Consider the following 72,089-nt stretch of genomic DNA (forward strand, 5'->3'; position numbering starts at 1 on the left):
GGCAGGAGAATGCTAGGAATGTGATTGGAGTGACTAGGGGGTCCCTAGACCAATCATTAGTGAATACGCCCCCCAGTATATAAGATCGCCCCCGCCATATTCCTAGCATTGTTATACTGGACATGGAAGAGAGTGGAAGCAGTTCTGTTAATTTTACTTTAAAAGTGTCATTTAGCATTTATTAGTGTGAGGAAAGGGATATCTAGTGTATTTAGAGTGCTCCTTTACACTTAAGTTAGCTTCAAAAATTTAGTTTCTGTAGGGAAAGTGTTAAGTGTAAGGGGACCGTAGTGTAGTGTAGGGTTAACTGACAGTGACTGCTATGGAAGGGTGACAAAACCCTTCCATAGCAGGGTGACCGCTATAGAGAAATGATCATTTCTCTGAGTTGCTTCGGCACAGGAATATGGCTTCTCACCAGCCAAGCATTTTTTATGCTGCAGGGGCTGCCACTGCCAGTGCTTTTTTGAGGACATGTTTGATGTCAGACATGACATCTGAACATGTGTATAGGGGGTATATATACACATATATGTCTGTATATATACCCCTAGACATATATAGGTGTGATAGTAGCAGAAATATATGCTTGCGCTAATGAAATCATTTACAGTAATATATTTCTGCTACTATCACACCTATATATGGCTAGGTGTCTATATACATATAATTATGTGTGTATATATACCACTATACACAAGTTCAGATGTTTTGCCTGCCTCAAAAGAACCCCAAAAAATGCACAAAAAAACGCTAGCGTCAAAAAAAAAAAAAACGCCCAGGTGTGTTGTTGCAGGCATTTTTTGGGGGTTTTTGGAGGCAGGCAAAACATCTGAACTTGTGCACAGTACCACTATACACAAGTTCAGATGTTTTTTCTGACTCAAAAGAACCCAAAAAAATGCCTGCTATTAAACCGGTAAGGTGCTGTGCAAACCGAGAAGCCATATTGGTGATCTGAAAGTGTTCTAATACAAACAATCTTTTTTTTTTTTTTATGGTTCTGGACATGCTACAGAGCTGAAACTTCACATGTACACCTTTTAGACCCCCCAGATACTAAATCCAAAGTCAAAAGCAAAAAATCTTTTTTTATCAAAAATGACAATTTTTAAGAACTTTTTTTGTGTGATTTTGTGTCTGGGGGGGTCTAAAATGTGTACATGTGAAGTTTCAGCTCTGTAGCATGTCCAGAACCATAAAAAAAAGATTGTTTGTATTAGAACACTTTCAGATCACCAATATGGCTTCTCGGTTTGCACAGCACCTTACCGCTTTAATAGCAGGCATTATTTTGGGTTCTTTGGAGTCAGAAAAAACATCTGAACTTGTGTATAGTGGTACTGTGCACAAGTTCAGATGTTTTGCCTGCCTCCAAAAACCCCCAAAAAATGCCTGCAACAACACACCTGGGCGTTTTTTTTTTTGACCCAATCTTTTTTTTATGCATTTTTTGGGGTTCTTTTGAGGCAGGCAAAACATCTGAACTTGTGTATAGTGGTGTATATACACACATATTTATATGTTTATACACACCTAGACATATATAGGTGTGATAGTAGCAGAAATATATTATTTTTAAATGATTTCATTAGCGCAAGCATATATTTCTGCTACTATCACACCTATATATGTCTAGGTGTGTATGAACATATAAGTATGTGTGTATATACACCACTATACACAAGTTCAGATGTTTTTTCTGACTCCAAAGAACCCAAAAAAATGCCTGCTATTAAAGCGGTAAGGTGCTGTGCAAACCGAGAAGCCATATTGGTGATCTGAAAGTGTTCTAATACAAACAATCTTTTTTTTTATGGTTCTGTACATGCTACAGAGCTGAAACTTCACATGTACACCCTTTAGACCCCCCAGATACTAAATCCACAGTCAAAATCAAAAAATCTCTCTCTCTTTTTTTTTTTTTTTTAATTTTTTCAATAATTGGCTTTTTTATCAAAAATGACAATTTTTAGGAACTTTTTTTGTGTGATTAATAGTTAATGGGGCATAACCCAGAACCCTAGGCACTTTTTAGGGGCATTTATTGGGTTTTAGGGCTTAAAAATTGTGTTTTTTGATTACCGAAGTTCGGGTCCCATTGATTTCAATGGGGTTCTGAAATCCGGGCCGAACTTTTGAAAAGTTCAAATGTTCTGGCCGAACTGAACTTTTCAAAAGTTCGATCATCCCTAATCAGCAGGATAGTGGGACCATGTGGGGAAGGAAAGCTCACAATAGTGTAATACTGATAAGGAACATTTATTAATAGAAAGGAAATATATTACACTCACATTTGTTCAATAAAACCAGGCTTTGTTAATCTTATGTAAGCTTCTGCGTATCTTCCGGCTTGCAGTGCGCTCGGGCTGCACTTGGTCCCTGCGTGCGTTCCACCGCTACCGGAAGTGACGTAGCGGCAAGCGTAGGACCGGAAATTGCGTCGACTCGTTTCGCCCTCCTCCAGGGCGTTATCACAGACGTATTACTTTTTCTGTCACTGTGTAAGGACTTTTACTTGAAATATTTTTATATATTTATTTATGTCATATAGATTTCAGTATTTTTATGGTCTATTTATATGTGTTTGATTCAGATTTGCACACAATATTGCACAGTTTTTTTTGCACCATGCACTTTCATTTTTGGATGCACTTTTAGGGGGATTTAGTTATTACTACTATTATTAACTAATATTCACAACCTTGTTGCGCTGTTTACTAGCACTGTCACTTTCAAAAATCATTCAGATTTTTTGCACAGCAGCACTTTGAGTTGTTTGTTTGGCCATAGCGCAGCACTTTTATTATTTTCACTATGTACCCTTTACTCATTCACATGGGGGGTGTTACTGGGGGCCCATTAGTAGGACACTAAGTTCCCCTAAAGATAGGGGAAAAAAAGAATCAATGGAGTGATGCTCCTACATTGGCTGCATCATTGGCCTGGATCAGTTTCTTGATAATGACATTGGTGGACCATTCCTGCATAATGAGAAAGAAAAGGGAGTTTTCTAGGACAGATCAGTCTCCCACCCAAGGAAATTGGACTTTAAAGGATGTAGAGTTGTCACAAATGAATGAGCACATCAAATTGTAATAATTTATATAAAAACATAAACTTTATTGACATACAAAGTTTGATAAAAATGATTATAAAATACATGAAGATTGTAAATTGTAAACCCATAAAAGCTCAAAGAGTTTATTGTACCATCTACTTCATTGTATAGTTGTTAAAAAACATGGTCAGGAGGTCTAACGCATTTCGCAGAACAAGTTGTTCACACATCGTTTCTTTAGAGACCCTCCATGTTAGCCAAGTTAATAATATAAACTTGAAAGAAATGGAAAAAAGAAAAGCAAAGAATGAATATATGAATATAGTATAATATGTATAAACATAATCACATCCCACATATGAGTAACCTAAGAACAAATTGTGCTCACCAGTGCCAATCAATGAAAATCCCCCAGTCATTCAAGCATGTATGGTACGCAAACACAGCACACCACTGGCCTAATAGCCGCCCACCGGTGTGTATAGCACGGGGGGGGGGGGGCTGTACTGGTCCAGTATTCATCTAAATTGGCCCCCGCCTGTGCTATACACACCGGTGGGTGACTATTAGGCCGGTGGTGAGCTGTGTTTGCGTACTGCACATACTTGAATGACTGGGGGATTTTCATTGATTGGCACTGGTGAGCACAATTTGTTCTTAGGTTACTCATATGTGGGATGTGGTTATGTTTATGCATATTATACAATATTCATATATTTATTCGTTGTTGTTTTTTTTTTCCATTTCTTTCAAGTATATATTATTAACTTGGCTAACATGGAGGGTCTCTGAGGAAGCGATGTGTGAACAACTTGTTCTGCGAAACGCGTTAGGCCTCCTGACCAAGTTTTTTAACAACTATACAATGAAGTAGATGGTACAATAAACCCTTGAGCTGTTATGGGTTTACAATATACAATCTTCATGTATTTTATAATCATTTTTATCCATTTTGTATGTCAATATAATGTATCTTTTTTATATAAATTATTACAATTTGATGTGCTCATTCATTTGTGACAACTCTACATCCTTTAAAGTCCAATTTCCTTGGGTGGGAGATTGATCTCTCCTAGAAAACCCCTTTTTCTTTCTCAATATTTAAATTAAGGATGTGGATGTAGTTGTTGTTTTTAGGACTGATACACTTTTTTCTATCACCATGTCTGCATAATGTATGTTGGCATGACTGATTGTAGTCCCTACAAGGGGAACACGTGACAAGGTGCCAATGCAGGAGCACAAAAGGGAGACTACTGTAATCCAATAACAGGAAGTGCTTGAGAAAGGACCTTCCTGTCAGGATTTGTGATGAGCTTGGGTTTGGGAGTTCAGTCCAAACCAAAAAGTTGGCTTTCATTGCTGGGGCAATGAGCTGTAGGCAGGAGACTCCCTACCCTGCAGCTACATAGTTACACAGTTAGTCAGGATGAAAAAAGACACACGTTCATCTGGCTCAACCAATGAAACAAAAACATAAAAAACATTAATGAAAACCCAACCATAAAATCCCATATACACAATCCTATACCTGCAGTTGATCCAGAGGAAGGCGAAAAAAAACACGCAAAACATGATCTAATTTGCTACAGCAGGGGAAAAAATCGGATATTCCCTGGATCAAACTTTACCTATAAATATAAATACCCACTTATATTAAGTCCACCCAGGAAAGAACCCAGGCCTTTTTTAAAGTAATCTACTGAGCTGGCCAGAACCACCTCTGTAGGGAGTCTATTCCACATTTTCACAGCTCTTACGGAGAAGAAACCTTTCTGTATTTGGAGACTAAATCTGTTTTCCTCTAGACGTAAAGAGTGGCCCCTTGTCCTCTGGGTTGACCTTAAAGTGAACAACTCAACACCAAGTTCAGTATATGGACCCCTTATGTATTTGTACATGTTGATCATATCCCCCCTTAATCTCTTCTTCTCAAGAGAGAATAAATCCAGTTCCTATAATATTTCCTCATAGCTGAGCTCCTCCATGTCTCTTATCAGTTTGGTTGCCCTTCTCTGCACTTTCTCTAGTTCTACAGCTGCTGTACAATGGAAATGTTCCCGACACCATTGAGCTTATATGGGCACCTGGCTATTGTAGGCCAATGTCATTGACCTAATATGGCCCTGTGGCAATATTGATCAATGATGTAATGAGCATCCCTACCCCATCCCTGCAATTCATTGGCTGGGCAATGACAGCTAACTTCTAGGTTCCGACCAAACCCAAGCTCATCCCTACTTATCACCTAGCACCTTTTTAATGAAAACTGCAGATTAAAAATAAATATATAAATAAAAACGAATTTTGAAAAAACATGGACAAATGAGTTCTGGATTCTTCTTTAATTTATACAGTGACTGGAGATTGTAATGCTCTTTGAGCATCCTAGTGAGGAAGAGTGACTAAGTGGTGAACTGTGAACACTCGTAATTTGCACTCCCAGTAATAGTTTGAGTTTGAGGTGAGTTCACCATCTAGTTCAGCAGACATAAAAGCGTCATGTGTGCACAAATCAGCTTCCTTGTCATAGCAATAAAGTTAGCAATAAAGTTAAATGAAAAAAATCAAAAAGTTTTAAACATGTAATTTTAATAAAATAATAAAAAAAAAAAAAAAAAAAAAACCAAAAGCACCCTGTCTTCCCCACACATACACGTGAAAGCAAACGCACACATAGGGCACACATGTTTGTAACTAGGGATTACACCACACATTTGAGGTATTGCCGCAAACCTGAGAGTAAGAGCAATAATTCTAGAACCATCATTTATGGTTAACTCTAAACGGCTAATCTGTAAAAGCCTTTAATGCATTACCTATGGAAAGTTTTAGATGCCTCAGTTTAAAGCCATCTCTTGGCCTTGGGCGTGCACAATTATGAATCTTCTTGACATGTTTGCTATCTATTTACTTGACACAAGATCATCATTTATATTTTTTACCAAAGATGTGGGTATTTTATTGTGTCTGTGTGCATCAAAATTCATTTTAGTGTATTTTTTTTTTTTTTTTTACTGAAAATATATGTTTGATAAACAGTTGTGCAAATATTGTGCAACAGAAAAAATTCCAACTACCACCATTTTATTCTGACAGTCCACTGTTTTCAAAAAATATATTTGTTTGGGGGTTTGTGTAATTTTCTAGCAAAAAGTGCAGATTTTACCGTGTGTGAAAAATGAAAAAAGTTGCCCTGGAAGAGAAGTGGTTGAACTAAAGATTAACCCACATTCACACTAAGACAGGAGACACTGGTAGTTGTGCACATGTGTGTTTTTTTTATTTTTTGCGCGTTGTTGCACTTCACACATAGGGCAGCCTATTCATTTTAACCGGTTGCCTGACCGCCCACCACAGATTTGCTGCGGCAGGGAGGCTCTGCTGCGCAAAATCATGTGCATCTATGTGATTTCGTGCACGCGGTGCTCCAGCTTTGATTAGACACAGCAGAAGACGGCCTGTGGGAGGAGCAGCAGCGATAGCCTTCGGCCTCCCGCGATCGTCAGAGAAACTGACAGAAGACCCGCCTGCTTTGTTTACTCTCTGTGCCTGTCACAGAGCCCCCCCACAGTCAGTAAGCATTGTTAGGCAAACATTAACCCCTTTGATCATCCCAGTATTAACCCCTTCCCTGCCCGTGTAATTTATACAGTAACAGTGCATATTATTTAGCATTGATTACAGTATTAATGTCAAGTAATTTACATGCTTATGTATAGTGTTTTTCATTTTCATTTTTTTTTTAATTCACTTCCAATATGCCTTTAAACTTTGACAAGTCAATTCCCCAGCACAGCCTCTTCCCTCTTCGCAAGTCATAACCCTCTCCTCTTCTGGTAGGAACAAAAGAAATACTATAGAGCAGGCTTTATCAACCAGGGTTCTCTGCAACCCTAGGGTTCCTCCAAAGGATGCTAAGGATTATTTGACTTGTGGTTGACTGACCTCCCATTTGATGGTGCCTGCATGGTTCAGGGTCTAAAGCTACTTGGCACTTGCCAATAGCATGACACCAGAGATGCTTTAGCTGTCTGTAAGGGTGGCATTCTGACCTCCATTGCAAGAAAGACATTCTTCCTACTAGCCACCAATGTAAGGGACATTTTTCCCATTGACCTTCCATGAATCGATTTCGCATGGGGTTCCCAATGATTTCAAGGGTGGGGGGAATAAAGGTTGAATAGTGCTGCTCTAGAGTATCACCTGAGTGACAGCTCTGAGTCTTCTAGGGCAGCTGGCATCACATTCAAGATGGAGGTGCCCAGCAGTAGTCTCAGTGTTTTCAGATGTCTACACAAAGGAGGTTTTTACAGGTAAATAACATGCAAAAAATATGTTAAAGGCACATATGGTCCTAAGAGTTTTTTTTTTTTTGTATTGAAATGAATAATCTTGCGATAGGGTCCCTTTAACCACTTTAGCTCGGGAGGGTTTACTCCCTTTTATGACCAGGCCATTTTTTGCGATACGGCACTATGTTACTTTAACTGACAATTGTGCGGTCCTGCAATGGTGTACCCAAATAACATTTAAGTCCTTTTCTTCCCCACAAATAGAGCTTTCTTATGGTGGTATTTGATTACCTCTGTGTTTTTTATTTTTTTGTGTTATAAACAAAATAAGACCGACAATTTTGAAAAAAAAAACTATATTTTTTTTACTTTCTGCTACGAAACATGTCCAATAAAAACATGTACAAAATCAAATGTCTTCATAAATGTTGGCCAATATGTATTCTGCTACATATTTTTGGTAAAAAAAAATCCCAATAGGTGTACATTGATTAGCTTGCGCAAAAGTTATAGCGTCTACAAACTAACAAGCAGGACTGCGATATTGCGGAGGACAAATCGGACACTAATTGACACTTTTAACACTTTTTTGGGGACCAGTGACATTATTACAGTTATCAGTGCTAAAAATATGCACTGTCACTGTACTAATGACACTGACTGGGAAGGAGTTATTATCAGGTGCGATTAAAGGGTTAAATGTCTGCCTAAAATGTGCTTACCAATGATGGGAGAGGTGATTTTACTAAGGGATGGCAGAGATCCATGTTCCTGCTTTGCAGAAACACAGGATCATTACCTTCCCTACTGTCAGAATGGTGATCTTCCTTGTTTACTTAGGCAGATTGCCTTTCTGCTTCTGTCCCAAATGATCAGCAGTTCCCGGCAGACATCGAGTCCACCAAACCCACTGATTGGCTCCCTCTGTGTCCAAGGAGCAGGTCACCAGCGGCGCGCGTCCCAGACCCTTGAGGGAAGGATCACGTACAGGTACATGTTACCGCACACGTAAGCCGCCTTGCCGCCGTATACATACAGTAAATGGTCAGCAAGCGGTTAAGCTTGTTTTATCCCACCTCACCATATCTGCTTGGTTGTACCAAGATCAGCAAGAGAAAGGCAATCACGCACATAAAGAATGCACAGCAAATATTTATCGGGAGACAATGCTAAAAAAGGGTGCACATCTTTAATGTAAGGCCTTTAGTAACATTTAAGAGTCTGTCCTACTTTTATTGCATTGAAGTTTATCTTTTTGTTCTTTAAAGACGGATGATCATTAAAACATGGAGATCTCGGGAAGGTAACAGTCTGCCATTTATGAAATAATACATAAAACATTTCCTGTGGGGTCTGCCACCCTTATTTGTAGTTGACCTTCTTGCTGTAATGAGGATGACGGCTAAGTCTTGCCGGCTAGATTGTTATTCGAGGGCTCTTCCTGGTAGCGGTAGATTACAGCGTGAACTGAAATATTAAACTTGCCGGAGAGAAGCTGGAAATAGAAGATTTCCTCCTGTTCAGAGACTACATATGTAAATGATGTTATTATCCAAAAAGTGAAAATATACAGTGGAATATTTATATGGCCCAAAAAAAACACTCTCTACTATCTGGAAGCCCAAATTAAAGTAGATATATTTGATATTTGTATTTGATATGTTAATGCTATTTCAGAAGTTGTTTTTAATCTTCTTAAATATGCGGTTTAATCCAAATAATACCTACTGATCTTACCAAAAAGGTCCTTGTTCAGGCACTTCCTGATTTGAGGTGACAGCTGTCTTCAAATTGTTCTCCTGCTTTGTCACCCTGTAGCAAAGCAAATAAAATACAAATATTCTTGAGCCCATTAGAGCCCCCTTCAGATTTTCTTCTTACATCAGGGTTCCAATCAGAGTCCCCCTTTACATCAGAGTATTAAGAGTCTCCCCTTACATCAGAGATCCTCCTTACATGACAGTCCCCAACAGAAGTGCCATCCCCATGTGAATGCAGGGGCAAGCACATAATTGATTGACTGTACAATAACAGTGCATTTATCATGAGAGCACACCTGTCTTGCCCCCCCCCCCCCACCAGCTAAATTTAAAATTAGTTTACTGCAGCAGATCAGGCAACGATTGCGATTGGCTGTCAGAGGTTACAGCACATAATTACCGCTCACTGACTGGTTGCTAGAGATTTACAGAACATTATTAATGCTCACTAATAAGTTTCCAGAGGTTACTTTAAATCAATATTGCTCACTGATTGGTTGCTGGAGGTTACTGCACATCATAATCTCTGCATCAAAATGTGGGTGTGGCCAAATTGCACCAGCACTGAGGGGGTGTGCTATGTACAGAGTGCAGGGTTGAGGGGTGCACTACATAAAGAGTGCATAGTTGAAAGGTGTGCTACATACAGAGTTGAAGGGTACACTAGGTACAGAGTGCAGGGTTAAGCTATGTACAGTGTGCAGGACTGGGGGGTGCACTACGTGCAGAGTGCAAGGTTAAGGGGTGCACTATGTGCAGGGTTCAGGATTGCGCTATATATAGGAGTGCAGGGTTCAGGGCTGTGCTACGTGCAGTGGTGCACTGTGTGCAGAGTGCAGAGGTGCGCTAGGTACAGCGGTGCGCTATGTGCACAGTGCAGGGGTGTGCTGTGTGCACAGTGCAGGGGTGAGGTAAATGCAGAGTGCAGGGGTGAGGTAGATACAGAGTGCAGGGGTGAGGTGAGTGCAGAGTGGAAGTAGGTGCAGAGTGCAAGGGTGAGATAGGTGCAGAGCGGGGGTAGATGCAGAGTGGAGGTAGGTGCAGAGTGCATGGGTGAGGTAGGAAAAATCCTTTGAGGGGGCATGGCAGGGGGTGTGTCCTATGCACTACATACTTTTGCAAGGTGTCCCTTGTTCCCATGTCAAAAAATTGGGAGGAATGTATCATTAATAAATAGATAGAATAGTACATCATATTTACTTGTTTTAAACTGTTTTTTTTTACATTACTATAGTTATTTCCTAGTTCCCATGCCTAGGCAAATGATGTCATACATCCCAGGAGTCTTCAGGAGGGGAAAATGGTTTACTCAGCTAAGCACACCATCCTCTAGTCCAAAAAAGTATTTCTTCTGTGCTCAAGTGGTATGCGGAAACGTGAGTGGTCTATGTGATCCTTGATATCACAACCTAAGGTCTTGCTGGACCATGAATGTCCAAATATACTGCAAAACAACAAGAGAAGGGCACACCAACCTAGTGCATTAACACTACAAAATATTTTATTTGAATAAAAAGACAACATACATTATACTCACAAACGTATGATGTATACACACATATCAATACAATGGAACCAATCACTTGCAAGACTGCTGATGCACCGATGATGCAAGGAGACCTGGTGGCATCTGTGTAAATCCTGGCTGACACGTTTCGAGGGAGATTCCTTTTCCTCAGAGCCAAAAGGATTACTGACCTACCATAAGTTTAAGTAGGGATATCTGACCCATCTAAACCACCCTCAACGATCTGCCCCACATGAAATAAAGATGAGAGGTATGTATCAATGGCGTGGGGTTTGTTCACTAGTAGTCCACGGCACCCACAAAAAAGTGCCAAAGGTTACACAGTACAAAACACCCCCCCTGTCTACGCAGACCAGCTGTATACATACACAAGTTGAAAACAGTAAAAAGAAAATGAACATACTAAAATCATAATGTCTAGAATGTACACTGTAAAACATTGGCAGAACCGGCAACCATACTAACTAAGGTTACACAGAACTTGAACTCTAAAACCATAAATATGGATATAGACAAAAATCGAGATGTATACACACATACTCCAACCTTTATATAGTGAGTTGATATCAAGGATCTTGCCTGGCTTCTTCCCAGTATGTGCAGCTCCATTATTAAATCCGTGTACCAGGGCTCATATCACTAGCAGCACGTCAGCTGCATGTCACTTGCTTGGAACGCACACCCAGTCAGTACACCCGGAAGTACGAGCGTATCTGCATTCCATTACCCAGCGCATCACTTTGGGGTGTGCCCCGATGTAATATCGGGTTCCATCGGAGGTCGCAAGGCACCTTGAGTGACAGTCCTATACACCAATGTAGCGAGTGTCTCGGGGGAGCATCTGAGTCCACCCCAGAGGCAGGCTTATTAACACCTGTTGTAGTACTACTATTGAACAAACCCCACCCCAGAGATACATACCTCTCATCTTCATTTCCTGTGGGGCGGGGCAGATCATTGAGGATTGGTCAGATATCTCTATTTAAACTTATGGTGGGTCAGTAGTCCTTTTGGCTCTGAGGAAGAGGGTTCGCCCTCAAAATGCGTGTGGGTTTTGAGACAACAGACCAGTCATGGATGGGGGTGGGAGGTTTGGGCTGTCTCCCTCCCACCTGTTCCCCCATCCATCCATTAGCAGCCATGTGCTCCCAGCGTGGAGACACTAAACTAGGAGTGTTAGGACTGCAGATATAACAGGGTGCCGTGAAGTGGCTCTGCAGCTTACACATGCGTTTGCAAATGTGTGTCAACTAAACCCCTTTTCTTTGTATCATAAGACAGATCTACTTGGTTGGTGACAGACTGGAGGGTGAGTACATCAGACTGGGGGCTGGCTGACTTCCATGCACCTCTTATAATCCTTCAACCTCATTTTTTTCTTAGCATGGTGCTTTCGACAGCCAACTCCGACTTTTCGGCTGACAAAATCCTGATGTTCAGGCTATAAAATTTTTGTCGTCCGTAATACAACGTCCGATTTTCGTCTCATTAGTACAGATTCCGAAGGAAAAAAATCTTAAGAGCAAGACTAGGCATGCTCAGAGACGAAAGAACACATACAAAGCAGTCCAACACATGACATCACTTCTGAAGTAGAATTCTGTCGTATAGGAAAATTCGTATGAAAATAACCTCTTCACTTTCCACATCAGACTAGCATGCCCCAAAAAAGGGACGACAGATCTTTCGATAATCTGATCGTGTGTACGGGGCTTAAGACTGGGATGCCAATAAAGTTAATGTGTGTGTATTGTCAGGTTGACAATATAATGTGTATATATATATATATATATATATATATATAACAGTCAGCAAGTGGTTAAGGTACGCTGCCAGCGCATTAAGAAAAATGGGTTGCCCTAATGCATGACAACATCTTTTGTGTTAACAGAATGCACAGCATGATTGGCCCTGAACTCTTCCCCTCTCTATACAAAACAAAATAAAAAGTTTTGCCTGGAGTTGGGATTTAGGGTATTATCAGCCGTAATTTGTAAATCCGGGCTTGCGTCTTTTTCCCTTTATGACCTTGCAAAGCTGCTATTTTAGCTCCTGTAAAATTCTGCGGCAAAGTACATGAAAATCTCCACTGCTGAGATAAATGGCGAGCTGCCTTTTCTTCTGTTAGTTTATCATTCTCCCGGCAACATTACAGCCATTGCCATCATTACATGCAGCGTCCTGCAAGGATAATCATGTTTTTTTGTTCTGCACTTAGCTGCACTCCCTGAACTTCTGATTTGTTTGAGAATTACAGGTGTGCTGGGAACGTTCCCTCTGACTGTTCGCGGCCAGTTTTCAAAGCCTTGTTCTTTTTTTTTTTTCTAAATGTGCCCCTCAATTAGAATGTTTTTGTTGCTTGGTTGTCAGCGGCTGTATAATTAAGTTATAACCTGTTACCACGTGTTTCACTTTCAGCACAAATAAATAGAAGATACAAGAATAACAGGTGACTTATCTTTTTTTCCCCTAAAATATCTAGAAGACACTTGGCTAAATAAATAATAGCTTTTGTCTAATTAAAGTGAACCTGTAATTTAAGGCAGCCGCTCCTGCGCGAACCAACGTAGGTATACGTCCATAGCACGCCTGCCGCTAGGGGGCGAGCACGTGCCGCCGGTGGCGCACTCCTGCCCCTGCTCATCAGCAGGGACTCCGATGCCCTGGGCAGGCGGCTCCCATTGCCGCCTGACACCTGCGATCGCTCCCCGCTGAGAGAGAAGGATAGTCAGCTATTGTAAACACAGCTGACCTTTCTTCTCCCTGGAATGATCACAGAGCCCCTGTGATCCTTCTATATAGGAACACAGGTCTCTATGATCATTTCACAAGCCACGCCCCCCCCCCACAGTTAGAAACACTCCCCTAGGTACACATTTAACCCCTTGATCACCCACAGTGTTAACCCCTTCCCTGCCAGTGCCATTATTACAGTAACAGTTCATATTTTTAGCACTGATTACTGTAGTAATGTCACTGGTACTCCCAAAAGTGTCAAAAATGTCAGTCAGGGGTCCGATCTGTCACAGTCCTGCAAAAATTCGCAGATCGCCGCCATTACTAGTAAAAAAACAAAATAAAACAATAAAAAGGACATAAATCTTTCCCGTAGTTAGTAGGTGCGATAAATTTTGCGCAAACCAATCAAAATCGCGATTTTTTTTTTACCAAAAATATGTAGCAGAAAACAAATTGACCTAAAATGTTAAAAAATTTTGATTTTAAATTTTTTTTTTTTTTTTGGGAATGTTATATAGCAGAATGTGAAAAATATTGTTTTTTTTTTTTTTGTTTTTTTTCCAGAATTGTCGCTTATTTTTGGTTTATAGCACAAAAAAGTAAAAATCGTACAGGTGATCAAATACCACCAAAAGAAAACTCTATTTGTGGGAAAAAAAAGGACATCAATTTTATTTAGGTACAGCATCGCACGACCGCACAATTGTCTGTTAAAATAATGCAGTCCTGAATCGCAAAATATGGCCTGGTCATTAAGGGGGCGAATCCTTCCGGCCCAGAAGTGGTTAATACAAGTCAGAATGAAAGGGGGGAGGGGGGGGGGTAGGGTTGTCACCTCATCCCTTTAATCCAGGACACATATGAATTACACAGGTTCTGAGGCAAATATAATGCATATAAGGCATATAAACTCACCAAGTGAGTTTATTTACCACCTTAATCAGCCACAGAACCTGTGTAATTCATATGTGTCCTGGATTAAAGGGATGAGGTGGCAACCCTGAGGGGGGGGGGGGGGGGGCGGTTAAGGGAGATCGACATATGGGGTTCTAGTTGCAAAACTATTGCTGTGCGAATGTCACAGCTTGGCACAGTTGTTGTGAATTACCCCCATAAGGTGTCTAATGTACTTATTTCATTTATTCCACACCTCTATCTAGTAACCAGAAAACAAGGAGATATGGTACAAAGGGTACAGAAAGAACCTGTAGCCCAAAACCAAATACAGTGAGGAAAAAAAGTATTTGATCTTGTACGTTTGCTCACTGACAAAGAAATGATCAGTCTATAATTTAATGGTCGGTTTATTTACCAGTGAGAGGCAAAAATAGTAACAAAAGAATCCAGAAAAATGCATTTCAAAAAAGTTATGAATTGATTTACATTTTAATGAATGAAGTAAGCATTTGACTGCTTTGCAAAACATGACTTAGTACTTGTTGGCAATCACAGAGGTCAGACGTTTCTTGTAGTTGGCCACGAGGTTTGCACACATCTCAGGAGGAATTTTGTCCAACTCCTTTTTGCAGATCCTCTCCAAGTCATTAAGGTTTCGAAGCTGACGTTTGGTAACTCAAACCTTCAGCTCCCTCTACATATTTCCTATGGGACTGAGGTTTTGAGACTGGCTAGGCCACCCAGGACCTTAATATGTTTATTCTTGAGCCACTCCTTTGCTGCCCCGGTTGTGTGTTTTGGGTCATTGTTATGCTGGAATACCCATCCACGACCCATTTTCAATACCCTGGCTGAGGGAAGGAGGTTCCCACCCAAGATTTGACGCGGTATATGGCCCCATCCATCGTCCCTTTGATATGGTGAAATTGTCCTGTCCCCTTAGCAGAAAAACACCCCCAAAGCATAATGTTTCCACCTCCATGTTTGACGGTGGGGATGGTCTTCTTGGGGTCATAGGCAGCATTCCTCCTCCTCCAAACATGGCGAGTTGAGCTCAATTTTGGTCTCTTCTGACCACAACTCTTTCACCCAGTTCTCCTCTGAATCATTCAGATATTCTCTAGCAAACTTTACATGGGCCTGTACATGTGCTTTCTTGAGCAGGGGGACCTTGCGGGCGCTGCAAGTATTCAGTCGATCACAGCATAGTGTGTTACCAATTGTTTTCTTGGTAACTATGGTCCCAACTGCATTGAGATCATTGATAAGATTCTCCCGAGTAGTTCTGGGCAGATTCCTCACCATTCTCATAATCATTGAAACTCCACGAGGTGAGATGTTGCATGGAGCCCCAGACCGAGGGAGACTGACAGTTACACTGAACAAAATTATAAAAGCAACACTTTTGTTTGAACTGAACTCAAATATCTAAGACTTTTTCTATGTACAAAAAAGGCCTATTTCTATATTGTTCACAAATCTGTGTAAATCTGTGTTAGTGAGCGCTTCTCCTTTGCTGATATAATCCATCCACCTCACAGGTGTGGCAAATCAAGATGCTGATTGGACAGCACGATTATTGTACAGGTGTGCCTTAGGCTGCCCACAATAAAGACCACTCTAAAATGTGCAGTTTAACTGTATTGGGGGGGGGGGGGGTCCGGGGGTTTCTAAAACCAGTCAGCTGAGGTGATGGTCGTGGATGAATGGCACAACAATGGGCCTCAGGATCTTGTCATGGTATCTCTGTGCATTCAAAATGCCATCAATAAAATTCACCTGTGTTCGTTGTCCATAACATACGCCTGCCCATACCATAACCCCACCGTCACAATGGGCCACTCGATCCACAATGTTGACATCAGCAAACCCCTAACCCACACAACGCCATACATGCTGTCTGCCATCTGCCCTGTACAGTGAAAACCGGGATTCATCCATGAAGAGAACACCTCTCCAAAGTGCCAGACGCCATTGAATGTGAGCATTTGCCCACTCAAGTCGGGTAGGACGACGAACTGCAGTCAGGTTGGGACCCTAATGAGGACGACAAGCATGCAGATGAGCTTCCCTGAGACGGTTATGGACAGTTTGTGCAGAAATTCTTTGGTCATGCAAACCAATTGTTGCAGCAGCTGTCCGGGTGGCTGGTCTCAGACGATCTTGGAGGTGAAGATGCTGGATTGGGAGGTCCTGGACTGGTGTGGTTACACGTGGTCTGAGGTTGTGAGGCCGGTTGGATGTACTGCCAAATTTTCTCAAACGCCTTTGGAGATGGCTTATGGTAGAGAAATGAACATTCAATTCACGGGCAACAGCTCTGGTGGACATTCCTGCAGTCAGCATGCCAATTGCACGCTCCCTCAAAACTTGCGACATCTGCAGCATTGTGCTGTGTGATAAAACTGCACATTTTAGAGTGGCCTTTTATTGTGGCCAGGCTAAGGCACACCTGTGCAATAATCATGCTGTCTAATCAGCATCTTGATATGCCACACCTGTGAGGTGGATGGATTATCTCGGCAAAGGAGAAGTACTCACTAACACAGATTTACACAGATTTGTGAACAATATTTGAGAGAAATAGGCCTTTTGTGTACATAGAAAAAGTCTTAGACCTTCTAAGTCTTCTAAGTCTTAGAGCTCATGAAAAATGGGGGCAAAAACAAAAGTGTTGCGTTTATAATTTTGTTCAGTGGAATTTGTGTTTTTTCCATTTGTGAATAATCACACCAACTGTTGTCACCCTCTCACCAAGCTGCTTGGTGATGGTCTTGTAGCCCATTCCAGCCTTGAGTAGGTCTATAATCTTGTCCCTGACATTCTTGGACAGCTGTTTGGTCTTGGCCATGGTGGAGAGATTGGAATCTGATTGATGGATTCTGTGGACAGGTGTCTTTTATACAGGAAACAAGCTGAGATTAAGAGCACTCACTTTAACCACTTTACCACCGGAGGATTTTGCTGTCTTACGTCTGGGCCACTTTTTGCGATTCGGCACTGTGCGACTTTAACTGACAATTGCGTGGTCATGCAATGCCGTACCCAAACGAAATTTACGTCCTTTTTTTCCCACAAACAGAGCTTTCTTTTGGTGGTATTTGATCACACGTGCGATTTTTACTTTTTGTGCTATAAACAAAAAAAGAGCGACAATTTTGAAAAAATAATATTTTTCACATTTTTTTTATATGAAATTCCCCCCAAAAAATGTAAAAATCAAAATGTTTTATCATTTTAGGCCAATTTGTTTTCTGCTACATATTTTTGGTAAAAAAAATTGCAATAAGCGTATTTTGATTGGTTTGCGCAAAAGTTATTGTGTTTACTAACTAAGGGAAAGATTTCTGTCGTTTTTGGTTTTTTTATTTTTTTTAACGAGTAATGGCGGCGATCTGCAATTTTTTTTGCGGGACTGCGACATTGCGGCGGACAGGTCGGACCCTTGACTGACATTTTTGACACTTTTGGGGGTACCAGTGACATTATTACAGTAATCAGTGCTATAAATATGCACTGTTACTGTAAAAAAATGACACTGGCAGGGAAGGGGGTTCATTTTTATTGGTGATCAAGGGGTTAATGTATGCCTGGTACTTACTAACGTGTGTGGGGGGAGGGGACTGAGTGACACAGGGACAGATCGCAGGTTCAGCTATGCTGAACCCTGCAATCTGACCCTGCCTGTCACTTAGGAGATCCGCACGCTTTGTTTACAGAAGCGGGCGGATCTCCACACTCGATTCCCCGACGATCGGGGAAGAGCAACAGTGATCACCGCCGCTCCTCCCCTGGCCCGACTCCCGCTGTGACGCGCCGCCGAGAGAAGGTCTACGTCGCCAGACGTTATCGAGCCACTTTGCCGCAGTAGAGCTCCAGTGAGCAGCGGTAAAGTGGTTAAGAAAGTGCTCCTAATCTCAGCTCGTTCCCTGCATAGAAGACACCTAGAAGCCAGAAATCTTGCTGATTGATAGGGGATCAAATACTTATGTCACCCATTAAAATGCAAATCAATTTATAACTTGAAATGCGTTTTTCTGGATATTTTTGTTGTTATTCTGTCTCTCACTGTTAAAATAAACCTATCATTAAAATTATAGACTGATCATTTCTTTGTCAGTGGGCAAATGTACAAAATCAGCAGGGGATCAAATACTTTTACCCCTCTGGGTTTATCAAATTTCAATAGTGAAACACATAGAATCCGTAAGTAATCTTAAATATCCATCATGTAAAGATTAGCAGGTGTTATGTCTCCGCCACCATATATGCGCTCACATAGAGCCCCCCAACTATGCTCAACTACGTGTTTTTATAGCCCTCCAACCACAAGCATAAACAAGGCCTAAAAAGGTGAGCTCACATTAGCTGATAAAATGTAAATTGACTGGTTATTTTCTTCTCTGTCTGGAGTTCTCCTTTATATCTGGAGTTTTCCTTTTATAAACGACTCTTCCTCTTCGATTAATGATATTATAGCGATAATTTCCTTTGTTTTGATGCCATTGTAACTTTTTACTGTAAAGCATCCATTTTTTTTAAAACTTTTACTTTCCCCGGCGTGATAAATGAGCCCATTAGTATTTAAATTACCTTGCCAAGGCGCACGCTGTTTTTCAGGAGTACTGTAGCTGTGCAGAGTGCGTTACATGTGGGAGGATTTCCATATTGCCACCTTTTCAATGCAGGGAAAAAAATGGCCGTTTCAATTTTCCTCTCAATGAAGGATGGAAATGGCATATTTGCTGAATGACAATGGAAACTGCAAATGCATACGTGATAAAAGGACTGACATTAACTTTACTGTCTGCTTGTTTATTCCGGGGAAGGGAAATGTATGTTGTTCAGTTTCATGTGTAATCCTTCCCCCCACCTGTACTGCATATTCCACTTCCCGATACCATCAGCCGTATCCCGGAGAAAGAATGCCGATTCCTGAAGTGGAGGTATCATCTGATAGATTTTTGCATGTTGAGTGGCTGAAAGCTATCTAATGAGCACATGTATCATTCGCAGATAGTATTACTCTCTCTCACTGAGATCACAATACTCACCCTGCCAATGCCTTCATCTGCTTTTTCTCTCCAGACGGATGGAGCCATCTTTGTTCAGGCTTTACCAAGTTCACCATCTACTTCCTGGATTGGGATGCTGGTTCAAAGATGGAACAATCTTGCAAATCCCTGGTGCCCAACTCTTTGGCATTTTTTGTGAGGCCCACGGGGCCCCTGCGGTCACTAACCTGTGTTTCCCTATTGCCCTGGTATAGCGATGATTTTTAGCAGTCTCATGAAGTATGTCTCCGGTCTATGACTGTCTCCTAAAGCATGTCCCCATTCTCCAATAACTCCTATAGCATGTCTGCAAGTCTCTAACCATCTCTTGTATCATGTCTGCTGTCTCTGACCATCTCTTGTATCATGTCTGCTGTCTCTGACCATCTCTTGTATCATGTCTGCTGTCTCTGACAATCGCTTGTATCATGTCTGCTGTCTCTGACCATCACTTGTATCATGTCTGCTGTCTCTGACCATCTCTTGTATCATGTCTGCTGTCTCTGACCATCTCTTGTATCATGTCTGCTGTCTCTGACAATCGCTTGTATCATGTCTGCTGTCTCTGACCATCTCTTGTATCATGTCTGCTGTCTCTGACCATCTCTTGTATCATGTCTGCTGTCTCTGACCATCACTTGTATCATGTCTGCTGTCTCTGACCATCTCTTGTATCATGTCTGCTGTCTCTGACCATCGCTTGTATCATGTCTCCTGTCTCTGACCATCGCTTTTATCATGTCTGCTGTCTCTGACAATCGCTTGTATCATGTATGCTGTCTCTGACCATCGCTTGTATCATGTCTGCTGTCTCTGACCAGCTCTTGTATCATATCTGAATTCTCTGGCCATCATTTGTACCATGTCTGCTCTGCTGTCTCTGATCCTCTCTTGTATCATATATGCAGTCTTTGACCAATTTTTTGAATAATATATGAAGTCTCTTACCATTTTTTGTATCATGCCTGCAGTCTCTGATCATCTTTTGTATCATATCTGAAGTCTCTGGCCATCATTTGTATCATATCTGCAGTCTCTGACCATCCCATGTATCATGTCTGCAGTCTCTGACCATCTTTTATATCATGTCTGTAGTCTCTGACCATCTTTTATATCATGTCTAAAGTTTCTGACCATCTTTTGTATCATATCTGAAGTCTCTGTCCATCATATGTATCATGTCTGCAGTCTCTGACTATCACTTGTATCATGCCTGCAGACTCTGATCATCTCTTGTATCATGCCTGCAGTCTCTGACCATCTCTTGTATAGTGCCTGCAGTCCCTGACCATCTCTTGTATCATGCCTGCAGTCTCTGACTATCTCTTGTATCATGCCTGCAGTCCCTGACCATCTCTTGTATCATGCCTGCAGTCTCTGACTATTTCTTGTATCATGCCTGCAGTCTCTGACTATCTCTTGTATCATGTCTGCTGTCTCTGACTATCTCTTGTATCATGTCTGCAGTCTCTGACCATCTCTTGTATCATGTCTGCAGTCTTTGACCATATCCTGTATCATGTCTGCAGTCTCTGACCATCTCTTGTGTCATGTCTGCAGTCTCTGACAAACTTTTGTATCATATCTGAAGTCTCTGGCCATCATATGTATCATGTCTGCTGTCTCTGACTATCTCTTGTATCATGTCTGCAGTCTCTCACCATCTCTTGTATCATGTCTTCAGTCTTGGCCATCTCTTGTATCATGTCTGCAGTCTTTTACCATTTATTTCTGTTTTAAATTAAGGAAACACATTTGACCAGCACATGAAATAACCTAATATCATTTATTTTAGCTCAATTCACACAAAACCAATATATATGTACTTTCACTAAGCAAATTGCTATGCAAATTGTTTTTATAAATACACACACATATGTTAGTTCTGATTGCAAGAGGCCATAGAAACCAGCCAGAAGCAATATTTTACTGTTCTAACTTCAACAGTGACTTTATGCTATTAGTTGTTTTTTATTAATTTATTATTATTTTTTTTTTTTTTTAATAAGTAGTTTTATTGGTAATTTTTGCATTATTTATTTATTTATAATTGTTTTTTTATTATTTAACTGTTGTTGTTTTTTGGTTAAGAGTTAGCATCTAATATACAGATTGGCCCTAAGTACATATTTAGTTACAAACTAGACTTTGAAAATATTGACTTGCATCAATGATTATATGTATCAAGGTGACCACTTGTACATATATTTTATCTAAAGCATTAAAAAATACGTTTTTTTTTTTTTTTTTTAAAGAATCATACTTACCTAGTTGGATAAAGCATCGGACCGATGCTGCATCTGTCCCTTGCTGGCTCTAAGACTGAGAACTGAGCAAACACTGCTGATCGCTTGGTTCTCAGAGCTCCGTGAGCAGAATGTTTGTCTCCTCTGCCCCCCTACCACCCTCACTGAACCACTGGGCTGTGGAGGGAACGGGAGCAACTGACCCAGGCTCTCAGTGGCTCTCTGAGAGTCTGAACTAGGTGCCGGTCCAGGGTTCTGGGCGGATCCCGACCATATGGTCGCGATCTTTACCCAGCCTGGACCCGCTTTGTGACGTCAGCCGACTGTTGAAAACGGGTCACCGGAGTGCAGAACAAACTGCACTTCTGTGAACCTCAAGAGCAGTACAGCTAAATGAGCTTTGACTGCACTTCTCCTTTAAAAACAAAAGATAATGAGTAGAGAGTTTTTCTTTAAACTATATCTAAAACCATTTGAACATTGTTTTTCAAGTTGGATAGGTCTGTGTCCCCATGTGGAAATTCATTTTTTTTTTTTTTTTGCCCAGGTGTCCTTTGCTACTAGGACAAAAAGTGATGGGAAATCCAAATTTTAGTTGTCCCTTAGAAAGGGGTCCAGGAATATCTTACAATTGTTATTGTAATAGCTGGAAAGGAAGGGATGTACCTCCCAAAAAAGAGATTCCCTTTCATGTACAGTAAACCCCCGCTCCATCGCGGTTCCGTTTTTGCGGTCCCGGTATATTGCGTTTTTTTTTGTAATGTTATAAATCATTAAGAATAAAATATTTTTGTGTTTTCCATAGCTCTTGCTATGTCTCTCAGTATCTTTTATGTGTTTAAAGGAGTTTCTATTGTTTTAAAAGTGTGTTTAAAGACCTTAAAATGCTTTTACACGTACATTGACAGTAAAAAAAACCATGCCTACAATGCATTTTAATAGGGTTTTGCTATTTCGCGGATTTTCACTTTTCGCGGCTAGGTCCGGAACGTAACCCCCACAATCGAGGGGGGTTTACTGTACTGTAAAAAGAAAAAAAAGTATTCACTGATAACGAAAATTGTTATTAGATATACAGTATTTTATTATCACCAAAGTATTTTTGAATGTGTAAGGTGATTGGGGGTTGGGGGATTCAGTATGCAGGATAGATAAATATTTGGCAAAAACAGTTGAACCCCCCCCCCCCCACTCTTCTTCCTGTAGAACTGTAAAACATGAGTGGATTGAGCTATCAATTCTTCTCACTTACTGGGGAACTTTTGGTCATCTTACGTCCTCAGGGTCACCAGGAACTCATAGAGGTCTCTTGCCCAAGTCATACTGCACAGATTAGGCATACTGCATAGGCCAGTCCACCCAATAATGGAATGTCCAGCCGGCACTTGCTTTTCTAAATTTTTTACTTGACAGCCGTTCCTTTAGCTCAGTGGTCTCAAAACTGTGACCTGGGGTTCAGATGCGGTCCTTTGCTTGCCTTAATCCAGCCCTTGGGGCACTTTTTCTCCCACTGATACTAGGCACTATTTTGCCAACTGACGTTAAACAATGTTCACCATTTCTTCCACTGACACCAACAATAGGGCACTATTCCTAACACTGATACCAATCATGGGGCAATATTCCTCCTACTGATACCAAATGTGGTGACTTCCACTCCCGCTGCCCACAGTCTACCCTTCTAAAGTTGTTACTGGCCTGCTCCCACAGCGGTGTCCGGGGGTCCATGTCGGGGCTTCATTCTAAGGTAAGTAATTCATAATGAGCTAGTATGCGATTTAATGACCAGGCCATATTTTGCGATTTGGCACTGCGTTACTTTAACGGACAATTGTGCGGTCGTGGGACGCTGTACCTAAATGTCCTTTTTTTCCCCACAAATAGAGATTTCTTTTTCGTGGCATTTGATCACCTGTGCGATTTTTATTTTTTGCGCTATAAACAAAAAAAGAGCGACAATTCTGAAAAAAAAAACAATATTTGTCACATATAACATTCCCCCCCCCCCCCCCCAAAAAAAAGTGTAAAAATCTAAATTTTTTTAACATTTTAGGCAGATTAGCCTATTTTGATCGGTTTGCGCAAAAGTTATCACGACTACTAACTACGGGGAAGATTTATGTCATTTTTTTTTTTATACTAGTAATGGCGGCGATCTGTGATTTTTTGAGAGACTGCCACATTGCGGCTGACAGATCGGACCCCTGACTGACATTTTTGACACTTTTGGGGGGCCAGTGACATTAATACAGTAATCAGTGCTAAAAATATGCACTGTTGCTGTACTAATGACACTGGCAGGGAAAGGGTTAACACTGTGGGTGATCAAGGGGTTAAATATGTACCTAGGGGCGTGTTTCTGACTTTGGGGGGCGTGGCTTGTGAAATGATCACAGAGACCTGTGTTCCTATATAGAAGGATCACATGGGCTCTATGATCATTCCAAGGAGAAGAACGGTCAGCTGTGTTTATAACAGCCGACCGTTCTTCTCTCTCAGCGGGGAGCGATCGCGGGTGTCAGGCGGCAATTGGAGCCGCCTGCCCCGCTGCATCGGCTTCCCTGCTGCCTGCGCGTGACCGATGTATACCTACAGCGGTTCGCGCAGGAGCGTACACCTCCTCTCTGGGTCAGTTGATAGCCTCCCACGGCTTCCAATACCATCTCTACGCTGACGATACCCAAATCTATTTATCCACCCCTCAGCTCTCTCCCTCAGTCTCCTCGCGTATCACTAATTTACTATCAGATATATCGGTCTGGATGTCTCACCACTTCCTCAAACTCAATCCTTCCAAAACCGAGCTTATAATTTTTCCTCCACCACGTGCCTCTTCCCCTGATTTCTCTGTCAATATCGATGGCATTACTATCAGCCCATCCCTGCATGCCAAGGTCCTAGATGTTGTCCTGGACAATCCTTCAAACCCCACATCCAATCGCTGTCCAAATCTTGCCGCCTCAGCCTCCGCAACATCTCCAAAATACGCCCTTTCTAACCAAAGACACAACAAAGCTCCTAGTTCACTCCCTGGTCATCTCGCGCCTCGACTACTGCAATTCCCTTCTCATTGGCTTACCTCTACACAGGCTATCCCCACTTCAATCCATCATGAATGCTGCCGCCAGACTCATCCACCTTACCAATCGCTCAGTGTCCGCTGCTCCTCTCTGTCAAGCCCTCCACTGGCTTCCGCTCACCCAACAAATTAAATTCAAAATACTTACAACATCTTACAAAGCAATCCACAGCTTAGCCCCCAGCTACATCACTAGCCTAGTCTCAAAATACCAACCTAATCACTCTCTTCGTTCCTCTCAAAACCTCCTGCTCTCTAGCTCCCTCGTCACCTCCTCCCATGCTCGCCTCCAGGACTTTTCCAGAGCCTCTCCAATCCTATGGAACTCCTTACTCTTATCTGTCCGATTACCTCCTACTCTATTAGCTTTTAGGCGATCTCTGAAAACCCTCCTTTTCAGAGAAGCCTATCCTACCCACACCTAACAAATGTACCTCCATTTTCTCCATCAGCCCATCCCCCACGGTTATTGCCTTTTGTTTCACTTGACCCTCCCTTCTAGATTGTAAGCTCTAACGAGCAGGACCCTCTAGTTCCTCCTGTTTTGAATTGTATTGTAACTGTATTGTCTTCCCTTACATTGTAAAGTGCTGCACAAACTGTTGGCGCTATATAATCCTGTATAATAATAATAATAATAATAATAATAATAAACGTGGCAAAACGCACATTAATGTCAATGCAAAACGCTTGTTAAAGCATATTTTTACAGCTGCTTTTTCCTGGTGTCAGAACTGGCTTTGCAGCTCATTTTTTCAAACGCCTTGTTGATCCCAAAGGTGTCCAATAGCATGAAGGTCAGTGCTGTGTGCAAGCCTCCTAAGTTCCCCAACACCAAACTCTTTAAACCATGTCTTCATAGAGCTGGCATTGTGCACAGGGGCACAGTCACGATGGAACAGAAAATGATCTTTCTCAAACTGTTACCAAAAGGTTAGAAGTGCACAATTGTTTAACCACTTGCCGAGCAGATATACTGTGGCAGGTTGGCAGGTTCCAGCGAATCGCCGTAACTATTGCCTGGCCTAACCAATCAAAATACGCTTATTAGGATTTTTTTTTGCCAAAAATATGAAGCAGAATACAAATTGGCCTAAAATGATGGGAATGTTATATAGCATAAAGTGAAAAATATTGTTTTTTTTTTTCAGAATTGACGCTCTTTTTTTGTTTATAGCGTGAAAAAAAAAAAAAATCAGAGGTGATCAAATAAATACCACCAAAAGAAAGCTCTATTTGTGAGAAAATAAGGATATCAATTTTATTTGGGTACAGTGTGGCATGACCACGCAATTGTCAGTTAAAGAAACGCAGTGCCGAATCACAAAAAATGGCCTGGTCATTAAGGGGGAACATCTTCTTGTCCAGGAGTGGTTAAAAAGTCTTTGTCTTTCTAGAATTTACAGTACCTTACACTGGAAATATTTGGACTTAAAGTGTCACTAAACCCACATCATAATAATCTATCAATAAATGTTGTATGCACAGTGCATCCGGAAAGTATTCACAGCGCTTCACTTTTTCCATTTTGCTATGTTACAGCCTTATTCCTAAAAGGATTAGATTCATTATTTTCCTCAAAATTCTACAAACAAAACCCCATAATAACAATGTGAAAGAAGTTTGTTTGAAATCTTTGCAAATGTATTAAAGATAAAATAATTCACATGTACATAAGTATTCACAGCCTTTGCTTAATACTTTGTTGAAGCACCTTTGGCACCAATTACAGCCCCAAGTCTTTTTGAGCATGATGCTATTTTTGGGCAGTTTCTCCCATTCTTCTTTGCAGGACATCCCAACCTTCATCAGGTTGGATGGGGAGCATCAGTGCTCAGCCATTTTCAGATCTCTCCAGAGATGTTCAATTGGGTTCAAGTCTGGGCTCTGGCTGGGCCATTCAAGGACATTCACAGAGTTGTCCTGTAGCCACTCCTTTGTTATCTTGGCTGTGTGCTTAGGGTCGGTGTCGTGTTGGAAGATGAACCTTCGCCCCAGTCTGAGGTCCAGAGTGCTGTAGAGCAGGTTTTCATCAAGGATATCTCTGTGCATTACTGCATTCATCTTTCCCTCTATCCTGACTAGTCTCCCAGTTCCTGCTATTGAAAATGATCCCCAGAGCATAATGCTGCTACCACCATGCTTCACTATAGGGATGGTGTTGGCCAGGTGGTGAGCGGTGCCTGGTTTCCTCCAGACATGACGCTTTCCATTCAGGCCAAAGAGTTCAATCTTTGTTTCATCAGACCAGAGAATATTATTTCTCATGGTCTGAGAGTTCTTCAGGTGCCTTTTGGCAAACACCAGGTGGGCTGTCATTTGCCTTTTACTGAGGAGTGGCTTCCCGTCTGGCCACTCTACTATACAGGCCTGATTGGTGGAGTGCTGTAGAGATGGTTGTTTTTCTGGAAGGTTCTCCTCTCTCCACAGAGAAATTCTGGAGCTCTGTCAGAGTGACTATCGGATTCTTGGTCACCTCCCTGACTAAGGCCCTTCTCCCCTGATCACGGCCCACTCTAGGGACAGTCTAGGGGACAAAAAGTTCCCTATGTGATGTTTTTTCTCTTTCAAATAGTTTTTATTGCATTTTGTCATACAACAATGTAACAGGAAACTAAAAAGGGAGGGGGAAAAAGAGGGGGGAAAGCAAGCAGTCATCAAGTACATCAATGCACATCAACAGGGTAACAATGACTGTAACAGTAAACAACATTACACAGTACCAACTGTTGCATACTCCATCATACTCGACCAAAATGCTATCTCCTCAGCGCCACCTAGTGACGTAAAAAAATATTGTTGTCAGATTATGGTTCCACTATACTATATAGGAGGAATACCATTGATCCCATGGTTTCCACCATTCCATCTCTCTTATATATCTGCCATGGGAAGGGGCCATTAACAATTCAAATGTTTTGTGCGTTTGGGTGGTGTTTATCACCTCAGAGAGGGATGGGGGTAGAACCTCCCTCCACCGTCTAGTGATGTTGATTTTAGTAGTGAGTAGTATGGTAAGTACAGGCTTGCGGGATATCTGTGGCAGTAGGTCAGCCGATATGTGAAGCAGGGCGAGTTCAGGCGACGGTTTGACAGGAGTCTTGGACATTGTTGAGATTAAAGCGAATACGTTCTCCCATAACGCCAGGATGGGAGGGCACTCCCACATGATGTGCATAAGTGTTCCTCGAGCTCCGCAGCCTCTCCAACATGTGGACGGGGCTGTGGGGGAAAACCTCGCGATCACACTGGGAGTGAGGTACCACCTCAGGGTCAGTTTAATGTGGAGTTCTCTCAGGGATGCGCTTAGCGTGGATTTGGAGCTGGATATCAAGGCCTTTTTCCATTGGAGTGGAGAGAAGGAACCCCCCAGATCCCGTTCCCATTGCGTGAAGGGGCGGCTTTTGATAAACGCATCCTTTTCACCCAGCATAGGGTAGAAAAGCGATATACCTTTAGCCGTCGTTGGGATGGCTGTTAAGTAGTGCCATGCGTTAACCGGAATTTTAGCCCTCAATTGTGGGTTGCTACGCAGACAGAAAGCAATTTGGCCATATCTAAACCATTCTCTATTATGGATACCCAAGTCCGTTACAGCTTGCTAAAATGGTTTCAAGTTATCCCCATTGTAGAGGTCATGTACGCATATCGGGGGAGATCTACGCCACGCCGACAATTCCAGGTCAGGGACAATCTGCAGGATGCTGGTAATCGGCAGGACAATGGTGACGAGCGGCGTGGACTTCCACTTCGTGTGAGTCAGGTGCAGTCATGCCGAGACAGAGGCCTGAGCAGTCGGTGGGATATGCTTAGGCAATCGCGCTCCTTGCCGTCTGCTACACAGCCAAGCGCTCAGGTCCCGTTGCGGGATCCCCTCGCTTTCCATCTTACCCCAACTCTTGTCAGGTGGCTGCTGGAACCACGTCCGTAGTTGAGATAGCAGGCTAGCCCAATAGTAATCAAGTAGGTTTGGCACGGCTGCACCTCCCACAGAGGTGGATTTCATCAGCAGGCTTCCGGCACACCTGGCACGTTTGCCCCGCCAGAGGTATCTGGAGACCATACTCTGAAGTGCGTTTATATACGATTTGGGGATGTGAATCGGGAGGGACCTAAATAGATAGAGTAACTTAGGCAGGGTACACATCTTAAATGCCGCCAGTCTCCCAGTCCAGGTAAGTTCATGCCTGGAGAGAGACTGGAGTTCTGTGGACATTTGGGACTTAAAGGGGATAAAGTTAGCTTGAAATAACGCAGTAGTAGATCTAGTGAGTTTTGATACCCAGATAAGTCACGCCGGAGTCCGACCACCTATACGGGAAGGTGCGTTCGAGGAGGTTTCTGGTAGTACCGTCTACCCCGAGGTCTAAAATATTGGACTTGGTTTCGTTGACCTTGTAGAGAGAAATGTCTCCAAAGTCTTCCAGGATTCGTTTTACGCGTGTGAGGGAAGCCGTCGGGTTTGATAACATCAGTATGACATCGTCCGCAAAGAGACTGATACGATGTTCCTGAGATCCCACGCTTATCCCCGAGATATCGGGGTCTGATCTGATTTTGTGGGCCAAGGGCTCTATAGCCATGTTAAAAATGAGTGGCGAAAGAGGACAGCCCTGCCTCGTACCGTTCGTGATCTTGAACGGTGATGAGAGAGTGCCGCCCACCAGAACCTGTGCCGAGGGGTTCGCATATAGGGCCATAATTGCAGAATGCATTCTTTCCCCTATTCCGAAGCGTCTAAGCACCTCGCGCAGGTATCCCCAGTGCACCCTGTTGAACGCCTTCTCCGCGTCCAAGGAAAGGAGCAGAGAAGGCGTTCCAGATGTCCGGGCGGCATGCACTATATTGATGAGGCGTCTAGTCGCATCAGCCGACTGTCTGCCCTTTGTGAAACCAGCTTGGTCTGTGTGAATTAGCTGTGGAAGGTAGGTAATCAGTCTAGTGGCCACTGTCTTAGCATAGATCTTAACGTCTGTATTTAACAGCGAGATTGGGCGAAAGTTTTGGGGAGTGTCGGGGTCCTTGCCCGGTTTAGGCAGGGTAATGATGGTCGCTGAAAGCATTTCCGAGGGGAAGGAAGCCGACTCCACGGCTTCATTGAAGACGGAGCATAAGTGGGGGGCCAAAATGTCCTTAAGCTGTTTATAATATTCATTGATCATCCCATCTGGGCCAGGAGATTTGCCGGACAGAAGGGACTCAATGGCAGAAGTTACTTCATCCACCGTGAATGGGCTATTAAGGTGGGCTTGTTGGGTATGGGACAGGGTAGGGAGAGCAATGGAGTCAAGAAAAGCCTGTATGAGTGCGGGTGTGGGAGATGTCGATTGAGTCGCTTGGAGATTATAAAGGGAACCGTAATAGCTACTAAACGCATTTGCTATGTCTTTAGGGTCTTGGAGTGATGCGCCCGTGATTGGGTGTTTAATAGTCTTAATCCTGCTCTTAATACGTTGTCCCTTTATTTTTGCCGCCAGCGCTTTGCCTGCTTTGTTGCTCATAGCATAGTATTTCGCCCTAACCTTTCTGAGGTTACGTTCGTAGGAGCCTAGTAAGTACGCCCTGAGTTCCTGTCGAAGCCTAATAAGCTGCTGGTTAAGAGCCACCGCAGGTGCGGTTTGATTCTTAGCTTCTACAGCCACTATCTCCCTAGTGATCCTGTCAATTTCACTTGATCTCATTTTATTCATTCTATGCTGCATCTGCGTCAGTATACCCCTACTAAATGCTTTGTGTGCATTCCAGAGGACCGCAGACTCCGAGACCGACCCCGCATTGGTCTGAAAGAACTCTGATACGGATTTGCTGAGGTGTTCAGCATTTTCCGGGATCTTAATGGAGTCAGCTCTCGCTCTCCACGGTTTAGGCGTTGGAGACGCAGATGAGATTGTAAACGATACTGTAACAGGGGCATGGTCCGACCATGTGATGGGGGAGATCTCGGAATACACGGCCCTCCTAAGGACCGCACAATCAGTCAAAATCACATCAATTCGGGCATACGTGTTATGGACGGCAGAGTGATGTGAGTACTCCCTGTCAGAGGGGTGGTGACACCTCCACACATCAAACAGTTCATTCTTGTGGATAAAGTCCTGTAGTGACGCTTGATGCCTGGTGGAGGTGGAGGAGGAGTCTAAAAACCTGTCTGGAGGCAGATTGAAGTCACTTCACAAAATCAAAGGGCCCTTCTGGGCAGAGCGAATCTTTTTAATGGTACGGTTCAAAAAATAAAGTTGTCGCACATTAGGTGCATAGACCGAAGCAATCGTCACCGTAAAACCGTCTATGGTGCCAATCACTACTAGGTACCTCCCATTTGGATCTACAATGGAGGAAACAATGTTAAGCACACCTTTCCTCTTCTTAGGGCATGAGGCAGTGAAGACTTCAGGAAAGTCCTTGTGTGAGCAAATAGGTGTGTGGGAGTCCAAGAAATGAGTCTCTTGTACGCAGACAATCTGCGCTTTGTGTGCTGTCGCTGTCTTCCACAGCGAGGCCCGTTTGGCCGGATGGTTCAGGCCGTTAACGTTCATCGACAGAATTTTAACTGTCATTGAAGACTAAGGGCCAGCGTGTGGTGTAGCTACTCAAAGTTAAGAAGGCACAGGACACAGGTGGTGCCGAGCTAGGAAGTCCGGAGAAGGCAGGTCTGAGTATTGATCGGAGAAATGCTGAAGAGTTGTGGTCGATTGGAGATCTCGGAGGCTGTAGATCGTTCGATGAGCTTGCACGTGCATTACAATCTGAAAAAAAAAAAAGTGTTTTTCCTGCTTGCAGGGAGGGAGAGGAATAGAAAGTAGAACAGTCCAGTATAAAAGGAAAAGAACAGCGACAAACAAAATGAAGTGGAGACTATCGGCAAGATAGCCATCTCCTAGTGGGGTAAGACAGTTAGTTAGCCAAAACAGGCTAGGTGGCTCCAGGCACAGCTGCTGTGGTAGCCTAGCATCCAAAGTGGTGGTAGTGTGGGAATCAAACAGAAGGGTCAGGCGTCAGGTGGGTTGCGTTGGGGCAGTGCGTGCCATTGTTGGGGTACCCTGCTCGGGGCCCTGTGGGCATCCGCTGGGGGTGCGATTTCGGGGATAATACCCCGTAGCTTTAACAAGTCCAGTCCCCTTTGCAGACTTGTAACGGTATGCGAGGCACCATCCTTATCGATGATAATCTTGGAGGGATGTTTCCATTTATAGGGAAGGTTATTATTGTGGAGAGCTTTGGTTATAGTGGACAGCTGTCTCCTCATATCCAGGGTGTGTTTAGACAGATCTGCAAATATCTGGATGCCAGAGTACGGATCCGGAAATCGACCGAGTTGCCTCGATCTCTGCAAGATTGATTCTTTGATATGGTAGAAATGCACCCTCAGGAGGGTGTCACGAGGAACTTGCTGGGAAAGAAATGGTGGTTTCGGTACCCTGTGGATGCGATCAATGGTAAGATCAAGAGCGGTCGCCGGATTTTTAAGTTGTTGCGTCTGGAGCGATCCTCCAGATCTGCGATTTTGGCTTTTATCCACTGGCGTTCTGTGACATTTTCCTCGTGGGCTTCTACAAGGTCGTTGACCGTGGTAACCATATCAGTCATGGAAGATTCAACATTATGTACCCTATCCCCCAATGAGTGGATCTCAGAAGTCAGTCTATTAGCAAGCGCCAGTATGTCGGCTTGCAGGGATGTATGAAATGTATACATCATATCTTTAAGGGCAGTGTCCATTATAGGCTTGCCTTGGGTAGGGAAGTCCGCAATAGGGGAAGGTCCCAAGAAAGCTGGTGCTATCGAGGTGCGGCCTGCTAACAAGGCCCGGTCCTGTGAGTCCAGTCTAAGCTTAGACTTGGCGGGGCTGCTGCAAGAGGGGCTGGATGGCTCTGGGGTGCGGGGGAGACACAGTACCTGGATCGGAGCGGTCCCCGAGAGGATTGGCATCAGGTAAGTCCGAGTAGTGCGCCCGCCGCTGCTCCGGAGCAGCAAGGCCTGAGACGCCGGCGCCATCTTGTCGACTGCTCCGGGACGGCGGCGGGAAGAAGGCTGTAAATTTTTTCGGCCCCTTGTCCTTCTTTCTCTTCCCCGACATGGCAGCAAGTGCAGGGCAGTGTAGGAAGGCTGTCAATAGCTGGATGGTGGCTTTCGTTGCTCAGATGCCGCTGGATACAATGCGCCTGGAGCCGGAGCAGAGAATCAGGCGTCCATCTAGGTCCCGCGCTGGCCACGCCCCCCCCTATGTGATGTTTTTTAGATGACATTGCAAAACATACAATCCTAGCTAAGCTAGCCGGGGACACTGAGAGGCTGACCCGGAAGTGACATCATAGACGTTGCTTTCCGGGTAACAACAAGGAGAGGAGAGCAGAAATGTGCCATCTCTCATTCTTCCCCCCCAGCCGCTGGGGGCATGCCCATGGGGGAAACCAGTACCGGGGGTGTGTGAGCAATCAGGCAGCAGCTACAGCCTCCGGATTGTTTGTGAAACTCCCCTGCGCTGTCACGTCCATACCATGTACGGACCTGGCAGTGAAAGCGGTAATCATTTGGAGGAGCGTCCAGACACTTTTGGCCATATAAGCAAATGGTAGTAAAATTTGGCCACATAATATATTTCTAGAGCAATGTTTCTTACTTTTTTTTCAGTCAAGGCCCTCTTTACAATTCTGCACAATCATGAGACACCCCATTCTAAAATGTAAAGAACAAAACTAATAGTATTACATAATGCAGTAGCACACATGTAGGCCAACTAATATTAGAGTTAAATGTATTCTTGGGAAGAAAATACACCTTTGCACGCTGGTACTGACTAGTATTCCAATGTTTCTATTCTACCCCAGTTTCTCTACCTCACTCATCTAATGTGACCCCAGTGCTGATGGAGAGACGTAGGGGTTGGACAACCAATGATGCAGGCACCTGATGTCTTTATTAACTAATGGCATCATTGGTTGTTAGGATGCTAGCAGCTGACATGCACGGTACCCAAGGTTATAATGCTGCACAATAAAAATCTGTGGGTTTGTGTAACAAAAAGGCAAGTTTGATCCACTCACTGGCTTGTTGACAATTTGTGGGCAATTTGAGGCAATTCAGGGCACTTTTCTAAGGCACCCCAGGGTGCAAGGGTGAAAAAGCTTGTTCGAGAGAGTGAAAGGAAGGAATAAAGGAAGGAAGTAAAATAAAGTTTTATTACCTTCTGATAATCAAGGTTTCCTTTCAACTATTTTTACTTTTTTTTTCCATTAAAAAAGAAAAACAGCTTTGGCATTTACTTTGTTATCTTTAGATTGACTATAATTTCATAACCTGTATTTGTGATGTATTATATTCATCTACATAAGGTCATGTTTTTCAGTCCTCTAAGAGAAGCTGAATGGAGACCTTTCCAAACAGTTTTGGCATAAAGATATTGCTAAGCAGTTGACCTTGGCTTCCTGGAAGACAGATTAAACCGCAGTCTGCCTCACCAAATGCTTTTAGCTTTATCCTTACACCCTCTCCATCCCTGTCTAAGTTTTTAATTGATCTCCTGAATCATTAGTGAATTAGTGCAATCTAATGGCACTTAGGAAGATGAACAGCAGTGTAGTGTTTCAAACCTATGGGAAGCTGGTTGTACATCTTTCTTTCTCTCTCTCTCTTCTCAAAAATAGAAGCTGACCAAGGACAACACTTCAGAAAAAAAAAAAAATCTGCAACAACATCACCCATAATTAACGAACACACGCAAGATAAATAAAAAGTGATAATGGGTATTAGGCATTGAATTGCCATCAATAATAATAACTCTCTATTTGAAAAAGATGGCACAAATTGTTTGAAGTTTAATTTGTAATCCGCGGCCATTCATGATAAGTTTTCTTAAATAATTAATCTAGCCGGGCCAGACGGTAATATGATACAGCAGCAATTGAGGTGATTAACCAATAGAGGAAAATGTTTTTATGCAATAAATAAAAGGTAACAGTTTGACATTTTAAATTAAATGAAAACAATTTAGCAGTTTCCATTTGCCATGCCATGTGACTGCGTTGATGCTCGCTGCTGAAATTAAATAGAGAATTGTTTGTTAATAAACAAAAGGATGGGGAGGTGGCATGTGACCTAAATTTGGCATTTGGATGTGTGATATTTAACGTGATTAAATTACAATTAATTCCTTATTTGGATAGAAATTAATTTGTTTGTTGTTTTATGGCTTAGCCCTTTTATACCTGCCTTGCCGAAGAAGCTTAAAGCTGACCTTCCATGGCAAACAGAAGGTACGCTTTTTTGACAACCTCAACACAACCTAACACAAATGGCTTAAAAAATGATGTGTAAACAAATTCTTCGCCCAATTAAACAAAGTATTAAAAAATCAAATCCTCGGCCCTGACCTTCTATGCTTCGAGGAGACACTAATGGCACCACCCAGCCTCCAGGCAGAGCTGAGAACTCAATATCCCGCAATAATGCACTCTTGCAATGGGCTGAAGTGCATTCTCATGGGATTTTGAGCTCACAGCTCTACTGGAAGACATAGTGACATCACCCTGGCCTCCTGGTAGTGAAGGCGGCCCGGGCCGCAGAAAGTAATTATTTTATTTTGTGCAAGCAGTTTGTTTACAAATGTCTTTTGAAGCCATATGTATTGGAGGGGGCTGTCAAAAAGCGTTCCTTTCTCCATGGAAAGTCCACTTTAGGAAAAACTATTCTCTCACTATTTTATATATGGGAGCTGACTGATGCTCTAGGCTCTCTCTCGCTCTTTCTTTTATAAACACTATGTTACCAAAAGTATTGGGACACCTGTCTTTACACTCACATGAACTTTAACGGCATCCCAGTCTTAGTACGTAGGGTTCAATATTGAGTTGGCCCACCCTTTGCAGCTCTACCAGCTTCAACTGTTCTGGGAAGGCTGTCCACAAGGTTTGGGAGTGTGCCTATGGGAATGCCTGACCTAATTTGTGAGGTAAGGCACTGATGTAGGCAAGAAGGGCTGGCTCGCAGTCTCCGCTCAAATTGATCACAAAGGCGTTCTATCGGTTTGAGGTCAGGACTCTGTGAAGGCTAGTCAAGTTCATCCACCCCAAACTCGCTCATCCATGTCTTTATGGACCTTGCTTTGTGCACTGGTCCAAATTATTTGGTGGAGGGGGGATTTTGTTGTGGGGTTGTTTTTCAGGGGTTGGGCTTGGCCCCTTAGTTCCAGTGAAGGGAACTCTTAAGGCGTCAAAATACCAAGACATTTTAGACAATTTCATGCTCCCAATTTTGTGGGAACAGTTTGGGGATGGCCCCTTTCTGTTTAAACATAACTATGCACCAGTGCAGAATCAAGGTACGGACACACTCCTAAACCTTGTGGACAGCCTTCCTATAAGAGTTGAAGCTGTTATAGCTGCAAAGGTAGGGTCAACTCAGTATTGAACCCTATGGACTAAAACTGGGATGCCATTAAATTTCATGTGCGTGTAAAGGCAGATGTCCTAATACTCTTGACAATAAAGTGTATGAAACCCCCTCCCTGGCTTCATTCAACACCTCATAGTTTTGTCTGTGTGCCATATACCTGGTTGTTGATGGTCTGTTCCTGATCCTTATTCGTACTGTGATCCTGTTCCTGTTCTTGTCCAATACCGGCTACCTTACAGTATATCTGCCCCACTTGTTCCTCATCCCAGTTCTGATTCCTTATTGTCCCTTGCATCTGCTGTCTTACCCAGTTTTTTCGTGCGTCCCCTTTGTTTGTATTTATTGTATTTTAGTTAGGATGCTAGTTAGGTATTCTGTCACTTGGTTCACTGTTGACATATGTTTTCACTTTTGCCATGTATACTGTTTGCTGGTGTTGGAGGGGTTTTTGTTTTATTATTTAGTACCTCTTACTTGATTACTGAGGTGCATAGGTCAGTAACCATGTTAGCTTGATAACCAATTCCACTTGCCCCCTCCCCATAAAAAAACACTCTTACAACAATTGAGTTGGAAAGGGCAAGGCCACAGCTTTATTTATTTTCCAATTCCAAACAAGTAAACTTTTAGACCAGTGCCAGTCACAGTTGAACTGCGAGCACTCTTAGTCATCAACAACTTAAATACAAAACGGGGTGAAAAAAGGGGGGGGAGGAAGGGGTCTGTCGTTACCATCAGTGCAGGGACAGACAGCGTACCCCCCAAATTACAAACCAGGGCATAACCCATTGCCATAACTGTAACTGCTGGCAAGGTCAAAACCGCCAATACAGCTGTGACATACCACCTGAAAATTGGGGCGGGGGGGTGGGCAGCTCTTCAGCCACGTTCTTCTAAAAGACCCAGAATTCCTTTGGGGAAGATATTTATCTGAGCTCAGGCCCAACCCCGTACCCAGACTCCATCCAATCCATTGTCCAAACCAGTTAGCTTAATCCAAGCCCCCTGGCCATGCCCCCAGCAATCAAGGCTCTCTTTCCCTAAAGGGATCAAGAGGCCTTCATGATTACTGAGGTGCATAGGTCAGTAACCATGTTAGCTTGATAACCAATTCCACTTGCCCCCTCCCCATAAAAAAACACTCTTACAACGATTGAGTTGGAAAGGGCAAGGCCACAGCTTTATTTATTTTCCAATTCCAAACAAGTAAACTTTTAGACCAGTGCCAGTCACAGTTGAACTGCGAGCACTCTTAGTCATCAACAACTTAAATACAAAACGGGGTGAAAAAAGGGGGGGGAGGAAGGGGTCTGTCGTTACCATCAGTGCAGGGACAGACAGCGTACCCCCCAAATTACAAACCAGGGCATAACCCATTGCCATAACTGTAACTGCTGGCAAGGTCAAAACCGCCACCCGCACGTCAGGACTTAACTGGCGTGCGCCCCACCGAAGCCAGCGCCTGTTCAACACCCCGCTGAAGGCCAAGGTTGAAAATGTCCAGGCCAATGGTGTTAAGGTGAACCCCATCCGGCCGCAACAGATCCGCATTGTCACCTTCCAAGTCCCTGTGGCGGACCACGACACCTCCCAAATGCCGTACAAACTTCGACACCTGGGCATTGATCCTCCGGCGGGAGCCTTCCAGGCATGGCCCCGGGATGTCACGTGCCCAAAGCAGACGAGGCACTATCTCGGACCAAACTAGAACCAATCCGGTGAAGGCAGCGTAACAATGACCAATGTCCTGTTTTACGGCTGAGATAAGGTCAACAGACCGGGTGTAGCCGATATCGTTCCCCCCGGCATGCAGAATCAAAATAATGGGGCCGGAAACATGCGAACGGAGTTCAAGGCACTCTTGGAGAACTTGGGGCCACCGCAGTCCACGTAAACCACGCCAGCGAACTCTGGCAACCGAGTCGTCGAAGCCCAGGTTCGTCCCACCACCTCGAACGCCGGATCGGCGGTGTGCCCAATAGATGAAGGAATCCCCGATGATCCAAACAAAGGCAGGGTGGAGGTCTGAAAATCAAAACAAAAGATGTGGACGAACGTATAAGGAAAAACGGGAAGATTCCCACCTGCCCAAGCACCTAAGCTCTGCATCAGAAAATCCCATGCCAGAAGCCGCGGTAGCAGCACCGATACGAAAAGAGTGCGTCGAAAAATCCGCTGCAGGTAAACCCAATTTGGTCAGGCAAAGCCTGAAAACCCTCAAAAATTGAAACCTGCTGAGGGAAGACGAATCCGCGTGTACAAGAAAAGTGGGGGCCGGGGGGCGAATGGACCTAAAGTGAAACGACAACAAGACCGGGCAAAAGGGGCCTCGACAGGAATGCAGAACAATGTGCCTGCCCCTGCCAAGGCTATCCGATTTTGAGGTGCGAAGAAAAACGACAACGCAATGGTCAGAAAAAGACACGTCGTCCGCCCGAATGCCGCCGAGGGTAGATCTGGACTTGGCAACCAGTTCCCCGATGCGAAAAGCGCCGAAAAAGGCCCAAGAAAAAGCGACCTTAAACAAGAGGGTCTCAAAGGGGGATGAGCACACGGATGGCAATAGTGAAAATATATTGGACAAAATGAGAAGGGAAACCGGGCGTCGGGAATCAGGGAACCGTGTTACTCGGCGCCAGCCGTGCAAAATCCGCCGCACCGGAAATTCCTTGGTGACGTCTTCCCAGCCGAGAAGGCGAAACCAAAAGGACAAGGCAGACATGGCAGCGGAAACAGTAGAACCCGAAGAGCCCTTTTGGAGTAAATGTACAAGATAGGAAAATAACGAAAGGTGTCTGTCAAGGTGTGAAGAAATTGAAAACTCACCGCGGGAAACGGCCACCCACTCGTCCCAGACTCGAAGATACGACGCCCACGTGCGAGGAGAAAGTGAAGCCCGAAGAAGGTCTAACAGACGTCGGAAACAAGGGTCCACAAGAAGGGGGGGCAGGACAGGCCCACCCGTGCCGCAGATGGCGCCAGGGAGCGGAAGCGGTCGAGCTGTGAACCAGAAAGTGCATCAGCAATTTCGTTTGAGACACCGGGAACATGCTTAGCTCTAAAATAAATATTAAACTGCAAACATTTGAGAACGAGAAAACGCAGTAACGAGACGACGGGAGGGGATCTAGCAGACTGGCGGTTAACAACCTGAACTACACTCATGTTATCTGACCAAAAAACGACCTGCCGATTACGCAACCTCACCCCACAGTTCGATAGCAACAATAATCGGAAAAAGCTCCAACAATGTGAGGTTGCGTAACAGAGCCATGTGGGCCCATGAGGCCGGCCAATGTTCAGCAGACCATTCTCCTTGGAAAAAGGCCCCGAAGCCACAGGAGCCTGCCGCGTCCGTGTACAACTCCAGCTGCGAGTTCGGGACCTCCTCCATCAACCAACAGGAGTGACCGTTGTAATTCTGGAGAAAGGAGAGCCAAATCCCTAAGTCATCCCGCATAGGCTTGGTGATGCGGACATAGTGGTGAGGTGCGGACACGCCCTTCATGGCCCACGACAGGCGTCTGCAAAAAGCCCTCCCCATGGGCAAAACCCTGCAGGCGAAGACCAGATGACCCAACAGAGACTGTAACTGCTTCAACTGGAGCTTTTTGGCGCCTTTAGCCAAACGGACAAGGGAAAGAAGTCTGTCCAATTTGTCGCCCGGCAGGCGAAAAACCATGGACACCGTGTCAATTTCGATGCCCAGGAAGGACAATACCGTCACCGGGCCCTCAGTTTTGTCAGCCGAGAGCGGGATGGAAAACCGCTCGCACGTAGACTGGAAAACAGAAAGGAGTGCCTGGCACTGCCCATAGCCGGCCGGGCCAACGAAAAGGAAGTCGTCTAGGTAATGAAGCAGGGAATGCGAACCAGCTGACTGGGAAACCACCCATTCGAGAAAGCTACTAAATAGCTCGAAGTAGTAACAAGAGATCGCACACCCCATGGGGAGGCACATGTCAAAAAAGTAGCTACCCCGAAAGAAGCAGCCCAGCAGGTGGAAGCATTCCGGATGGACGGGTAGAAGGCGGAAGGCGGGCTCAATGTCCGCCTTAGCCAGTAACGCCACTTGGCCAGCAGCTCGAACCAACCCAAGGGCTTTGTCAAAAGAGGCGTATTGGACCCTGGATTCCTCCTTATCAATACCGTCGTTGACAGAAGAGCCGGAAGGATGGGAAAGGTGGTGGATAAGGCGGAATTTGCCCACCTCCCTCTTGGGAACCACGCCCAGAGGTGAAACCCGTAGGTTGTGAAAAGGGGGCAAATCAAAAGGACCCGCCATACGACCCAAATCCAGTTCCTTCCATAGCTTCTCGGCCAGTGCAGACTCAAACTGCAGCGCCGACTTGAGGTTCGCAGCCATAGTAGGCTCGTCCGAATGAGTAAAGGGAATCCAAAAGCCAATATCCAGCCCGTCACGCAATATCAAAGCCTCTCTACGCCGGGGGTAACGGTCTAGCCAGGGAAGCATCCTTAAGACGTTCACCGGGGTCCTCTGACCTAGAAAGGTCAGGTTTTGCCCCGGGTTTGGCAAGCGTTGGCTTGTGTTTCCGAAAGCACCGGATGGCGGGGTGAGCACCCCCGCATACCGAGCATTCGTGTTTAAAACGGCACGCGGTGTACCACTTGCAATGGCTTTCGTTGAAAAGCCAGCAGATTCCTTTCTTGGGGGCAGCCGACACTCCGTGAGAAGCGCCGGCCGGGGATTGAAAGGACGACGGTCTGTGAGGGCACATGAGCAATAACCACAGACTGCCATCCTGGCAATCAAAACGAAATTCTTTCCGCGCCGCCATCTTCTGCCGGAACTGGGTATCATAGTGGAACCAGCACTGTCCCCCATAGACCTTGTAGGCACCCCAAATGAGATCCAGGTAACAGAAGAGGGAAGGGCCTAACTCTGGAAAACGCTCACAAAGCACCCCGGCATAAGCACAGAAACCCTGCAGCCAGTTCCCGAAAGTGCGAGGAAGCTGTTTGGGCTTGTCACCCTGTGCAGTAACGTCGACCTGCCGAGATTTGTCCACCGTTTCCCGATCGGGAGGAACCAAAGTTAGTAAATCGACGAATTCCCGCCGACAGATCTTTTCCCGAACTTCAGCCGCAAGATGCATGGCTGACGACGAAACCGCCCACAAATGGCCACCCGAAAAAACGCCACCACTCGACGGGGTGGAAACACCCATGCTAGAGAGGACTGACTTGACAGCCGCAAAAATGTGCTCGTCTGGCGGACCTGATACCGCAGCGCTTTCGGACCTACCCCAAACCAAACCACATTCATACTCACTGAGATGAGGAGGGGGAGCCTGCACGTGCTGTCCGTCACGAGAACCCATCGACCCGGATGCTCCATCGGAGGGGTGGTCCGGCAGATGCCCGCGATTTCCAACGGACACAGGAACCTCAGGGAACCGCGATGAAGGACGTTGCACTGAGAGATACGAAGGCAGAGGTCCAGACGGAGGCCCAGGCGGGCCCACCTGGCGATGAGTTGCAGAAGAGCAGGAACATGCAGAGTCCGGAGCTGGAGGAGGTAGGGCAGAGGCAGCAGAAACCCCTGCGCTGGAGTGGAAATGAGGAAGGCGTCTGTCCTCCGCCCATCCGGGCGCAGGGGGAGGATAGGCTGGCAGCGCCCGCCCATCAGGAGCAAGAAAGGAGTGTGGCGCTCCCGCCCGGCCGGGCGCAGGGAGGCCTGGAGGGGCTTCCGCCACAGAGCGACTGACTGATGACCGCGACTCAAAAGCATCACCCACCCTGCTGGGTGCAGGGTGACGCACGGGGACGGCGGGCTCGCTGGGACCGCCAGAGGGATGCGGGACTCGAGGATCTCCCGCCCTTATGGGCGCAGGGAGACCAGGCAGGGAAGGTGAATGGCGGGCATTGGAATCTCCCGCCCTGCAGGGCGCAGGGAGATAAGCCAGGGTGGGACGCTGAGAAAATCCCAAGGAAGGAGCAGTGGAAAATGGATCTCCCGCCCTACCGGGCGCAGGAAGATCAGCATGGGTGGGAAGCTGAGGGAAATCCAATGAGGGAGCCGTGACACCAGAATCACCTGCCCTGTAGGGCACAGGGAGATTCACTGGGGTGGACAGCTGTACAGCAGGTGAATGAGTGGACAGTAGATTTAAATCTCCCGCCCTGCAGGGCGCAGGGAGACATGAAGAACAGCGATACCTCGACCGGCCAGCAGGTGGCGCTGTCCGGTCAGACAGGAGCTCCACCGCACAGGAAACAGACGACCAGGAAGCAATAGCCGGAGGCTGTGCACCGACCGCCGCTCCACAAGCCAGATGTCCATGGGGGGGCATGCCAGCATCTACCAGGGGGGCCATGCCAGCATCAACCAGGGGGGCCGGAGAGGAAGACACCTCACTGGAAGGAGCAGCAGGCCGCGGGGAAGGAGGAGGAGGCACTGTCAGTGCAGCGCAAGGTAGGGGGGTGAGCAGGGGGGGGGACCTAGGCCTCGTGGAGCGGGCAGAGCGGGTCCGAGGAGGGTCGGCAGCAGGGACAGCTCCAGTCTGACGGCGGACATGCCGGGAGGTGCCCCGCAGACTGCGGGCGGATGTGCGGGGGGCAGATGACTGACGGGCGCCAGCCCCAGCGGAGCCAGTAGCGCCAGGACTTGGGAAGGAAACCCCCCTACCACGACGGGCTCTAGGAGGGCTGGGGCTTAGGCGAGAAGGGGGGCGGGAGCGCCTACTGGTACCGGAGGCCGCACGCCTCGCTACAGGTGACAGGGGTGGAGGAGCAGCGGGAGGGGGGGGCGCAGGTGAGAGGAGGGAAGCCAGCCAATCAGCCTGGCCTTGGTCCATGAGCTCACGAACTCTGGAAAGTAGGAGTTCAGGATCCATGCTGAGGTAGGCCCAAAACCCCCCCCCCCCCCCAAAGTCCAGCTCTTACAGGCACTCTTCGGTCAGCTCTTCAGCCACGTTCTTCTAAAAGACCCAGAATTCCTTTGGGGAAGATATTTATCTGAGCTCAGGCCCAACCCCGTACCCAGACTCCATCCAATCCATTGTCCAAACCAGTTAGCTTAATCCAAGCCCCCTGGCCATGCCCCCAGCAATCAAGGCTCTCTTTCCCTAAAGGGATCAAGAGGCCTTCATGAATTGTACACAGTCTGGTCCCGGCTTTGTTTGTCACACTGATCACACCCCTGCTGTTGATAAATACCAGCACTCAGTATCCTAACACTATTTCTGGGTGAAACAGTTGAGTGCTGACAGAACACTAAATAATAATATTAGCACCTTTAAAGGTAGCTTCTCAAAGCGCTTTACAAAGAGAATACAAGAAATACACAGGATAAAACAAAGGAAAAAAGGACAAATAAGTGAAAGCTTGTCTTAAGAAAAACATTTTTAGATTTAATTTACACACCTATAGGCAGCTCCTGTACACTAAAAGGTACAGAAGCTGCCTGTTTTTTTTGGCAACCTTTTAGGATGCACCATGCTAGTCAGAAACTGACCTAAGTTTAGCACGTTCCTTGGAAAAGCAAATATTTAGTTTGTTTTATATAATAGATTTTCTGTACAAAGCCTTTCAGCATTAAATTGGACTGGTTTGCTGCCTTGCTGCATAAAAGGACATGACAACCCTGTTTGAGCTGTTCCTTTCAGAACAGAAGTACCATGCAATCTTGTTGCAGTAAGTCTTCAAAAGTAATGCATTCAAAACTTTTAGTGCAGTGCAGTGTGATTTGAGCCTTTTCAAAATAAATGGTTTCAAATCGCACCGCATTGCAAATTGAACAGGAACCCACAGCGCGTTCCTGTGTGATTTCCGGTGTAAACTGGCCCTAAGACAGGAAGTTGCTGACACTTTTACTGGTGAAAATAAAGGACAAAAAATAACTAATGTAACCACCACATCTAAGGACAGGTAGGAGACAATATATTACATTTTTTGTTTTTGGGTTATATCTAGTTTAAAGTTTACATAAGATTTGTTTGCCTCAATCTTTTTACCTCAGCGGAACCCTTACAATAATTTCCAGGTCTCAGGGAACACCTGCTAAAATAAATTAATTGGAAATAATTCCCCTTACATTGGTGGTCAGTGAGAAGGAAGCCCCTTAGATTGGTGGTCAATAATAAGAAGGCCCCTTACATTGGTGTTCAGTAGGAAGGATGCCTCTTACATTGGTAATCAGTGGGAAGAATGCCCCCTTACATTTGTGATCAGTTGGAAGGATGCCCCATTCTTTGGTGTTCAGTGGGAAGGATGCCTCTTACACTGGTGGTAAGTGGGAAGAATGCTCCTTACATTGGTGGTCAGTAGGCATGAGCTTCGAGTTCGATTTACGTTCGACCGGAACATTGGCTGTTCACTCGTTCGTCGAATGACAAACAAATGGGCTTCTTTGTGGGAACTTTGAATTCCCACATTATCATGGACTCTGACCTCTGATTCCAATAAATCACCTGCTGGCCAGGGAATCAAACCCATAGCCATCTCAATTGCAAGCCTGGTATTCTACCACCTACGCCACCGTTAAGCCTGCATAAGCTGTGCATACTCTCCCTAACTTTTATCTCATCCACTGTGAGTAAGGTGAAATAGGAGTTAGTTAGTTAGGCAGGGAGAGTGTGCTCAGCCTAAGCATGTTTGATGGTGGCATAGCTAGTAGAATACCAGGCTTGCAATTGCAAGGTTGTGGGTTTGAATCCCTTGGCCAGCAGGTGATTTATATAAGTGGAATTTTATAGTTAATAATTAGTGTTGAGCGAACACGGACTGTATTATTCGTGTTCGTACCGAATAATTGGATTTTTTGTACCCGAACACGGACACGGACACTTTACTGTATGTTCGGGTAAAAATCCGTGTTCGGTCGTTTTATTTCCGGGTTTTGCATGCTTTGGCGCTCTTTTCATGGCGGGCTTTCAACAGCCAATCAACAATCGTTTAACTGGTGTGCCTTAAGCCATCCCAGCCATGCCTGCAAATGTCTCAGTAGCTGTGATTGGCCGTCTGAAGCATGTGACCAAGTCTTTATAAGTTCGAGGCAGCCGCAGCGGCGTCATTATGCTGCTTAGATTCAGGGACAGAGCACACATCAACGTGCTGGCTGCTGATTAGGGAAAGATAGGCAGGAAAAAACCATTTGTGTCCGGATAGAATTGAGGGACAGGTCGGAGTGTTTAGGCAGGGCGAGTTGTAGGCATTTTAGGGATAGAGTCTGCTGAATTATATAGGGTCAGTGTCTTCTACAAACTACAATCGATATTGCTGTGTGGGGGGTGGGGTCTGCACTCAATCCTGATCTACGATCTCTTCTCAATCCTGTTAGGGACAGAGTCTGCTGAATTTTAGGGAAACTGTGTTCTACAAACTACAATCGATATTGCTGTGTGGTGTGGGATTGGAGATAGGCAGGTGTCAGTGATCCACATCCATTTTTCTGTGTGTGAGCTGCAGTGAACACAATCTTTTTGGGCTGCAGTGAACACAATCTTTTTGGGCTGCAGTGAACACAATCTTTTTGGGCTGCAGTGAACACAATCTTTTTGGGCTGCAGTGAACACAATCTTTTTGGGCTGCAGTGAACACAATCTTTTTGGGGTGCAGTGAACAAAATCTTTTTGGGGTGCAGTGAACACAATCCTTTTTGGTGTGCAGTGAACACAATCTTTGTGGGGTGCAGTGAACAAAATCCTTTGTGGGGTGCAGTGAACACAATCTTTTTGGGGTGCAGTGAACAAAATCCTTTTTGGGGTGCAGTGAACAACATCCTTTTTGGGGTGCAGTGAACACAATCTTTTTGGGGTGCAGTGAACAAAATCCTTTGTGGGGTGCAGTGAACACAATCTTTTTGGGGTGCAGTGAACACAATCTTTTTGGGGTGGAGTGAACAACATCCTTTTTGGGGTGCAGTGAACAAAATCCTTTTTGGGGTGCAGTGAACAAAATCATTTTTGGGGTGCAGTGAACACAATCTTTTTGGGGTGCAGTGAACACAATCTTTGTGGGGTGCAGTGAACACAATCTTTTTGGGGTGGAGTGAACAACATCCTTTTTGGGGTGCAGTGAACAACATCCTTTTTGGGGTGCAGTGAACACAATCTTTTTGGGGTGCAGTGAACACAATCTTTGTGGGGTACAGTGAACAGAATCTTTGTGGGGTGCAGTGAACACAATCTTTGGGGGGTACAGTGAACACAATCTTTGTGAGGTGCAGTGAACACAATCTTTGTGGGGTGCAGTGAACACAATCATTGTGGGGTGCAGTGAACTCAATCTTTGTGGGGTACAGTGAACACAATCTCATACTGAAGGTTTGAGGGTGCTGCCTGTTCCATACTCCCCCTACTCCTCATCTAGCCTTTTAGGGGTACAAACAATAGTAATTGGGGCCTAGTGTGGTTGTGTACGTGTGATATACATACACTTTTTTGGGATCATATTTTCTATTCCGCTATTTAATCAAAAACCTTTGGGGATCAGTTAAATTGGGGGATAGTCTGTGTTGGTACGTGTGAGAGAGATCCACCTTTCCAAGTTGTTGGGGTTCATCTCATACTTCTGAAGGTTTGAGGGTGCTGCCTGTTCCATACTCCCCCTACTCCTAGCCTTTTAGGGGTACAAACAATAGTAATTGGGGCCTAGTGTGGTTGTGTACGTGTGATATACATACACTTTTTTGGGATCATATTTTCTATTCCGCTATTTAATCAAAAACCTTTGGGGATCAGTTAAATTGGGGGATAGTCTGTGTTGGTACGTGTGAGAGAGATCCACCTTTCCAAGTTGTTGGGGTTCATCTCATACTTCTGAAGGTTTGAGGGTGCTGCCTGTTCCATACTCCCCCTACTCCTAGCCTTTTAGGGGTACAAACAATAGTAATTGGGGCCTAGTGTGGTTGTGTACGTGTGATATACATACACTTTTTTGGGATCATATTTTCTATTCCGCTATTTAATCAAAAACCTCTGGGGATCAGTTAAATTGGGGGATAGTCTGTGTTGGTACGTGTGAGAGAGATCCACCTTTCCAAGTTGTTGGGGTTCATCTCATACTTCTGAAGGTTTGAGGGTGCTGCCTGTTCCATACTCCCCCTACTCCTAGCCTTTTAGGGGTACAAACAATAGTAATTGGGGCCTAGTGTGGTTGTGTACGTGTGATATACATACACTTTTTTGGGATCATATTTTCTATTCCGCTATTTAATCAAAAACCTTTGGGGATCAGTTAAATTGGGGGATAGTCTGTGTTGGTACGTGTGAGAGAGATCCACCTTTCCAAGTTGTTGGGGTTCATCTCATACTTCTGAAGGTTTGAGGGTGCTGCCTGTTCCATACTCCCCCTACTCCTAGCCTTTTAGGGGTACAAACAATAGTAATTGGGGCCTAGTGTGGTTGTGTACGTGTGATATACATACACTTTTTTGGGATCATATTTTCTATTCCGCTATTTAATCAAAAACCTCTGGGGATCAGTTAAATTGGGGGATAGTCTGTGTTGGTACGTGTGAGAGAGATCCACCTTTCCAAGTTGTTGGGGTTCATCTCATACTTCTGAAGGTTTGAGGGTGCTGCCTGTTCCATACTCCCCCTACTCCTAGCCTTTTAGGGGTACAAACAATAGTAATTGGGGCCTAGTGTGGTTGTGTACGTGTGATATACATACACTTTTTTGGGATCATATTTTCTATTCCGCTATTTAATCAAAAACCTTTGGGGATCAGTTAAATTGGGGGATAGTCTGTGTTGGTACGTGTGAGAGAGATCCACCTTTCCAAGTTGTTGGGGTTCATCTCATACTTCTGAAGGTTTGAGGGTGCTGCCTGTTCCATACTCCCCCTACTCCTAGCCTTTTAGGGGTACAAACAATAGTAATTGGGGCCTAGTGTGGTTGTGTACGTGTGATATACATACACTTTTTTGGGATCATATTTTCTATTCCGCTATTTAATCAAAAACCTTTGGGGATCAGTTAAATTGGGGGATAGTCTGTGTTGGTACGTGTGAGAGAGATCCACCTTTCCAAGTTGTTGAGGTTCATCTCATACTTCTGAAGGTTTGAGGGTGCTGCCTGTTCCATACTCCCCCTACTCCTAGCCTTTTAGGGGTACAAACAATAGTAATTGGGGCCTAGTGTGGTTGTGTACGTGTGATATACATACACTTTTTTGGGATCATATTTTCTATTCCGCTATTTAATCAAAAACCTTTGGGGATCAGTTAAATTGGGGGATAGTCTGTGTTGGTACGTGTGAGAGAGATCCACCTTTCCAAGTTGTTGGGGTTCATCTCATACTTCTGAAGGTTTGAGGGTGCTGCCTGTTACATACTCCCCCTACTCCTAGCCTTTTAGGGGTACAAACAATAGTAATTGGGGCCTAGTGTGGTTGTGTACGTGTGATATACATACACTTTTTTGGGATCATATTTTCTATTCCGCTATTTAATCAAAAACCTTTGGGGATCAGTTAAATTGGGGGATAGTCTGTGTTGGTACGTGTGAGAGAGATCCACCTTTCCAAGTTGTTGGGGTTCATCTCATACTTCTGAAGGTTTGAGGGTGCTGCCTGTTCCATACTCCCCCTACTCCTAGCCTTTTAGGGGTACAAACAATAGTAATTGGGGCCTAGTGTGGTTGTGTACGTGTGATATACATACACTTTTTTGGGATCATATTTTCTATTCCGCTATTTAATCAAAAACCTTTGGGGATCAGTTAAATTGGGGGATAGTCTGTGTTGGTACGTGTGAGAGAGATCCACCTTTCCAAGTTGTTGAGGTTCATCTCATACTTCTGAAGGTTTGAGGGTGCTGCCTGTTCCATACTCCCCCTACTCCTAGCCTTTTAGGGGTACAAACAATAGTAATTGGGGCCTAGTGTGGTTGTGTACGTGTGATATACATACACTTTTTTGGGATCATATTTTCTATTCCGCTATTTAATCAAAAACCTTTGGGGATCAGTTAAATTGGGGGATAGTCTGTGTTGGTACGTGTGAGAGAGATCCACCTTTCCAAGTTGTTGGGGTTCATCTCATACTTCTGAAGGTTTGAGGGTGCTGCCTGTTCCATACTCCCCCTACTCCTAGCCTTTTAGGGGTACAAACAATAGTAATTGGGGCCTAGTGTGGTTGTGTACGTGTGATATACATACACTTTTTTGGGATCATATTTTCTATTCCGCTATTTAATCAAAAACCTCTGGGGATCAGTTAAATTGGGGGATAGTCTGTGTTGGTACGTGTGAGAGAGATCCACCTTTCCAAGTTGTTGGGGTTCATCTCATACTTCTGAAGGTTTGAGGGTGCTGCCTGTTCCATACTCCCCCTACTCCTAGCCTTTTAGGGGTACAAACAATAGTAATTGGGGCCTAGTGTGGTTGTGTACGTGTGATATACATACACTTTTTTGGGATCATATTTTCTATTCCGCTATTTAATCAAAAACCTTTGGGGATCAGTTAAATTGGGGGATAGTCTGTGTTGGTACGTGTGAGAGAGATCCACCTTTCCAAGTTGTTGGGGTTCATCTCATACTTCTGAAGGTTTGAGGGTGCTGCCTGTTCCATACTCCCCCTACTCCTAGCCTTTTAGGGGTACAAACAATAGTAATTGGGGCCTAGTGTGGTTGTGTACGTGTGATATACATACACTTTTTTGGGATCATATTTTCTATTCCGCTATTTAATCAAAAACCTCTGGGGATCAGTTAAATTGGGGGATAGTCTGTGTTGGTACGTGTGAGAGAGATCCACCTTTCCAAGTTGTTGGGGTTCATCTCATACTTCTGAAGGTTTGAGGGTGCTGCCTGTTCCATACTCCCCCTACTCCTAGCCTTTTAGGGGTACAAACAATAGTAATTGGGGCCTAGTGTGGTTGTGTACGTGTGATATACATACACTTTTTTGGGATCATATTTTCTATTCCGCTATTTAATCAAAAACCTTTGGGGATCAGTTAAATTGGGGGATAGTCTGTGTTGGTACGTGTGAGAGAGATCCACCTTTCCAAGTTGTTGGGGTTCATCTCATACTTCTGAAGGTTTGAGGGTGCTGCCTGTTCCATACTCCCCCTACTCCTAGCCTTTTAGGGGTACAAACAATAGTAATTGGGGCCTAGTGTGGTTGTGTACGTGTGATATACATACACTTTTTTGGGATCATATTTTCTATTCCGCTATTTAATCAAAAACCTTTGGGGATCAGTTAAATTGGGGGATAGTCTGTGTTGGTACGTGTGAGAGAGATCCACCTTTCCAAGTTGTTGAGGTTCATCTCATACTTCTGAAGGTTTGAGGGTGCTGCCTGTTCCATACTCCCCCTACTCCTAGCCTTTTAGGGGTACAAACAATAGTAATTGGGGCCTAGTGTGGTTGTGTACGTGTGATATACATACACTTTTTTGGGATCATATTTTCTATTCCGCTATTTAATCAAAAACCTTTGGGGATCAGTTAAATTGGGGGATAGTCTGTGTTGGTACGTGTGAGAGAGATCCACCTTTCCAAGTTGTTGGGGTTCATCTCATACTTCTGAAGGTTTGAGGGTGCTGCCTGTTCCATACTCCCCCTACTCCTAGCCTTTTAGGGGTACAAACAATAGTAATTGGGGCCTAGTGTGGTTGTGTACGTGTGATATACATACACTTTTTTGGGATCATATTTTCTATTCCGCTATTTAATCAAAAACCTTTGGGGATCAGTTAAATTGGGGGATAGTCTGTGTTGGTACGTGTGAGAGAGATCCACCTTTCCAAGTTGTTGGGGTTCATCTCATACTTCTGAAGGTTTGAGGGTGCTGCCTGTTCCATACTCCCCCTACTCCTAGCCTTTTAGGGGTACAAACAATAGTAATTGGGGCCTAGTGTGGTTGTGTACGTGTGATATACATACACTTTTTTGGGATCATATTTTCTATTCCGCTATTTAATCAAAAACCTTTGGGGATCAGTTAAATTGGGGGATAGTCTGTGTTGGTACGTGTGAGAGAGATCCACCTTTCCAAGTTGTTGAGGTTCATCTCATACTTCTGAAGGTTTGAGGGTGCTGCCTGTTCCATACTCCCCCTACTCCTAGCCTTTTAGGGGTACAAACAATAGTAATTGGGGCCTAGTGTGGTTGTGTACGTGTGATATACATACACTTTTTTGGGATCATATTTTCTATTCCGCTATTTAATCAAAAACCTTTGGGGATCAGTTAAATTGGGGGATAGTCTGTGTTGGTACGTGTGAGAGAGATCCACCTTTCCAAGTTGTTGGGGTTCATCTCATACTTCTGAAGGTTTGAGGGTGCTGCCTGTTCCATACTCCCCCTACTCCTAGCCTTTTAGGGGTACAAACAATAGTAATTGGGGCCTAGTGTGGTTGTGTACGTGTGATATACATACACTTTTTTGGGATCATATTTTCTATTCCGCTATTTAATCAAAAACCTTTGGGGATCAGTTAAATTGGGGGATAGTCTGTGTTGGTACGTGTGAGAGAGATCCACCTTTCCAAGTTGTTGAGGTTCATCTCATACTTCTGAAGGTTTGAGGGTGCTGCCTGTTCCATACTCCCCCTACTCCTAGCCTTTTAGGGGTACAAACAATAGTAATTGGGGCCTAGTGTGGTTGTGTACGTGTGATATACATACACTTTTTTGGGATCATATTTTCTATTCCGCTATTTAATCAAAAACCTTTGGGGATCAGTTAAATTGGGGGATAGTCTGTGTTGGTACGTGTGAGAGAGATCCACCTTTCCAAGTTGTTGGGGTTCATCTCATACTTCTGAAGGTTTGAGGGTGCTGCCTGTTACATACTCCCCCTACTCCTAGCCTTTTAGGGGTACAAACAATAGTAATTGGGGCCTAGTGTGGTTGTGTACGTGTGATATACATACACTTTTTTGGGATCATATTTTCTATTCCGCTATTTAATCAAAAACCTTTGGGGATCAGTTAAATTGGGGGATAGTCTGTGTTGGTACGTGTGAGAGAGATCCACCTTTCCAAGTTGTTGGGGTTCATCTCATACTTCTGAAGGTTTGAGGGTGCTGCCTGTTACATACTCCCCCTACTCCTAGCCTTTTAGGGGTACAAACAATAGTAATTGGGGCCTAGTGTGGTTGTGTACGTGTGATATACATACACTTTTTTGGGATCATATTTTCTATTCCGCTATTTAATCAAAAACCTTTGGGGATCAGTTAAATTGGGGGATAGTCTGTGTTGGTACGTGTGAGAGAGATCCACCTTTCCAAGTTGTTGAGGTTCATCTCATACTTCTGAAGGTTTGAGGGTGCTGCCTGTTCCATACTCCCCCTACTCCTAGCCTTTTAGGGGTACAAACAATAGTAATTGGGGCCTAGTGTGGTTGTGTACGTGTGATATACATACACTTTTTTGGGATCATATTTTCTATTCCGCTATTTAATCAAAAACCTTTGGGGATCAGTTAAATTGGGGGATAGTCTGTGTTGGTACGTGTGAGAGAGATCCACCTTTCCAAGTTGTTGGGGTTCATCTCATACTTCTGAAGGTTTGAGGGTGCTGCCTGTTCCATACTCCCCCTACTCCTAGCCTTTTAGGGGTACAAACAATAGTAATTGGGGCCTAGTGTGGTTGTGTACGTGCGAGATACATACACTTTTTTTGATCATATTTCCTATTCCGCTATTCAATAAAAACCTTTGAGGATCAATTGAATTGCGGGATAGTCTGTGTCGGTACGTGTGAGAGAGATCCACCTTTCCAAGTTGTTGGGGTTCATCTCATACTTCTGAAGGTTTGAGGGTGCTGCCTGTTCCATACTCCCCCTACTCCTCATCTAGCCTTTTAGGGGTACAAACAATAGTAATTGGGGCCTAGTGTGGTTGTGTACGTGTGATATACATACACTTTTTTTGGATCATATTTTCTATTCCGCTATTTAATTTAACTGGGCCTCCATGCGAGACCTGTGTGCCTTGTTGCGCTGTTTTGAGTACTCCACCAACATGGCCAGTGGCAATGACGCCGTTCTCAGCTTAACTATCCCACTTCTATGCCTCCTTGAAAAAACAATTCGGGCGATGATGGAAGAGGATGTGGCACAGGATGAGGAGGAGGAGGAGGATGAAGAGGTAACATTTCCAAGGCTTTCAGGGCAGTCATTCGCAAGGGGCTCTGAGGGTGGGTTCCTGCACACGCAAACGCCAGGGACGCAATTGTCCAGCAGGGGCACAGTTCTGGAGGATGAGGAGGATGAGGAGGAGGAGGAGCTGGAGGAGGAGATGGAACCATGTTCACAGCAGGGTGGCACCCAGGCCAGCTCATGGCCATCACTGGTGCGTGGCTGGGGGGATACAGAGGACACGGACCATACACCTCCCACAGAGGACAGCCTTTCGTTGCCTCTGGGCAGCCTGGCACACATGAGCGATTACATGCTGCAGTGTCTCCACAACGACCGCCGAGTTGCCCACATTCTAACTTGTGCTGATTACTGGGTGGCCACGCTGCTGGATCCCCGTTACAAGGACAACGTACCGTCCTTAATTCACTCACTGGAGCGCGATCGCAAGATGCGCGAGTACAAGCGCACGCTGGTAGACGCCATGCTGCTGGCATTCCCATCTGACAGCGGGGCCACAGTGGAAGCACAAGGCAGAGGAGGAGGAGGAGGAGGTCGCCAACGCAACCAGGGCACCGCCAGCACCTCAGAAGGCAGGGTTAGCATGGCCGAAATGTGGAAAAGCTTTGTCAGCACGCCACAACAAACAGCAGCACCAGCAGCTCAGATGGAACGTCTTAGCAGGAGGCAGCATTTTACCAACATGGTGGAGCAGTATGTGTGCACACGCCTACATGTAGTGAATGACGGGTCTGCCCCCTTCAACTTCTGGGTCTCCAAATTGGGCACATGGCCTGAGCTTGCCCTTTACGCCTTGGAGGTGCTGGCGTGCCCTGCAGCCAGTGTATTATCTGAACGGGTATTTAGCAAGGCTGGGGGCGTTATAACAGACAAGCGCAGCCGCCTGTCCAGAGACAATGTGGACAAGCTCACGTTCATTAAAATGAACCAGGCATGGATCCCACGGGACTTTTCCGTACCTTATGCAGAATAGCAATGGATACCGACCTTACCCACCCATTGTTCCATTTTTGCTCTTTCTCACTCTTTTGGGGTGTACCCTCATTTAAAATTTGTGAAAAGAAGCAGTGTTGGCTACCTCGTCCTCCTCCTCAGGGCCAGATTAATGTAGGGGCTATTGGAGCTGCAGCTCCAGGCCCCTACCTTTTATATAGGCCCCGGGTTGGCCATATTCACTGTTACCGCTCTTCTGTCACTTGTAAACACAGAAGTCTGGCTTCTATGCTCGCTTCCCCAGGCAGCACCCTCAGAACCTCCCCACACAGCGTGAAGGCCGGACAAGGAGGGACAGTTGGCGATGCATGGATGTGTTTATGGGCTTCAGAGACAGCATCCCATGTTGAATTAGGCATGCATGGCTGCACCCTTCCTCCTCTGGGTGCATGGCAAGGCACGGCCCTAAGGCCCTTCAAAATCCTCAGCACCAAGCCCATGATGCTGTTAATCCGGCCCTGGTCCTCCTCCACCGCCGCTTCCACCTACACCGCCCATAGGTGTGCGCAGCCTATTGCATTAAGGTGTGCACCCCAAAGTTGAAATACACATGCATGTGTTTGCCAGCAGGGAGAGTAATGTATCGGGGCCATGTACCTGTAGGCAAGGAGAAATAGAGCAGAGCAGGTCCCAGGGAGATCTTTCCCATCTCCTCACTGGCAATGCTATGTGCCCTAGGTGATTAGGGTGTGCCCAGGCACACCCAGCACACCCTGTGCGCACGCCTATGTCACCGCCACATCCACCACCACCTTAACCTCCCTCCTACTCCATATGGGCCTCGTCCTTCAGAGATGAAGAAGAACATTGTTTTATTTTTCTGTTTTTTTTTGTTGTTTTAAGTTATTTCCCTATCCACATTTGTTTGCAGAGCACTTGCCATGCTCTTAATTACGTTTTGCTGCCATTTGCAGCACTCTAGCCCTTTCCTTTGGTGTTTTAGAGCCATTTTAGTGCCTTAAAGTTCGGGTCCCCATTGACTTCAATGGGGTTCGGTGTCCGGGAAAAGTTCGGTAAAAGTCCGGGACACGGACCCGGACTTTTTTTTAAAGTTCGGCCGAACCCGTCGAACACGGACATCTAGGTGTTCGCTCAACCCTATTAATAATACATTGCTGGCAGGGAGAGAGATTTTTGCAGTTTGTTAAGATCAGATAGTGCAGTGTATACCACAAAGTTATATATATTGTGACAGGAAGTCAGGTAATGTTGTCACAAATGGAAGATACACTTCTGCTTGGTTTAGACAATTCACCAATTACTATAGGGTGTCGGCTGCAAAGGTAGCCAGGAAGGTGTAAGGACGTTGGAAAAAGCTGCAGCTATTTAGAATAGGGCAATTAAGGCCTCTATAAGTTATCCAGGGGATGATTACTGATTGCTGCCTCCTGAGGCTGTGTGAGCTGGGGAGAGCAGTCAGATGAGAGACTTCTAAAGGTGAGTTGTTGAGTTGGTTCCTGTGTGTGAGAATGTAGACGCCCACAGCGGCCAGGATTTATTTTGTGTTTTATTTTGATTTGTGATGTTTTGGATGCTTGCACTTGTTTGAAGAAAATTGCAAGAATAAAACCATACACTGTTGTTTTCAACCACTTCTCGGCTATCTCCCTGTGTAACGAACCCCCCCAAGGGAACATCCACACCCGCCACCGAGCTAATCCCTCACATATGGTGGAAGTATACATTGGGCAGAAGTGTATCTCCCATCTGTGGCAACACTCACAGATTTACTTGACTTCCTGTCACAATATATACGTATATATGTATATATATATATATATATATATATATATATATATATATATATATATATATATATATATATAGGCACTTCAGTTTATATCAGTTTATGTCAGTATTGCTGAAAAAAACAGCCTGCCCCCCCCCCCAGTCCATATCACGCTAAAATAGAAAAAAACAGCGTAGGGTTCCCCTAAAATATATACCAGAACCTTATCCGAGCGCCCTCCCCCCTCCTGAACCATACCAGGCCACATGCCCTCAACATGGGGGGTGGGTGCTTTGGGGCAGGAACTCTGCCCCCCCACCCCAAAGCACCTTGCCCCCATGTTGATGGGGACAGGGGTCTCTTCCTGACAACTATGGGCTGTGGTTGTAGGGGTCTGAGTGGTAGGCTTATCGGAATCTGATAGCCCCCTTTCACAAGGGGGTCCCCAGATCCTGGCCCACCCAAGCGAATGGATATCGGGTACATCGTACCCCTACTCATTCACCAAAAAAGTGTAAAAAAAAAAAAAAAGACAAAAGCCAGTTTTAGAAAAGTCCTTTATTAAAAAAAAAAAAATAGTGTCCCCCGATGACCAAGTAGCTCGTTCGCCCCCACCCCCATTGCTCCCAGCCAGGCTGTGTGCTCCGATAAGGGTCTGGTATGGATTTTAGGGGGAACCCCACGCCGTTTTTTGGCATTTTTTTTTTTTTTATTTGTATTGCCGGGAGCCGACAATACATTACAGCCGCAAGCAAGTTGACATTTTTTCCTTTAGAAATGTCAGTATCGCTGCAGCGGTCTGCAAACATTGCACAAATGCGCCACTTTACAGACACATTAAGGGGGCCCCCAGGCACGATATTTAAAGGAATTTTTCTATTTTATTGTTTCACTTAAAGCATTATTAAAATCACTGCTCCTGTAAAAATGATCGTTTTAAATTTTGTTTTTTTTTGCATTGATTCATGTCCCGCAGGGCAGTACCCAGGTCCCTATACACTTTTTTGGGCCAGTAACTTGCATTTAAGCCTTTAAAATTAGGACTTTTGATTTTTCATGTTTGTGTACCCTAGACTTTACTGGAGTTTGCATGTTCGAGATGTTCTGGTGCGAATTGAACAGGGGGGTGGGTGTTCAGCTCATCACTAGTGGTCAGTGGGAAGGATGCCCCTTACACTGGTGGTTGGTGGGTCAATCAGCCTAAGGAACTGCTAGCAACCTCTCGAGGAACCCTGGTTGAGAATGACTATTCTATATATTATCTCAAAGGCCTGAACTAGTACATCAAGAGTTTTTTTTTTTCTCTTTTAATTAGCCAAAGAACATTATAATATACCAACATTGCTAACTGGCATGTTAAAAAAATAGAATCTGTTTTAAAAGCCGAAGTTCAGTTGTTGACTGCAATAACATAACATATTTATTTATAAACTGAGTATGACCAGACAAAGATGTGCTATGATACAATATACAGTAATGTAAGAGAGCATAGTTCATCATGAATGTATGTGTGAAATGGTAATGATATACTTCCGACCACCATTTACCTAGTTCTTTAAATAGTTTATGTATTTCTTAGTGAGAAGATAAAGCTCGTGTAATCTATGAACATTCATAACATAAAAGAGACAAGGTCACAGTCTTAAGTGCTTTCCAAGAAAGCATGAATTCCACAGTCAATTATCTATGTATCTTACACCTAGTGGATGTTATTTTCTATAATATGCAATGGTCTTGCGTATGCAAGAAATCGTGGGGCCCCATACAGCCTACCTGACAGTGCCCCAACTATGCCCCCCTCTACCGCATAAAGCGAAGGGACTTTACAGTATCTCACAAAAGTGAGTACACCCCCTACATTTTTGTAAATATTTTATTATATCTTTTCATGTGACAACACTGAAGAAATGACATGACAACATCACAGAGCTGGTGGATGTTAGAGACCTTGCGTTCCTCCATCTTCCATTTGAGGATGCCCCACAGATGCTCAATAGGGTTTTGGTCTGAGACATGCTTGGCCAGTCCATCACCTTTACCCTCAGCCTTTTAGCAAGGCAGTGGTCGTCTTGGAGGTGTGTTTGGGGTCATTATCATGTTGGAATACTGCACTGCCCAGTCTCCAAAGAGAGGGAATCCAGCTCTGCTTCAGTATGTCACAGTACATGTTGGCATTCATGGTTCCCTCAATGAACTGTAGCTCCCCAGTGTCGGCAGCACTCATGCAGCCCCAGATTATGACACTCCCACCACCATGCTTGACTGTAGGCAAGACACACTTGTCTTTGTACTCCTCACCTGGTTGCTGCCCCACACTTGACACCATCTGAACAAAATATGTTTATCTTGGTCTCATCAGACCACAGGACATAGTTCTAATAATCCATGTCCTTAGTCTGCTTGTCTTCAGCAAACTGTTATTCATGTTATTCATAAACACACCAACCACCCATCTACACTTCCACAACTTGTAGCTAAATTAGACGAATTAAAAGTCCCTTTACACCTTGACCATAAACGTGTCTTCCACTTGGTGTCCAGGGAAGATTACGAATAGGGCAACAAACCTTGTAAATTGCTAGTCCACACTCTTAAATCCAAGAAGTCATCCCTGTTTATCTCCAAAATTAAATCCAATGCGGATACCCTTGCTCACTCTTCATCTGAAATTGCTTAAACCTTTAGAGAATACTACCAACGTTTATATAATGTCCAAAAAGACCATCCAATGTCTGACCCTCATGCTCACTCTAGATCAAAGCAGACTTTTTATCTCAAGCAAATCTTCTCAAACTTCCAATTGACAGACTGCAAAAACTGGAGGACCCCATTTCAGAAGAGGAAATAGGAGAAAATCACTGGCATCTGATAAAGCGTCAGGCCCTGATAGTTACGCTGCCAAATACTATAAAATTTTCCAACACACTTTACTTCCTCACCTAACTAACTACGCCACAATATCATCATCCCCACCCGGGTAAAGACCCCACATGTTTTAGTAGCTACAGACCTATCTCCCTACTAAACATTGATGCTAAAATTTTAAGATCAATCTCGCCAAAATCAGAGATACTAAACCTTACAGTACCACAGAGAGACGCACAAATACTAAGAGAAACCTTTCCATTCACCTGGCAAAGTTCATCTTTAAGATATCTAGGAATATCATTAACACCTTCCCTCTCCAAACTCTTTCAAACTAACTATATGCCCCTTCTTAACGCCATTTGACAAGATCTAAACCGTTGCAACTCACTTGCACATACATGGATGGGTATAATAAATGTCATAAAAATTAATGTGGGGGAAGCCGTCCCTGCTGGCAGAAGACAGTGATTATTGCTATTGGCTATAGCAATAACCGCAAGGGAATCCGGCAGGCTGGTTCTACCCAAGTTGGTTGAATGATTAACTTGGTATATTCCAGGGACGTGCGTTGAGGTCAGTGGCTGGTGAGGCACTGGCTAGTATCAGAGCCAGATACACACAGGTTATTCACAAGTTACGTATTCGATTCTCATCATGTAGGCGATTGCAGTTCTACTAGTTATACTCATTTAACAAAAATATTTACAAACACTATCTCTTTAAGATGTTTTTCAGTCACCTTTTTTGTTGATGCTGGAAACAATATTACTAGCAAAGATTGTAGGAAAAATGAAACATGTCTCTTTATTTTCTGAAATATAACTGTAATATTCAGTAAAAAATAAGTAAACAATAAAGGGTTCAGTATTCTAGACTAAAAGGTGAAACGTAGGAGAATTTAAAACATGTGGTAAAGCAGTGAAACAGTTCAATTAAAAAAAATATATATAATGTTTGTAATTTTCTGCAAAAATGATGTTTACTTGTAGAAGAGAAGTGTCACATTTGGCCTGGGTGACGAGGGGTAATTACCATAAGTAAGTAATATACAAATAATTAATATATATTGTTTTTAAGGTAATTTACTCGATTTTCAAAAACTCTACTCAAGCAGGTGACCTGATAGACAAATTACTAAATTTTAAGTTATAACTTCAAACCAGTAATTTCACAGTAAATAGATAAATATTAACCTTTTATGTTATAACATATAGCATAATAATATATTATTTTGCTTGATTAAAAAAGTACCTTTTCAGTAGCAGCAGCAAATTCTCCCTCTTTACTGTGTGAGAAAAACATGGGATTATGAGTAAACCTCATCCCAAAAACGCATGTTTTTTCTTTGTAGTTAGGAGAGCTGGGCTGGAAGCGTGTATTTATCTTTTAGACACATGTCCCTATTCTATGACACTGCAGTGAGAGGAGAGCCTCCCCTGCATCATTTTTATTGGACAGATTGAACCAATGGTGCTTTGCCATTGGTCCAAGGCTCCAAGCTGTCCATTGAGCTCAGTGCCTCTGACAAAAAATCATCCTCTCAGTCTGCTGCAAACAGTAGTGCAAACAGTGCCCTGAGTGGTTTTCAAAAGTTGCTGAACCCAGTCACCTTTAGTGATGTCATAGAGTCGTTTGCCAAGCCTTGGCTGACTTTCTGACAACCAGTTTTGGCGGTCGTCCCCCTTGCTGAACTACTGCATTTGCCAAAACATTTTCCCCTGTGCTACTTCAGGTTGTAGTCATTTGCCTCAGGCAATGAAAATCAATGTGTAGCTGGTGGGGAATGTTTTCAGTTGAATTTTTAACAATATGCCATGGATTCTCACAGATATAATCCACCATCATATCCCAAAGTAAAGCACAAAGTTTTTCTGTCTAAGAGAGACAGAAAAGGGCACCCAGACTAATTTGACCCAGGAAAGACTGAGGACATGCTGTGAGTGCAGTATCTTTTATACGTTGTAAGTAGCACCTCAGAAGCAATTATCATCTTGCCTAAAAAATGCTAAGATTGTTTATTGAATCCAGTTGGCTGTCCTCCCTGTGGTCAGGTCATGCTGAGATCAAGCCCTAAGTTGGCAATTCATTTCTTTCTAAGGCCAGCCATACACGGGGCAAATTTCTTTCCTGTAACTACGGGTTGCAGGAAAGACATTTGCTGAATTCTCCATCAACACAGATAGTTTTGTTGCAGGAATCACTCCTGCCGGGCCATTGTCTTCTCCCAGCAAAGTGGGGGTGGGCAGGCGCTGAAAGCCATCCGCGTCAGAAGACAGTGATTATCGCTAGTGGCTATAGTTCCTGTGAGTGCATAGTGTCAGGGTACTGCCTTGAATGGGGTTGGGGGGAAGACACAAGGGCACCCTTTAGACACATAAACTGATGCAGAGGTTGATGCAAGCTAGCATCATTATATCTGCTATCTGCTATCACTTAAGCAGCCAATAGATAACTCGGTTTTCTTTCCTTCCAATTTTGATGGATCGACTTGGGTACAATCAGCCTGCTCATACATGGATCGAATCTTGGCCAGTCCCTGCTAAACCGTCTGAATTTCGATCCATGTATGGCCAGCTTTAGGGCCACACATAACCACAGAATTTCCAGGGAGGAGCAGACCCTGGGTATCACATGACAAGAGTCTTTGTTTTGGCAGAATGCATTATATTGTGTGTCAATTTTTTCTTTGCCCATAGTTCAAAAAAAAAAAGTGCACATACGGTATATATTGTACTGGTCATATCAACCTTTTAAAAATGCAGAATTTTCAGACCTCCAGGGTTACCTTTACTAAAAATAAGTCCTGTTTCCAGTACCTTTGCCTGAAGTCTCTAGGCTCTGACTGTACAGTATCTTGTTGTGCTCTGCAAATCTGCTACCCCTTCTCTCCTACCATGACCACATTTCAATTTTTGGTGCATATTTTTAGTGGCTGTAAACCCTTACTCATACCCAGTAAAGAGACTATTTTCAGGAGATGCACGCAGATGAAACAAATCCTCCTACATGAGATATATCTGTTTGTCTGCAGCCCTCTCTTCTCTACATTTATTGATAGTGGATCTAATCCTCCAGAGGCAGGGGGCAGGAATCTGACATTACACACTGCACAGCTCAGAGAAGAGAGCTTCATGTAATCAGAGACCTGAGTGGAGGAAATGGACATCACTCACCCTCTACCCATACAGAAACATGCACAGCTGAGGCTGTCATGCACGGGCTGTGTGCTGGAGGCCCCCTTTCCTGACCTCCTCAATCCCTTGGACTCACCAACACCTGTCAGAAGTGACTCATGCTGATATCAGAGAAACAAGGCAGCAGACAGAAATCACACTCTGTGCTTTGGATTAAGGCAAGTACACACTATAGAGGGGTAGGTTTCATCCATTTTTCATGTCAGAAAAGTTTAAAACAAATTTATCCTTGCAACCTTACTTGTTCTGTGGCTGCATGACTAAACATGTACCAGAGCTGCACAAGCCACTCTCAACAGAGTGTTTATACGGTCTGACATAAGAGACTATGTTTGACATTTTTAGTTCTATACATATACAAGGGCCTACTTAAATCAAAGCCAATTGACCTACCAGCATGTGTTTAGAGCAAAGGAGGAAATCAGAGTAACCGGAAAAACACCCAAGCATATAAGGAGATCCTTCAAACTCCATGCAGATAGTGTCCTAGCTGAGATTCAAGTCAAGAAACCCATTGCTGCAAGGTAGAAGCGTTACCTGCTAAGCCACTCTCCTGCCCAAAGCTGCTCTTTAGGAACAAGCTACAGCTCACTTCAGATCTGATCTCCCGTCTGCTAAGTTTTTTTACACAAACACAGGAGAATTTATTTTTAGTAGGTCGTTTATCATATTATCATCTTTCATAGGTATAAAAGAACAAATGCATAATTTTTATTAATTGCATAATTATACTATATATATATATATATATATATATATATATATATATATATATATATATATATATATATATATATATATATATGAAAAACATGTAACACAACATAAATGTAATACATTAGAACAAGGTCAGCAACATTTTTAGGGTGAAAAAATTACCTTCGCATCAGAAAATGAATGCTTGAATACTTTTTGTAACTACAAATTTGTTAATAAAGGCAGAGAATGGTAAAGGTGAAAATGAAGAATGGGAATGGAAAAAAAGAACATTGAAATGAACAGAAGGAATAACCTCTACTGCGCCCCATCAACTATTTTTTTATTTTAGCTTTATGAAACTTTAAGAATAGACTGGAAATGTAAGAGCTCCCGGAGAAGGTTGATATTCAATAGGAAGTCAGTGTCAACATGAATATAAATGAAAATTAATTGGAACGTCTAGGAAAACGATGAGATGTTAAAGCTCACGGAGGCGATGAACACTTGAAAGAGACTCTCCTGAATGTGGGAAGTTATGAGAACGATGCAAAGCAGATTGGGGACAGTAAAGACTCAGTTGAGGTCACAATGGAGCAGGACTTATAGACATTGCCGAAAAAGTCTGATGAAACCATTTTCCAAATGAATGTAGTTTGAACTTGTACTTCAACTTAAAGAGCTTTTAAGATATCTCAAATAAACCAAAACTCTGGCAGCTGATTTTTAACCCCTTTAAGAATATTTAAACCCAAGAAAAATAAATAAATAAATAAATAAAGTATGGTATCCTACTAGTCCTTAGAAATGGTGGCTGTACTTTTTAAAGGTTAAGTACATTTTATGCAAGTAGATAATTATATCTATTAATCTTACTAGAAATCCAGTGCCCTTGTCACGCCCTGCATACTGAATCAAATTCCCAAACCATCTTATCAGCCTTATCAGCTATCTTCTGTGAACTACAAAGCAGAACCCATCTATTAGATGGAAATAAGGAGAAGGGGAGGTGTTTGGAATTAAAATCAGGAGAGCAGTTTAAGGGAAATGCTGGTACAGTGTAGCGATTGCTTGTTGTCAGCTTAGGATAGGAAGTAGGATACTGGCAGAATCCCCAGGTAAAAATAAAGGCAAACAAAAGAATTAACCCACCGTATCTTAGAATTGATCAACTATGATTTATGAATTGTGACCTGGAAAGAAGAGCTTGGACTTCAGCTGAAAGCTAGAGAGGGGATTTTTCCCTTGGTCCTTAGGAATGGGGGTGCATCCAAATGCACTCATCCAAGAAATGGCAAATATATCAAATGAAGGGCAGTCCACTCTCTATGACTAAGCCCCGATGGTAGGGCAAAACCCTTCAGAGGGCATGGTTTGCAGAGAAGCATAGGCTGAGGCCACTTCTTAGTCTTATCTTGTATGAACCAGTTGGGATCGTGGCATCAACTTCACTTGATGTGTCTGCAATCTATACGCTAGGCACAATTCAATAAGCGATATGTTACAGCATTCGAGTATGCAATAACATATCGCACAACGTAAGAAAAAAAAAAAAACAGTGCAATTCAAACTCTCATTTTGAGCTTGCATGCCTTATCTAGTCGAAAATAGTGCATAACTGTCTAAAGTGGCAGCAGTTGCAGTTGAGGTCTAGGCTGTCAGTTGTTGCTGCTTTACAAATCCTTTGGCAGCCTATATATTTCCAATATACAATATATGCCCAAAAGTTTGTGGACACCCCTTTAAATTATTGAGTTCAGGTCAGTAAAGCCAAATAAATGCCGCTTTAGGTGAGTGCCCGACTCTCACATGTTGTAAACTGGAGGTTTGAGTAAGCACTGACTTTAGCGCGAAATGTGTTACCTTTTATGTTCCTGTCATACCTGTGATGTGATTTTAATGCTTCAATAAGGATACCAAGGAGTGCAGCAATATTCCAGATTTTTGCATGCTACTATTGAGTTCAGGTGTTTCCAGGGGAGGTTACTGTTTAGGAGAAAGTAAACTTTGTTGGTGGGGATGCGCTTTTGACAAAATTTGCAAATATGCACATTACATACATACCTCCTTCTGTGCTGTACTCCAGTGATAATGGGTCCAGACACCTGTCACCACTTACTCCTCTACTGCTGGTCTCTGCTGATTAATATTTTAGGTACTGCGGCAATCCTCTTCTGAAATTGGGAATCCGGTGATGATGTACCCTTTCAACATGCGCACATAAATTACATTGTCCCTGCATCTTATAGATCTGTAAAAAAAACAGGAGTGTGATGAGGTTGTATACTGCATTGCACATGCGCTGTACAGTGCACAATAAAATAGAAAATTGCTAGGGTAAAGAGGAAGACGTTTTTTGGGAAAATAGACCTTGTATGTCTGTTTTACCAAAATCCCTACTTCCTAGCTCTTTTATATTTACAGTTTAATTCTACTTTAAATGTTAAGCATACAAAGTCATTTTGGACAATTCTGTGCTTCAAACTTTGTGGCAACAGATTTGGAGGTTCTTCTTTGTCCGGGTGTCAGCCCTCTAAGGATTTGGTTGGATGAATTTGGTGTGGAGGACCTCATGCAGCCTGCACAGAGCTCTGACTCCAACCCTATTGAACACCTTTGGGAATGAGTATTAACCACTTGCCGACCGGTCACGTTGACCGTACTGTGGCAAAGTGGCTCGTTCCCGTCCAGTGCCTCTTCCCTGCCAGTGTCATTTTTACAGTAACAGTGCACATGTATAGCACTGATTACAGTAGTAATGTCACTGGTACCCCCCAAAAGTGTCAAAAATGTCAGTCAAGGGTCCGATCTTTCCGCCGCAATGTCGCGGTCCCGCAAAAAAAATCGCAGATCGCCGCCATTACTCGTTAAAAAAAAACACCAAAAATTTCAGAAATCTTTCCATTAGTTAGTAAACGCAATAACTTTTGCGCAAACCAATCAAAATACGCCTATTGTGATTTTTTTTTACCAAAAACATGTAGCAGAAAACAAATGTCCAAAAATGTAAAAAAAAAAATTATTTTCACATTTTTTTTTTGGGGGGGGGGGGGGGGATTTCATATAAAAAAAATTGAAAAATATTGTTATTTTTTCAAAATTTACGCTCTTTTTTTGTATAACAGGAGAAATCGTTTGTATAGGGCGCTACCTGTTTGAGCAGTTATTTCAAAAGAAGAAAAAGGGGAGTGCAAAGCCCCTACAAAGGCAAATTGTGCACAAAGGTGTGGTGATGGGTGGAGTGCTAAAACAAGCACGTGCAAGGGGTGGGCTGGCAACCACCCTTTGAGGGTAAAGTGCTCTGTGCAAAAAAATGTGTATATATATAACTGCTCATAAAAGCATAAATGAAAAGTGCACACAAAGTGTCATAAACAGTTTAATGCCTGATGGCAGTGCCAGTGAAACATAGATAATATGTTAAACAAGTGAACAACAGTGTTGATAAAATGTCACTGACAAGTAAATAAAATCATATAAAAAACACACCAAGTGTGTGGTATGTGTAACCGTGAATAAGTGATATTTAGACTGTGAAAGTGAATATAATAAAAAGTGCCACTTGTAGGTGACACTCTCACCCTGTTACCCTCTTCTGGGCAAACAAATGCAGATAAGCCACAGAGAGGGGTTCCTAGGTGGTTCCGGGGACTGAAAATTGCGTGGGCATGCAAAACTGTACCCAAATTAAATTTATAGCATTATTTCACACAAATAGAGCTTTATTTTGTTGGTATTTAATCACCACAGTTTTTTTTTTTTTTTTGTTATTATACAAATGAAAAAATACTGAACATTTTGAATAAAAAAAAAAAAAAAACAATATTTTCTACTTTTCATATCCAATAAAATCAAATTTCTTCAAGAATTTGGACCAAAATATATTCTGCTACATGTCTTTAGTAAAAAGCCAAACTGTGTTTTTGGGGACACTATACTATTGGGGACACTAGTATATTTCTGATCATGATCAAGATACTGATCTGTTGAGACACTATACTGGTATTGGCGGTGATCCGTGACTTATAGTGTGACTATAATAGTGTGGTGGGCAATCTAGTGCTAACTGGCACTGGCTGGGAGGGATGCTAACTGACTAACAAACACTGCCATCATTAGTGACATGAATACAGTGATAAATAATACCCTACTAATGTCACTGGCTGGGAAGGGTTTAACATCAAGGGGCAATCAAGGGGTTAACTTTAGTGTGCCTAACAAGTATAATGTATGCCGATTCATTTTTTCACAGATCTGTTTGGTTTTTCTCCAGGAAATCAGAATTAATTTCAGGGAGAAACAACTGACAGATTGCTGTCTGTGAACAGATTTCTGTGTGTTTGTCAACCCAGGACTCTGTGCTGTGATTGCCCAGGTGTACAGCCATAATCATTGGCTGTACCCTCCTGACAAACTCATGCTGTGTCCAATCACAACCTGGGTCAGCAGGGGGTGTATATATACCCGTATACACAAGTTCAGATGTTTCATTAGCGCAAGCATATATTTCTGCTACTATCACACCTATATATGTCTAGGTGTATATATACATACATGGGTGTGTATATATACCCCCTATACACATGTTCAGATGTCATGCCTGACTCCAAATATGTGCTCAAAAAATCACTATAGACACCTGCAGCCAAAAAGCAAGCTGACAGGGGCGAAGCCATATTACTGCAGCGAAAGTGACTTGAGAGAAACTAGCTTTTCTCCATAGCGGTCACCCTGATATGGAAGGGTTTGGTCACCCTGCCATAGCAGTCACTGTCAGTTCACCCTACACTACATTACGGTCACCCTGATATGGAAGGGTTTGGTCACCCTGCCATAGCAGTCAGCTAACCCTACACTACATTACGGTCACCCTGACACTTCACACTTTCCCTACAGAAACTAAATTTTTGAAGCTAACTAAAGTGTAAAAGAGCACCCTAACTACACTAGATATCCCTTTCCTCACACTAATAAATGCTAAATTACACTTTTAAAGTAAAATTAACAGAACTGCTTCCACTCTCTTCCATGTCCCTGTATAACAATGCTAGGAATTTGGCGGGGGCTATCTTATATACTGGGGGGCGTATTCACTAATGATTGGACTATGGACCCCCTAGTCACTCCAATCACATTCCTAGCATTCTCTTGCCCCCTCAATTGACTTTTGCTAATGGTTCTGGTCCAATCATGCGCTTTTAAAGCCCATTTCCTGAACCATTGCATTTTGGTCGGTTCTGGTTGCCGAATTCTGAACTTTTTGGGCAAAAAGTTCTAAATTCGGCCGAACCTCGAACACCCAATGTTCGGGTCAAACCGATGGTCGACCCGAACCGTTCGATCATCCCTAGTAGTGATGGCAGTTTGTAGTGTCATGGCTGATCATTTTCTCTATGTTCATTATTTGCTATAGCTAGCTTGTCCCTATTCACCAAAGGGACAAAACAATGTCCTATTCCAGCTCACACAATGTGTTGCCATCCACTCTATGTTGCACTACAAATGTGGGAATGCTAAGGTAATAAAAAAAAAAAAAAAACATCTGCATGGCAAGCACTCATTGGGGTTGATTTACTAAAACTGGAGAGTGCAAAATCTGGTGCAGCTTTGCATAGAAACCAATCAGCTTTCATTTTTTTTTTTTTCTTTTTTTTATCAAAGCCTAATTGAACAAGCTGAATTTAAGCTGATTGGCTACCAGGCACAGCTGCACCAGATTTTGCATTCTTCAGTTTTAGTAAATCAACCCTTGTGTGTCTGTGAATGTTCTGTCTGTTTGTGGTTGTATCAGATCTAATTACTGTGACCACTGCATCCACACTATAATGAGAGTCCAAGGGATTGTGGGATATGTCGTTTCTTCACATAAAATGTCAGTTCTTAGACTACATACAGAGGTCGTGCATCATCCTCTTCAATTCTATGCTGCATGCTTCATGTTTGAACAAAAACAGAAACTTTTGACACAGCAATGTTAACACTTTCACTCTACTATAGGCTTTGCTTACAGGGTAACAAATGACTCCCTGAAATGACAGGATCAATATACATTGTATGCAGGTGAAAAACACAAGGTGCGGGTAGACATGTTTATAATTTATTGGAGGAGCAAAAGTTGTAGACTTGTTGTGAGAAGGTAGCAGTCACTGTAAAGAGAAATAGTTGGACAAGCAGCTTATTAACTTATAACCAACAAAACAGATATTACATTTAAGTATAACACTATTTTAGAAATGGGTTTAAAATTAGATTGTAAACAAGGTGTGCAGCGCTTAATATAATAATTTGTCACATACTTGGTCAATATGACAGAAATAATGGAAAATAAATAATAATAAAGTAAGCATCAAAAATAATGAACAACTTTACATGAAAACGTCCATAGGATAAAAAAGCCTTCAGGAACAATCCCATTAACCATGTGCTGATATGACGGTGAAACCTCCACCAGACACCAATAAATGTGGCCTCTTACCAGACTCAATAGATCCCCATTACAGAGATCTACAATTGCTCCAATAGTAATTTCCCCAAAGACAATTGGCAGATGAATGGATAGTGGATCCTGATGTCCAAACCACATATGCTCCAGGGATATTTAAGGGCAATGGTATCAATTCGGATGTAACATGGGTGCAGGCAAAATAAAATAGAAAAGAAAACTCCTCATGGTGAAGTAAGTAGCAAACTTGATATTTAATAGCTTATAAAGGTTTTGCACTCACATTTCACACAAATAAGATGCGCTTTAAAAACAAATCCTCCAGAGGTGTTCCCATAGACACAGTGTAGAAGTAGACAGCCGCTTTGTTTCAGGCAGAGCAGAGAGACTCGGGGGAAATGTATGAGGTGCATACGATGCCGGTTCCCCTACCGGTTTCGTCAGTCATTGACATCATCAGGGGGCGTGTTAACAATGTTAACAATGTTAACACTTTCACTCTACTATAGGCTTTGCATACAGGGTAACAAATGACACCCTGAAACTACAGGATCAATGTACATTGTATGCAGGTGAAAAACACAAGGTGCGGGTAGACATGTTTATAATTTATAATTATGTTTATAATTTATTGGAGGGGCAAAAGTTGTAGACTTGTTGTGAGAAGGTAGCAGTCACTGTAAAGAGAAATAGTTGGACAAGCAGCTTATAAACTTATAACCAACAAAACAGATATTACATTTAAGTATAACACTATTTTAGAAATGGATTTAAAATTAGATTATTTTCGTTTGCTGACACAATTGCTAAGATCTTTGTTCTATGCAATTCTTGTGAATGTCCCAAAAATTGTATTGATGTATAAATTGATGAACTGTTTGATACATGAAACTCAAAGAGTGGTTTTTAAATCAATTACAAATTCTAGTATCCCCTGTTAGCCAATAGATCTAACATCTACATCTTGCACCAGAGGCAGCTGTTCGCAAGATACAATTCATGTAAGGCAGAGGAACATTATCATTCCAAAAGTCTGGGTACTGTATATTAAACTTTAGAAACAATCATGATTAAAAAATAGAATGGAAAATAAAATGCTTCAAGACTTAAGGGATTCTTAAAAACCTAAAGCGAGCATGAAATCTCAATATTACAACCAATAAATATAACATTTCATCTCTTTCTGTAATTAAAAAAGCAGATGAGACTTTATTACATCTGGAATTAGCATCAGGCTGACAGAGGGAAAAACAGACGTCTTGTAGAAATATATCCAGAAAAGTCCTTGTTTTGGCAATGTGATGAATACTCAGAGGGCTGCCTAAGGCTGACTGCAGTCTTTTCCATTGTTGTTACTGATAGTGTATTTGGGACAACGTCCACTTCTCTTCTTCCTGTGGGTCATAGTTGGAAGACCAACAAAGCTTATAAAGACAGAGACATAAACTTGCTGTTAAAGAGTACTGGCGAAACTACTAATTCTATCCAGTAAACAATTCAACAATGCTAAAGTTATACAGTGCAATCAGTTTCAGCCATTGCACAAAAACAGGACACAAGCTAATACTGTATAGATGGACCACCTCAAAGAAGTGCAATTGTGCTGTTTGTGAGATGACCATCCAATAATTTGAGTTCTAAAACAATGGATTTGCACTCCCTAGTTTAATATGGTTTCCATCAATCCACATCAACAGAGGTGGGAATTCCACAACTTTTTCCTGGAGTCTCCTGTTATTCCGTATGATTGGCTGAAACTGAATTTAGTGTCAGCACCCAGAGGGAGGAGAGAGAGCAGAACCCGTCCTCTTCACAGCAATACATTCCTTGAGTAGCATGTATGTCATGCTCTATTCATTTTGATCGATGGAGTAATTTTCATATCGAAAATATTGGTTACAATCCACACTACCCAACCAGATAACAATGGATACACCATAAAATGAAACTAAGTGAACATATAAAGATGAAAAAATGATTGTGTGTATTGAGTGTCGGCACCCAAGTGCTCTTCTGTAGTTGCTGCTATAGCACTGTGTAGGTGGTTTTACAACACCCTCTTATGTATAAACCAAAATATAACAAAATTAGTGCAGAGCAACTCGAAAATCCAAACATAAATAACACTGAAAAACCTCTTCATAAAATTAAATAAACATACCATATTTTTATATACCGTCCCAATTGCATAGACACCACAGTGCATTCATTGCAACAACAGTCTTTAATCTTGTGAAGCATTCAGTGACCGCCATCTTTGGGTGAAAAACCTGCTCGCCTCCGCTTCAGACCCAATAACAGAGTCTAATAAACATAAATCATTCCCCTCCTCCTTAAGTAGTGAAACAGAAGACCTCCCCCACCGTATCCTGTCACAATTAGATTATCCAAAGTCAGCACATTCACATGATAGGGAACACAAGAAAGAGACCTATAGTGCTCTTTATTTCCACATTTAATATTAAAAACAGTGATTAAAACACTTAAAAAAATCCTTAGACAAGCATGCAATTGTCAGGGTACATGGAAACCAGAACACACGGGGAAGCAGGTATAATAAAGTAGTTTATTGGAGCAAACAACAATAAACGCAGAGCAAGAGTAAGGAAGTGGGAGCAGGAACAAGCCAGGGTCAAGTCCAGAAACAAGTAGTCATCCAGGCCGTGGTTGAGTACAGAAGTGGGTAGTATGCCAATGCCGGGTCATCTACCGATGCGGGGTTGAGAGCCAGGAGAGTCATCAGCCAAGCCAGGTCATACACGGAGGAACACAGAGAACAGAAGACTGCTAGCAGTGATGTACCTTGAAGCACAAATACAAGGGCAAGGCCTGCAACCCATTAGGTGATAGACATAGTCAGGTGTGCAGCATCATCACTGTGCGACGCCCAGGCAGCAGGCAAGTGATGATGTCTGTAAGAGGCAACAGTCTGCACATGTCCAAGATGGCTGCCAACAGGAAGGCAAGGTTAGACTTTGACTGAAATCTGTACAACACTTCCTGGGTATCACATCAATAGGCCTACTGAGGAA

The sequence above is a fragment of the Pelophylax lessonae genome, assembly GCF_965119305.1.
Source record: "Pelophylax lessonae genome assembly, chromosome: 5".
In the NCBI taxonomy this organism is placed as follows: Eukaryota; Metazoa; Chordata; class Amphibia; order Anura; family Ranidae; genus Pelophylax; species Pelophylax lessonae.